The 72,089-nt window shown below is 45.2% G+C and overlaps 1 protein-coding gene and 1 pseudogene across 2 annotated transcripts; both read left to right on the forward strand.

Annotated features, from left to right (window-relative positions):
* The first annotated feature begins 570 nt into the window (after positions 1 to 570).
* Positions 571 to 58,495, forward strand: tsc1b (TSC complex subunit 1b). The gene is given in 23 exon segments (XM_083638352.1): positions 571 to 612; positions 8,228 to 8,499; positions 9,533 to 9,636; positions 11,369 to 11,521; positions 12,144 to 12,288; positions 14,332 to 14,486; positions 14,581 to 14,654; positions 14,762 to 14,940; positions 18,643 to 18,758; positions 23,663 to 23,831; positions 24,009 to 24,130; positions 25,255 to 25,351; positions 25,938 to 26,045; positions 30,098 to 30,758; positions 35,291 to 35,334; positions 41,007 to 41,173; positions 47,912 to 48,094; positions 48,263 to 48,373; positions 50,408 to 50,530; positions 53,998 to 54,185; positions 55,774 to 55,950; positions 57,838 to 58,012; positions 58,014 to 58,495. Coding segments are annotated over 22 exon segments (3,723 nt in total). The 5' UTR covers positions 571 to 612; positions 8,228 to 8,387; the 3' UTR covers positions 58,374 to 58,495.
* LOC310778703 lies at positions 58,377 to 58,998 on the forward strand (annotated as a pseudogene). Its single transcript has one exon. The product of its transcript is annotated as an uncharacterized misc_RNA (transcript).
* Positions 58,999 to 72,089: the final 13,091 nt, after the last annotated feature.

The following is a 72,089-nucleotide window of genomic DNA, read 5'->3' on the forward strand; positions in this document are numbered from 1 at the left end:
TATTTATGATGTAAATTTTATGTCAAATAAATCTGCAAGAGCAGCATCTTAATCAGAATTGAGGGACAGAGTTGGACTCTGCACTAAGGACAATGTGGAGACTATTAGAACAGGGCAATAGGCCAATATGTCCAACCATGGATGGAGACACACACATCTTAACAGTGTGATACATCTATTAGTGTCCGACAGACAGCATCTCTGATTTTAGGTGATTATGCCCTAGCTGTTTTAAAAAAAAGAGAGAAAAAACTAATTTGCGCATGCGCTCTTCCCATGTGTCACGCGAAACCGCATTACACAAATTCATCCTTCCACCTATGAGGGGAAAAACAATCTTAGTTTCACTGCATGGCAGGGAGACTGCGCGTAGTATGAATGTAAAACATAAGCAGGAGGTGTTATGAGTATTTGATTGAATTAAACCGACATGTTGTTCGGGTGAATGAGTGGTAAAAGTCGCAGTGTAGTAGGATGTTCTGGGCATAATGTGGGGCTCTAACTTGTGGGATTAGTTTTGCATGCAGGCAGACAGCGGAGGCTGACTGCGGTGGGATGGGCTGTGAGGTGTTCAAGATGGCGGCGCCCTGTGGAGTGCAGCGACTCTAACAGGTAAACAGCTCCGTTTATTTGCGTGTTATGTTTCTCTGCAGCGAAATTCAACATTTGCGACTGTGTGTGTTCAACACGGGGCTGCTCGGCGTCCCTCTCCGCCGACCGAGCGCGCCTGTCAGCCCGCCGCTGCGCCCCTGTCTGCCCGCTGTCCCCAGCTAGCGTTTAGCCTCTCCATACGCGATCTGACTGACTTGTTTTTGGGGTTGGAAAGACTCAGTTCATGTCGTTATGACCGTGGACGCTGCTGCTCTTTTAGACATTTGAATGCGCTTTCCGTGTCGCTGTGGATGTTGCGGTGGGGAGGATCGCGTTGCCACGAAAAAATGCCTAGAAATATAATCGGATAAAGTAAACCCAACCCTGCCCATTGTTCTCCCCGAGTTGTTTACGACAGGCAGGCAGCAGGCAGTGGTCAGTCCATGCAGCGAGCAGCCTGTTTATTCAGACACAGCTTATGCTTCAACCTGCAAAGTGTGCATCCAGATGTGCACCACTGGCGTGATGACACGCGTGGAAATGTACCGGTATATAAGCGATTATCATTGCAGCCGTTCGGATATTTTTGCTCGCCTCTCCTCTCCTGATTGCATCTCAACTCAGTTCGTGCATCTCTCTGCATCATGCTCAGGCAAGTTGGAGGCGTAGGCGTGCATTTATCTTTCAACTGCAATCAAACTTGCAATCAACTTCAGCACTAACAGCGTCACCATCTATCATCTATCATCATTGTGATTAGTAGTTTTGTCATCATCAGTTTCTCCAGACGTGGAATTGTGCAAGATCACTCAGTAATGCTGGTCACTGTGGCTTCACAATGTCACCCCTGTTACATCTGTCAACATGTGTTTGGGCTGTTCAGTTTTCGCCATGCAATGCATGTATGACAAACCTTACTTAATCTAAAAAAACATTTACAATATGTGAAATAAGATTTAAAATATGCCTGGGCTGAGACATCTTACAGTGGTGAGATAATAAATGTTATAAAATACCCGAGTCCATAAATGTAAGTTAGCTTTTGCCTATATTTGTTCCTACTACTGGTTTGTGTATAATGGTGTATAATCTAGCTTTTGCCCATATTATATATTTTTTATTATGTTGGGTCACTTCAGTGATTTAGGGTTTGGCATCTGCATCTCTAAGTTAAATGATTTGAGAGTCTCATTGTGAGAAGTCCAGTGTCAAGTTATGCTGAAGCATAGCTTCATAACTGTATTCATAACTGTATTAGAGTTAACCCTTTCACTATTTCCCATTTCCTCTTATTTTCATCTCTTGCAAAACAGCGTCTATTTTTGATACCTGAAGGTGTTTACATCCATAATGCCCTTCAATAATGCCACTAAAATGTGACTATGCCACATGGAGTTGGGTTGATCTTAAATTGAAGCAAAAACACTGGTGTAAGTGGACTGAGCCAGGCTGTGCCTTGTATAAAACTGCCTAAATATAAAGCGCAGGGGAAAAGGAGGCTGTGCAAAACAGCTTGTACACAGCCAAATGTCATTTTCAGTGTTTACATGGAAGTGCTCGCTCGGGCATAAAGCTTCTTTGTCTCCTCCTGAGCGCTCCAGAGCTGCTTGAGGTCACGCTGAGGCTACTTCCTGTTTGTGCCACTGGCCTCAGTGGCCCGAGCGTGGATCCCTGTCCTGTACCCTAACCCTGTCCAGATCAAAACATCCACATCTAAACACCAGAGTGGTGTTTACCCCAACTACCCAACCCCATGACAGAGCAGTTACACCACTCTGCTTAACCCAACTACCCAACCCCATGACAGAGCAGTTACACCACTCTGCTTACCCCAACTACCCAACCCCATGACAGAGCAGTTACACCACTCTGCTTACCCCAACTACCCAACCCCATGACAGAGCAGTTACACCACTCTGCTTAACCCAACCTCATGACAGAGCAGTTACACCACTCTGCTTAACCCAACCCCATGACAGAGCAGTTACACCACTCTGCTTAACCCAACCCCATGACAGAGCAGTTACACCACTCTGCTTAACCCAACCCCATGACAGAGCAGTTACACCACTCTGCTTAACCCAACTACCCAACCTCATGACAGAGCAGTTACACCACTCTGCTTAACCCAACCCCATGACAGAGCAGTTACACCACTCTGCTTAACCCAACTACCCAACCTCATGACAGAGCAGTTACACCACTCTGCTTACCCCAACTACCCAACCTCATGACAGAGCAGTTACACCACTCTGCTTAACCCAACCCCATGACAGAGCAGTTACACCACTCTGCTTAACCCAACTACCCAACCTCATGACAGAGCAGTTACACCACTCTGCTTACCCCAACTACCCAACCCCATGACAGAGCAGTTACACCACTCTGCTTACCCCAACTACCCAACCTCATGACAGAGCAGTTACACCACTCTGCTTACCCCAACTACCCAACCTCATGACAGAGCAGTTACACCACTCTGCTTACCCCAACTACCCAACCTCATGACAGAGCATTTACACCACTCTGCTTACCCCAACTACCCAACCCCATGACAAGAGCAGAGCAGTTACATCACTCTGCTTACCCCAACTACCCAACCTCATGACAGAGCAGTTACACAACAGACACTCTGTTCACCCCAACTACCAAACCTCATGACAGAGCAGTTACACCACTCTGCTCACCCCAACTACCAAACCCCATGACAGAGCAGTTAGACCACTCTGCTCACCCCAACTACCCAACCCCATGACAGAGCAGTTACATCACTCTGCTCACCCCAACTACCAAACCCCATGACACAGCAGTTACACCACTCTGCTCCAACTACCAAACCCCATGACAGAGCAGTTAGACAACTCTGCTCACCCCAACTACCAAACACCATGACAGAGCAGTTACACCACTCTGCTCACTCCAACTACCAAACAAACACCATGACAGAGCAGTTACACCACTCTGCTCACTCCAACTACCAAACAAACCCCATGACAGAGCAGTTACACCACTCTGCTCACTCCAACTACCAAACAAACACCATGACAGAGCAGTTAGACCACTCTGCTCACTCCAACTACCAAACACCATGACAGAGCAGTTAATTGATAGCTTCGGAGACAATTGCTCCGTGGTTTGCTTTGTGAATCAATGAGCAACACTGTCTTCTTCGAGCTTGTTTTGATTTGGTCTGAGTGAGGGAGGCTCAGGATAAATGTTTCTAGTTTATGATTTTGTTTAGTGGAAATTAGGAGAAGAAATATGTTTGTTTCTTATTTCCTCCTACGTCTACAGCAATAATCCAACTATTGACCTTATTCTAAAGACGGTAAGACATTAAAGATAGTATTCAGTTAAGCTGTTTGCATGGGCTGCTTATGGAACGATCATTTATAGTCCTGTTTACATGCTGCAGAGAAAAGTCCCATTAACAGGGCAAACAGTTAAAGACTTTATTGAAAACTACATGATATGATATCCACTTCTCTCAACATCCTGAGCATGGCGATGATTTCAGCCTCATGATCATTACTCCTTTTCTCATTCATCTTTTCCCTCTGGAAACAAGTCTGGATCGCCGCTTGTGTCTCAAAAAGCCACAAGTCCTCTGATATCATCAGAAAATGCCGTTTAGGCTTCAGTTACAGTACATTGTAGGGGTGCACCGATCGATCGGCAAGCAATCTGTATCGGCCGATTTTGACCTCAAATATGCGATCGGCTGATTGCCGATATTTCGGCTGATTGCCGATATTTTTTTATATTAAAAAAAAAAAAAAAAAAGCCCTATCACTAATCAGGCTTTCCAACGATATAAAATACAATGCCAATTGGTATTATTAAAGGGGAGAAATAATCAACCTAAAATAACGTTTCCAAACTTTCTTTGAGGAATTTATATATCGGTGATCGGTAATCGGTGATCGGTTGGGCAGATATTTCCCATAGGCAATCGGTGATCGGTGGCAAAAAACGTGATTGGTGCACCCCTAGTACATTGCAATTTGTTATTGACACTATTGTCTTAATGGGGTTAATATGGGATTAATGCTGTCCATGTCAACATGGCTTACTCACTGTCCTGCTCTCCAAATCAGATCCACTTAGCATTGGATCTGAGATCATGTGACACTCTAGTGAGAGATGAACCACACCTATTCTGCATTGGCCTTGTATTCTAACGGAGCGCTTTATAGCCTGTACACGAAAACGTCTTGGTCACATTCTGGTTCTTATTTGAACTTGGTGGAGCTGCTGCCTGGTGCAGCAGTGTAGCTGTTGAAAGCAGTGCCTGGGTCTGGGTGTTGATGCTGGTGCAGCAGTGTAGCTGTTGAAAGCAGTGCCTGGGTCTGGGTGTTGGTGCTGGTGCAGCAGTGTAGCTGTTGAAAGCAGTGCCTGGGTCTGGGTGTTGGTGCTGGTGCTGTTGCAGCAGTGTAGCTGTTGAAAGCAGTGCCTGGGTCTGGGTGTTGGTGCTGGTGCAGCAGTGTAGCTGTTGAAAGCAGTGCCTGGGTCTGGGTCTGGGTGTTGGTGCTGGTGCAGCAGTGTATATGTTGAAAGCAGTGCCTGGGTCTGGGTGTTGGTGCTGGTGCTGGTGCAGCAGTGTATATGTTGAAAGCAGTGTCTGGGTGTTGGTGCTGGTGCTGGTGCAGCAGTGTAGCTGTTGAAAGCAGTGCCTGGGTCTGGGTGTTGGTGCTGGTGCTGGTGCAGCAGTGTAGCTGTTGAAAGCAGTGCCTGGGTCTGGGTGTTGGTGTTGGTGCTGGTGCAGCAGTGTAGCTGTTGAAAGCAGTGCCTGGGTCTGGGTGTTGGTGCTGGTGCTGGTGCAGCAGTGTAGCTGTTGAAAGCAGTGCCTGGGTCTGGGTGTTGGTGTTGGTGCTGGTGCAGCAGTGTAGCTGTTGAAAGCAGTGCCTGGGTCTGGGTGTTGGTGTTGGTGCTGGTGCAGCAGTGTAGCTGTTGAAAGCAGTGCCTGGGTCTGGGTGTTGGTGCTGGTGCTGGTGCAGCAGTGTAGCTGTTGAAAGCAGTGCCTGGGTCTGGGTGTTGGTGCTGGTGCTGGTGCTGGTGCAGCAGTGTAGCTGTTGAAAGCAGTGCCTGGGTCTGGGTGTTGGTGCTGGTGTTGGTGCAGCAGTGTAGATGTTGAAAGCAGTGCCTGGGTCTGGGTGTTGGTGTTGGTGCTGGTGCAGCAGTGTAGCTGTTGAAAGCAGTGCCTGGGTCTGGGTGCTGGTGCAGCAGTGTAGATGTTGAAAGCAGTGCCTGGGTCTGGGTGCTGGTGCAGCAGTGTAGATGTTGAAAGCAGTGCCTGGGTCTGGGTGCTGGTGCAGCAGTGTAGATGTTGAAAGCAGTGCCTGGGTCTGGGTGCTGGTGCTGGTGCTGGTGCAGCAGTGTAGATGTTGAAAGCAGTGCCTGGGTCTGGGTGCTGGTGCTGGTGCTGGTGCAGCAGTGTATATGTTGAAAGCAGTGCCTGGGTCTGGGTGCTGGTGCTGGTGCAGTGTAGATGTTGAAAGCAGTGCTGCCTGGGTCTGGGTGTTGATGCGATATCTGCAGCTGATTCATTATTCCACTTAGGGAAGAAGCTGCTGGGTGCAGAAGATACCTGATGATAATGACCTGCCTATCAGGATTATTGATGCCTGTTTTTCACATGGAGATTTAGAAGGCTCCTGTGGGCTCTTCCACTGACTCAGCATCTCAGCTTAAGTGGCATCATAGAAAGCATTAATAGATGACAAACATGAAAGGACAAATATATTAAACTATGTCGTGTTTTGTTGTTGATACATTATTCATACCAGGCTTCGGTTGTGAAGATGGAATTGTAACCAGGGAGGAGGTTCACCTCATATATTTGGATTCATCACTCTAACACTTCTTGGAATGTATTCCGCTGTTTGTTTTCCTAATCTGGTTTTAAACGGTTGTCTGAACTTGTCTGTGAAAGTGTAATCATCACTAATCAGTGTGGTCAGATGTTTTGAGCTGTAGGTATAACTTTGCATGTTGGGGCTTATCTTTGTTAATGTTATTGTCCTAAATGACAGGAAGAGCGCAGAGGCTGTGAACATGACCTTATCCATCCATCACAATCATTTATTTTTGAATAATATATATATATTATATTTTTAATAGATTGTTGTAAACCATGACCTAAAATAAAGAACACACATTGTCTTAAAACACAGAATTTCAGTTTTAGTAGCAATTGAAATGGGTAATCAATAAGATTAATTTAGGCTAAATAGATATGTTAAATATTTAATTTATTTAATTGACATGAATCGCTGACATATTGTTTGACATAGGTCTAATTCCCTAGTGCAATTCGGCAGAAAAAAATGAAAACTTGATTAAAAAAAAAAGACGACATTAAGACTACAAGCAGAGCATTGTACAAAATTCAGATGTGTATCTTTATGGCAACGACACGTGGTCGTGGTGTGCATTAACTTTTTCAACTGAGTGGAATTCAATAGAAAATATTTTGATCTGATTTATTCTCCCAAAGGGGGAAATTGTGTTTTGCCCTCTCGCTGGGTGCAGGGTCAGCCAGCCAGTGTGGCATTCAATCCTGAGGCAGATAGAGCTTAAGTATGTTGCTCAGGAATAACATCAACAGGGAATCGAACCCAGGCAGGCCCCTCTATTTAACATCTATCCCCCCCTTCAATCCCCCCCCCCCCCCCCCTCCGGATTTCCCCCCCATTTTCACACCATTTGCACATGGCCAATCAGAATCAGAATCAGAATCAGAATCAGAAAGACTTTAATGATCCCCGGGGGGAAATTGGGACAAGTTGCAGTTGCTCGCACTCAGGCATGAAATATCCACATAACACAACATAGCATAACACAGTATCACACAGTATCTCCCTAAACGTAAAAAACAGTCAATAAAATAAAATAAAATAAAATAAAAATAGAGTAAAATAAAATAGGTGCTTACTGGAATTAAATTAAATAAAATTGCACATTGCGTGTGACAATTGCCCCTGCTGTCCCAGTCCTTGCCCCACCCCCTCTGCCGATCTAGGGAGAGCAGTAGACCAGCACATGCTTCCTCTGATACATGTGCAGTTGCCAGCTGCTTCTTTTCACCTGACAGCGAGGTGTTTCACCAGCAGGACGTAGCGCACGGGAGGCTCACACTTCACCCCAGTTCTCCTCCACCCCCCCCCCCCCCCCACCGCCCCCAACCGCCCCCAACACGCACCGCGACCGAGCAGAGGAGGCGCTAGTGCAGCGACCAGGACACATATCCAGCGGCGTCCCACCCGCAGACACGGCCAATTGTGTCTGTACGAACGTCTGACCAAGCCGGAAGTACCGCTGCCGGGAATTGAACCCGGGTCTCTGCGTATTTAACATCTCTAACCCACTAGGCCATCATGCCACCCAATGCAATTCATATAACTGTTAGAGCCTTTTCACTTATTTATTAATAAAACATTCTTCATTCTTTCGGTACATTCAAGTGTTTCATTTTTTTTTTTTTTATAAAATCTGCTTTAATCGATTGAACCGGAAAAACATTGAGGCACAACACTGCTGTGCAAGATAGTATGTTTGGTATTGTCACATGAGCGCTAATCCTAGATCAGAACTCTTCTTCTGGGAAATGTTTTGAATTGGCCTTGGTTTGCTCTAGCGGTGCCTGGAGACTGTATTGGCGGGTGGCCCCAGGAGCCCTCCAGGCAGGCGGGGAAGGACGCGCTGAGAGAGACGCTGCTGCTGCCTCCACCTCCAGCAGCACTGCTGCCTCCACCTCCAGCAGCACTGCTGCCTCCACCTCCAGCAGCACTGCCACCATGGCCAGCAGAGAGCAGCCCAACGTAGGGGACCTCCTCCCTCTCCTGGAAACCTCTGACCTCCACCAACTAGAAGAGATCAGAGGCCTCATCAACGAGCACCTCAGCACTGGTAAGACACCACACACACACACACACACACACACACACACACACACACACACACACACACACACACACACACACACACACACACCACATAGCTTCTCCTTTTTCTGTCTTGTGTCAAGAACTTTTGAGAGCCATTCATCTCAGAAATACTGTTAGTGCAGTCTTACACCAAGTCTTACATCAAGTCTCTCCTGTAGTGAGAGTAACACACATTATTATTATTATTTTTATTATTATTTTTATTTTTATTTTTATTTTTATTATTATTATTATTATCATCATGATGGCCCACTGGCAGATGTAGACATAAATACAATGCGTTTCAAAATGTACACATTCACTGGGTAAAATAAGAAAACTCATTCAACTTAGCTTAACATGCCACTTTTTTATTTATTTATCTAACATTTTTTTCCAAACAAAACTATAAGATTCATCCTACTTAAATCGTAACATTTGTCATAATTAAAGCATCATTTTATCGCTCTGTCATATCGGCAGAAATGTTTGTTTTGGGCCGATGCCGATATTTCATTTTAAAGCCTTTTCGGGCGGATACCGATGATGTGCCGATATCATCGTGCCTCCCGAGGTCTTGTGAAAGTCTTCTTATCACCTAGCCTAGCTTCACCTAGCCTAGCCTAGCTTCACCTAGCATAGCTTCACCTAGCCTAGCTTTAACCTAGCCTAGCTTCACCTAGCCTAGCTTCACCTAGCCTAGCTTTAACCTAGCCTAGCTTTCGCCTAGCCTAGCTTCACCTAGCCTAGCTTCACCTAGCCTAGCTTAGCTTCACCTAGCCTAGCTTCCCTGATGGAGCAATTTGCTGAAATAATAGCTCTACTCCCCTTTCATTCAAGAGCTCCTCTGAGTAGACTGGTTTTAGGGAACGGTTTGAAACCTAGCTTATTTCCTGTCAGCTATTGTATTACACTGCAACAGGAAGTAAGCAGGAGGGGGGGGGGGGGGGGGGGGTTAGAATGTTTTGTTGTCAAGTTAAAAGTTACCGTCAATATCTTTTCTGTCTTTCTTTAAGAGCGAGGGTCCATGCTGCTGAATGGACTGGTGGACTATTTTTTAGAAACAAACTCTGCCCAGGCCATGCATATCCTCTCCTCAGTCAGAGAGCCACATGATAAGGTGAGAAACAAACTGCTCAGGCCATGCATTAGGGATGGGCATTTCTAGCAAAAACACTATTCGAAATTCGCTGGCCAAAGTCGACTTTTAATCGAAATTCGAAAATAAAAATAAAAATGTAAAAACAATTAAATTTTTTTTTTTTTTTTTTCTTTCTTTTTGTGAGTGAAATGTTGCATTGTCTCCCCTGATTCTAAGTCTAAGGCTTTATTAATTAATAGAAAAAGCTTCTGCTGTGGATTTTTAGCTCAAACAAGCATTGCACCACTGAAGTAAAGAACATGTTACATGACATTGACATTTTCGAAAATAAAAAACAAGTTTTGACAATCATGAGTGGTTCATTAAATATTTAGTAGGCTCAGGTCTGAGTGCCAAAGGGGTGCCAAAGTCACCCCCTCTCCCTCTTCATGGGATTTCATCCGCCATTCATTTTTCCATAAACCTTGCTTAAAATGCTTATAAAAATTGTTTTACTTGCTCAAACCAAGCGATTTGACTATACGGTACTTAGAATCAGGGGAGACAATGCAACATTTCACTCAAAAAAGAAAAAAAAAAAAATCGAATTTCGACTTTCAATAATAAAAGTCGACCTTGATAATAACAACGATTATTCGAAAATTCGAAATTCGATGCCCATCCCTACCATGCATATCCTCTCCTCAGTCAGAGAGCCACATGATAAGCTGAGAAACAAACTCTGGAGTCACATGATAAGGTGAGTAATGTGCTGGGCCCTGTTTATTTATAGCCACACAGCATTTTATTATTACCCACCTGTACGATGTCAGTATAACCCTCTGTATAACCCTCTTTAGAACACGGCTCTCTCGAATACTCGATTCTGATTGGTCAATCAACAATATTCACCGGTCATTATTTCTCGACAACCGACCGCTGCTCTGCCACACCTGGATTAATCAGTTGATAAGAGCTTTTTGTCAGCAAACACTACTAATTAGGCCAACCAGTTGCAGCTGTGGTGTCTTCTGTGCCAATTACGAATGAAACCGCTTTGCCGTTGAAAACGCTATTAAAAAATCTATTTGAATAATTATTTTTGTCAGATTATTGAATGATTTAGTTGTAGGCCGTGTTCTAAGCGGGATAATGTATATTGAGGCGGTGATTACTGGGAAATGATGACCTTCAGGTGAATCATTAAGCCCTCCGTTGCGCGTCGGGCTCAATCATCACCTGTCGGTCATTATTTCCCCCGTAATCACCGCCTCAATATACATTATCCCTTACGTATAACCCTCTGTACACTCAGACTTGGCACATGACACTTTCCAATCAGACAAATGTAGAGCCGGTAACACTCATTTATTGCACGCATCTCATTCTATTGATGGAATTAATACATTAGCAGAACCTCTTCAAGGTATCCTGGTGTTTAACCAGTCACTGTGCTTGTCTTCAGCGCTGACACCATGCTGTATGCCACACTGCTGAAACGCACACATTTACAGTTTACAATTTCCTCCTGCCATCCTTATACAAAGAGTGTTTCTGCTTCAATAAAGACATGAAAACGCCTGTTCTTGTGTTGTAGTTGACAAGTAAAGGGATTTTGATTCCTATTCTTTTGCACCTCCTCCCCGTTACTGCATTATCCTTCATGGATTTGCTCCAAACGCAATCTATCTTCGATCTTCAGCCAACGTTCACCTGCATTGATGGTGTGTAGACGATGAGCCTAAACCCCGTCCTCTCTCCTTCCTCGCAGCACCTTCTGGACAAGATGAACGAGTGTATGACCAAAGCGGCCTGCCGGCTGCCCACCCTCACCCTGCTGGGCCATGTGGTCCGCAAGCAGCCGTCCTGGATCCACAAAATAGCTCGATACCCTCTACTGCTCTCGCTGCTCAAATGCCTCAAGGTAGATACCCTCTACTGCTCTCGCTGCTCAAATGCCTCAAGGTAGATACCCTCTACTGCTCTCGCTGCTCAAATGCCTCAAGGTAGGATGGACCCGATTCGGAGTCAGTGAATGAAGACGTCTCCTTTGCAAGGAGTTGAGAGCGGGCTGGATAGATGGAGGAAGCTACTTCTGTACTTTATTTGATATTGAATGATTTGGAAGAATTTGATTAACCGCTGGTTTATAATTTGGTGACATAAAATCATCAGATTAATTTCTTATTGGAAGTCCAGGTCTGTCCAGTTAAATTAACAGCTGGCATTTACATTACAGTACATTTCAGTTTTAGTTTTATTTAATGTGCTTTGATGCATGAAGCTGCCATTCAAACCAGTGCAGTTTTTAAAAACCAAATATTTAATACTGTCAAAGCACTCAAAGTGTGTCGGTGAACTGTAACAACCAATTAATTCGCTCATTCTTTGCACCTAAAACACACTATGGTATTGTCACCTTCGGTCAGTGGGTGCTCCTTTGAGGCACACTTGTCTTTCCTGGCACAAACTGAGTAGAGGGGTGATGTTTGGAACATAGCTTCATATCTTTATCCTACCTTGCTGTGTTTTCTGTCTCCCGGCAGACGGATACGGACGTAGTGGTCCTGATTACTGGAGTGCTGGTGCTGATCACTCTGCTGCCGATGATCCCCCAGACTGGGAAACAACACCTGTGGGAGTTCTTTGACATCTTCGGCCGCCTGGCATCCTGGAACCTGAAGAACCCCGGTAGGAACTTCCTGTCGTGTCCCAAACATGGCATTGCAGCATGTTGTCATGTCATAATTGGAAGACTTTTTGAGTTTGTTTTGCACGGGTCGTCACTCCCAGCCGCTCGTCCACAAAATGCTCAGGAAGATTTTGAGCGCTCTGAGTGCAGGGCCTTGTGGCACACCTGTAGTAATGCAAAGGAAAACGGATTCTTTAATTCTCCATACAATTTAGGCTTTTATTTGTACAAATACAAAGTGCAAATACAGGGCTATTGAAGAAATACCCATGTATTTCTCTAGGGGATGTAGGTGTTAAACAATTACTGCAAGCATCATTAAAAGGCAACTTTGAGACAGCTTTGGCCTCAATGTATTTTATTTCAGATTATTAATGTCAGACATTGATGTCTGAAAGTGTGAATATCTCTCAATGACTGCCTACGTCAATAACAATGTGACAGTGAGTGCCATCATGTCTGAAGAGGGACAAAGGAATTTAATCAAACTAATGAATGCATTGAATGAACAAAAGATACACACAGTATGCCACTGAATGTATTTGCATCAACATTTTTACAAATAGTATTTGTGTTCTGCGTGGGCTATTGATACACACATGACTCACAACTCTTTCTAGTACTGCGAACATAGTAATGTCGGTTGGGTAACTTATTGAGAAAGTAATGCTTGTCTGTGTACTGTGTATATAATTTATTGTGATAAATGTGCACATTTACAATAGAGTTTGTACATGTACATATTTCCCAAGGTCAGTCTGGTAAAGGGGTTAATAATACCAATATTAATACTAATATTAATATGCATGGAAAAGTCTAGTCACAGTAGCATCTGAAGGCCTGCTGTTCAATTCATTCAGATCAGGATATCAGGCGAGAAGCTGGCACATTTTCACGGTTGGAAATGAGTTGTGTAGGTTAGTGGAAATGAGTTGTGTAGGTTAGTGGAAATGAGTTGTGTAGGTTAGTGGAAATGAGTTGTGTAGGTTAGTGGAAATGAGTTGTGTAGGTTAGTGGAAATGAGTTGTGTAGGTTAGTGGAAATGAGTTGTGTAGGTTAGTGGAAATGAGTTGTGTAGGTTAGTGCATCATCCACTATTGGAGTGAAATTGGGGGGACTGATAGAGAGAGATTGAGTGTGTTATCACCTCCACCAAGGAGGTTATGTTTTTGGTGCTATTTCTCCATTTCAGTTTGTCAGTTAGCAGCAGGATTACTGTTTCAGTTGGTCAGTTAGCAGCAGGATTACGGAAAAACTACTGGGCCCATTTTCATGAAACTTGGTGGAAGGGTGAAGCATGGGTCAAGGAAGAACCCATTAAATTCTAGAGCAGATCCGATCCGACTCACGGAATTTGCATATCATGGCAGACTGGACTGGCCTGGCTCTTAGAGTGCCCTTCTAGTTACAGAGGTGAATCCAAAGACCTGTAGTGAAATGTAGTGACAGGACTGGGAGACCCGTAGTGAAATGTAGTGACAGGACTGGGAGACCCGTAGTGAAATGTAGTGACAGGACTGGGAGACCTGTAGTGAAATGTAGTGACAGGACTGGGAGACCTGTAGTGAAATGTAGTGACAGGACTGGGAGACCTGTAGTGAAATGTAGTGACAGGACTGGGAGACCCGTAGTGAAATGTAGTGACAGGACTGGGAGACCCATAGTGAAATGTAGTGACAGGACTGGGAGACCCGTAGTGAAATGTAGTGACAGGACTGGGAGACCTGTAGTGAAATGTAGTGACAGGACTGGGAGACCTGTAGTGAAATGTAGTGACAGGACTGGGAGCGAGTGCACTGCTGTGACTTGTGTTTTCCTCTCACACTAACTGGGAAATATAATCACTTAGCACATTTACCGCCATATTTATTGTAACACATACAGTCAGCCGATAGTGAAAGAGCTCAGCTGGAAAAAATAAATCCCTTGACAATCAACTGGGGTGCAGCACAGCACTGGGTTTAGAATATGTTGCTGTTGAAGTAGAATTTGTTGGCCCTGAGGTCATCATGTGTTGTGTGATGTGTTTCTGCCACCTTCAGGGCATGTTTCCGAGGTTTACTTGATCCACTTGCACGCCAGTGTCTACTCACTCTTCCACCGCCTCTACGGCATGTACCCGTGCAACTTTGTGTCCTACCTGCGCTCGCATTACAGCATGAAGGAAAACATGGAGACTTTTGAGGAGGTAGTGAAGGTGAGGATATATTGTCATTGCTGCTTAGTCCTGTTGCTCTCCACTAGATGAAGAGTTGAACGATGATTATTAATGATGTTCATTTTGTGTCCAGCCGATGCTCGAACACGTTCGGATACACCCGGAATTGGTGACAGGAACCAAGGACCACGAGCTCGACCCCACCAGGCAAGCATCGCACTAATCTGCCTTACAAAATAACAGTGGAGGTGTTCAGCTCTTCTTTCCAAGTACGCCATATCGCTTTGATGGAGGGCCCTCTCCTTTTGATACAGGTGGAAAAAGTTTGAAATCCACGATATCGTCATCGAATGTGCCAAAGTGTCCCTCGACCCCAAGGAGGCCTCGTGTGAGGAGGGCTATGCCACCATGCCTGATAACTTCTACCCCCACCTCCACCTCCGGCCCCAGGACTGCACCTCCAGCCCCTACACAGACTTCCACAGCAGCTATGGTCAGAAAAGACTTTTGCTCATTAGAAATATAGAGTTCATTGTTTCACAGGCACCTCATGCAAGCCTCACATTAATAAGTAAGAGAAGAATGCTGTTGATTGATTTTTATGAGTCAACGTTTCCATCTCGTGACGTAGAAGCTACGACACGTTTTATCTAGTGACGTAGAATCTCGTGACGTAGAAGCTACGACACGTTTTATCTGGTGACGTAGAAGCTACAACACGTTTTATCTTGTGACGTAGAAGCTACGACACGTTTTATCTTGTGACGTAGAAGCTACGACACGTTTTATCTGGTGACGTAGAAGCTACAACACGTTTTATCTTGTGACGTAGAAGCTACGACACGTTTTATCTTGTGACGTAGAAGCTACGACACGTTTTATCTGGTGACGTAGAAGCTACGACACGTTTTATCTGGTGACGTAGAAGCTACAACACGTTTTATCTTGTGACGTAGAAGCTACGACACGTTTTATCTTGTGACGTAGAAGCTACGACACGTTTTATCTCGTGACGTAGAAGCTACGACACGTTTTATCTTGTGACGTAGAAGCTACGACACGTTTTATCTCGTGACGTAGAAGCTACGACACGTTTTATCTCGTGACGTAGAAGCTACGACACGTTTTATCTCGTGACGTAGAAGCTACGACACGTTTTATCTCGTGACGTAGAAGCTACGACACGTTTTATCTCGTGACGTAGAAGCTACGACACGTTTTATCTCGTGACGTAGAAGCTACGACACGTTTTATCTCGTGACGTAGAAGCTACGACACGTTTTATCTGGTGACGTAGAAGCTACGACACGTTTTATCTGGTGACGTAGAAGCTACGACACGTTTTATCTGGTGACGTAGAAGCTACGACACGTTTTATCTCGTGACGTAGAAGCTACGACACGTTTTATCTCGTGACGTAGAAGCTACGACACGTTTTATCTCGTGACGTAGAAGCTACGACACGTTTTATCTCGTGACGTAGAAGCTACGACACGTTTTATCTCGTGACGTAGAAGCTACAACACGTTTTATCTTCTGACGTAGAAGCTACAACACGTTTTATCTCGTGACGTAGAAGCTACAACACGTTTTATCTCGTGACGTAGAAGCTACAACACGTTTTATCTCGTGACGTAGAAGCTACGACACGTTTTATCTCGTGACGTAGAAGCTACGACACGTTTTATCTCGTGACGTAGAAGCTACGACACGTTTTATCTCGTGACGTAGAAGCTACAACACGTTTTATCTCGTGACGTAGAAGCTACAACACGTTTTATCTCGTGACGTAGAAGCTACAACACGTTTTATCTCGTGACGTAGAAGCTACAACACGTTTTATCTCGTGACGTAGAAGCTACAACACGTTTTATCTCGTGACGTAGAAGCTACAACACGTTTTATCTCGTGACGTAGAAGCTACGACACGTTTTATCTCGTGACGTAGAAGCTACGACACGTTTTATCTCGTGACGTAGAAGCTACGACACGTTTTATCTCGTGACGTAGAAGCTACAACACGTTTTATCTCGTGACGTAGAAGCTACGACACGTTTTATCTCGTGACGTAGAAGCTACGACACGTTTTATCTCGTGACGTAGAAGCTACGACACGTTTTATCTCGTGACGTAGAAGCTACAACACGTTTTATCTCGTGACGTAGAAGCTACAACACGTTTTATCTCGTGACGTAGAAGCTACGACACGTTTTATCTCGTGACGTAGAAGCTACAACACGTTTTATCTCGTGACGTAGAAGCTACAACACGTTTTATCTCGTGACGTAGAAGCTACGACACGTTTTATCTCGTGACGTAGAAGCTACAACACGTTTTATCTCATGACGTAGAAGCTACGACACGTTTTATCTCGTGACGTAGAAGCTACGACACGTTTTATCTCGTGACGTAGAAGCTACAACACGTTTTATCTCGTGACGTAGAAGCTACAACACGTTTTATCTCGTGACGTAGAAGCTACAACACGTTTTATCTCGTGACGTAGAATCTCGTGACGTAGAAGCTACAACACGTTTTATCTCGTGACGTAGAAGCTACAACACGTTTTATCTCGTGACGTAGAAGCTACGACACGTTTTATCTCGTGACGTAGAAGCTACGACACGTTTTATCTCGTGACGTAGAAGCTACGACACGTTTTATCTCGTGACGTAGAAGCTACGACACGTTTTATCTCGTGACGTAGAAGCTACGACACGTTTTATCTCGTGACGTAGAAGCTACGACACGTTTTATCTCGTGACGTAGAAGCTACGACACGTTTTATCTCGTGACGTAGAAGCTACGACACGTTTTATCTCGTGACGTAGAAGCTACGACACGTTTTATCTCGTGACGTACGTGACGTAGAAGCTACGACACGTTTTATCTCGTGACGTAGAAGCTACGACACGTTTTATCTCGTGACGTAGAAGCTACGACACGTTTTATCTCGTGACGTAGAAGCTACGACACGTTTTATCTCGTGACGTAGAAGCTACGACACGTTTTATCTCGTGACGTAGAAGCTACGACACGTTTTATCTCGTGACGTAGAAGCTACGACACGTTTTATCTCGTGACGTAGAAGCTACGACACGTTTTATCTCGTGACGTAGAAGCTACGACACGTTTTATCTCGTGACGTAGAAGCTACGACACGTTTTATCTCGTGACGTAGAAGCTACGACACGTTTTATCTCGTGACGTAGAAGCTACGACACGTTTTATCTCGTGACGTAGAAGCTACGACACGTTTTATCTCGTGACGTAGAAGCTACGACACGTTTTATCTCGTGACGTAGAAGCTACAACACGTTTTATCTCGTGACGTAGAAGCTACGACAAGCGTAGTCGTACGATCGTAACTGGCAGGTGGAAAAACACTATTACACGATAAGTGATTAAACAGGATGTGCTTTTGTCTCCTTAGACTAACAGTCTGTTTACTCTGACATTAAAATGTAGTTGTTAGTGTGCGAGCTTAGTCTTCTGCACTATGAAATCTCATGGACCACATTTACATGTTACAGATGTATTTTAGGTATTTATAATTGTGTTGACATGCACCTTTGACACCCAACGATTGAGTGTCCCTGTTACCATGAATAAGACAGTTAACAGTGTCTTCCTGTCTTCCTGTTGCGTCCACAGCTGAAACGGTCTGCCTGCAAAAAAGGTTGCAGCTGTTAGCAACCGTTTTGGATGAAACAATAGCGTGTTACTTCTAAAGCAGGGAATGTATTTTAAATCTAAATGTGAAGCTAGTAAGATGATTATCTGCTGCAGTAACCTGATTAATATTGGAGTGACCCAGGCATTTGAACTGGGTTTCTCTTAATCTGGTTATATTCTGGTGATGTTTACATGCATCCACTTCAAACCAAGTTGCCTGCATAATCGGGTTAAGAATAGAATTCTCATTCTCATTGACTGGTTTGGTCACTTCATATACTGTTCATTTTTCAGAATCAGAAAAAGGCTATTTCCTTTTTATTTCAACTGCGCTTTTGAATGTAGAGAGAATATGTTTTGAGCTTCTTTTACTTTACATGTCTTCATTGACTTGTGGTTATCACTGGTGTTTGGAACTCCAGTGGTTGGTTTCTCTGCCACAACAGAAAAGGCTGGACAGAGAGATACTGCTGCTGTCCACAAGAGGCATTGTTCAGACTGTTTGTCTTCTTGTCTACAGGAAGCTCTTCTTCGACTCCCTTCTCGACCCCACGGCAGCCGCTGGCCCCGCCCCTGTCCTTGCCCCCCCTCTCAGGGACACAGTCCTACCGTAGCCCACAGACCTCTAGACACCAGGTGAGATCATCCACAATACAGTCAAAAGCAGATCTTGGTTAGGTTATACCCACGAGACACATACATGCACGCTCAGGGTGGCTTCAGAAACGAATGTGCCGTGGGTAATGCTAGAGTCACTCTGTGAGGCTTCAGAAACCAATGTGCCGTGGGTAATGCTAGAGTCACTCTGTGAGGCTTCAGAAACCAATGTGCCGTGGGTAATGCTAGAGTCACTCTGTGAGGCTTCAGAAACGAATGTGCCGTGGGTAATGCTAGAGTCACTCTGTGAGGCTTCAGAAACCAATGTGCCGTGGGTAATGCTAGAGTCACTCTGTGAGGCTTCAGAAACGAATGTGCCGTGGGTAATGCTAGAGTCACTCTGTGAGGCTTCAGAAACCAATGTGCCGTGGGTAATGCTAGAGTCACTCTGTGAGGCTTCAGAAACGAATGTGCCGTGGGTAATGCTAGAGTCACTCTGTGAGGCTTCAGAAACCAATGTGCCGTGGGTAATGCTAGAGTCACTCTGTGAGGCTTCAGAAACCAATGTGCCGTGGGTAATGCTAGAGTCACTCTGTGAGGCTTCAGAAACCAATGTGCCGTGGGTAATGCTAGAGTCACTCTGTGAGGCTTCAGAAACCAATGTGCCGTGGGTAATGCTAGAGTCACTCTGTGAGGCTTCAGAAACCAATGTGCCGTGGGTAATGCTAGAGTCACTCTGTGAGGCTTCAGAAACCAATGTGCCGTGGGTAATGCTAGAGTCACTCTGTGAGGCTTCAGAAACCAATGTGCCGTGGGTAATGCTAGAGTCACTCTGTGAGGCTTCAGAAACCAATGTGCCGTGGGTAATGCTAGAGTCACTCTGTGAGGCTTCAGAAACCAATGTGCCGTGGGTAATGCTAGAGTCACTCTGTGAGGCTTCAGAAACGAATGTGCCGTGGGTAATGCTAGAGTCACTCTGTGAGGCTTCAGAAACCAATGTGCCGTGGGTAATGCTAGAGTCACTCTGTGAGGCTTCAGAAACGAATGTGCCGTGGGTAATGCTAGAGTCACTCTGTGAGGCTTCAGAAACGAATGTGCCGTGGGTAATGCTAGAGTCACTCTGTGAGGCTTCAGAAACCAATGTGCCGTGGGTAATGCTAGAGTCACTCTGTGAGGCTTCAGAAACGAATGTGCCGTGGGTAATGCTAGAGTCACTCTGTGAGGCTTCAGAAACCAATGTGCCGTGGGTAATGCTAGAGTCACTCTGTGAGGCTTCAGAAACCAATGTGCCGTGGGTAATGCTAGAGTCACTCTGTGAGGCTTCAGAAACCAATGTGCCGTGGGTAATGCTAGAGTCACTCTGTGAGGCTTCAGAAACCAATGTGCCGTGGGTAATGCTAGAGTCACTCTGTGAGGCTTCAGAAACCAATGTGCCGTGGGTAATGCTAGAGTCACTCTGTGAGGCTTCAGAAACCAATGTGCCGTGGGTAATGCTAGAGTCACTCTGTGAGGCTTCAGAAACCAATGTGCCGTGGGTAATGCTAGAGTCACTCTGTGAGGCTTCAGAAACCAATGTGCCGTGGGTAATGCTAGAGTCACTCTGTGAGGCTTCAGAAACCAATGTGCCGTGGGTAATGCTAGAGTCACTCTGTGAGGCTTCAGAAACGAATGTGCAGTGGGTAATGCTAGAGTCACTCTGTGAGGCTTCAGAAACCAATGTGCCGTGGGTAATGCTAGAGTCACTCTGTGAGGCTTCAGAAACGAATGTGCCGTGGGTAATGCTAGAGTCACTCTGTGAGGCTTCAGAAACCAATGTGCCGTGGGTAATGCTAGAGTCACTCTGTGAGGCTTCAGAAACCAATGTGCCGTGGGTAATGCTAGAGTCACTCTGTGAGGCTTCAGAAACCAATGTGCCGTGGGTAATGCTAGAGTCACTCTGTGAGGCTTCAGAAACCAATGTGCCGTGGGTAATGCTAGAGTCACTCTGTGTGGCTTCAGAAACGAATGTGCCGTGGGTAATGCTAGAGTCACTCTGTGAGGCTTCAGAAACCAATGTGCCGTGGGTAATGCTAGAGTCACTCTGTGAGGCTTCAGAAACCAATGTGCCGTGGGTAATGCTAGAGTCACTCTGTGAGGCTTCAGAAACGAATGTGCCGTGGGTAATGCTAGAGTCACTCTGTGAGGCTTCAGAAACTAATGTGCCGTGGGTAATGCTAGAGTCACTCTGTGAGGCTTCAGAAACGAATGTGCCGTGGGTAATGCTAGAGTCACTCTGTGTGGCTTCAGAAACGAATGTGCCGTGGGTAATGCTAGAGTCACTCTGTGAGGCTTCAGAAACGAATGTGCCGTGGGTAATGCTAGAGTCACTCTGTGAGGCTTCAGAAACCAATGTGCCGTGGGTAATGCTAGAGTCACTCTGTGAGGCTTCAGAAACCAATGTGCCGTGGGTAATGCTAGAGTCACTCTGTGAGGCTTCAGAAACAAATGTGCCGTGGGTAATGCTAGAGTCACTCTGTGTGGCTTCAGAAACGAATGTGCCGTGGGTAATGCTAGAGTCACTCTGTGAGGCTTCAGAAACCAATGTGCCGTGGGTAATGCTAGAGTCACTCTGTGAGGCGGATGGATTTGCGCGAGATCACGATTTTTAATGACGACATCCGTCTTGCCACGCTCCAATCTATTGGTTTGAATCCGAACCGCCAGTGGGTCGGGCCAATCGGCGCCCTATGAGGCAGCTAGGGGCGGGCCTTCGGTGTGATCCCAGCGAGAAGTGAGCCCGTAATAGACATGATAGACAGCTGGTTCATTCAATCACCTGCTAAGTATTTCTTTTGAAAGTGCCCGCCTCTTTTAAACCGTTTCCCCGAGCGAGTTCCCAGATGCTTATGTGAAACGGACCATCTGGCAGCGTCAGGTTAATGCCAGAGTGCGTCGAGTTCTTACTTTCCCATCGCTGCTTGCTGTTGTTTACACTTGATATGTCAGCCGTGTCCAGTTCAGTGAGTTGATTACTTTGCTCCAAGCTCCCTTCAATGCTCTCTGTATCGGGCCAATGTCTCCCCTTCAATGCTCTCTGTATCGGGCCAATGTCTCCCCTTGCTGCGGAGAGAGAGTGGGTTGACAGGGTTTTCAGTCGTCCAAGTGGACAAGCTGGCAGGCAGTTGGGTCCGGCCCACAGGAGGTACAGCACATGCCCCCCTTCCCCCGTGCTTGGCCCTCCACCCCCTCTGCGGACTGTCCCAGGGCTTGGTTGCCTTAGAGATGCTGTCTCTCTTCCTCTCTATTTCTGGGCCGGCAGCCACACGGGGGGTCTGGGTGTTTTTCTGCCCCCCCCGGGGGCTGTCTGCGGATTTGTCTCAGTGTTGCACTCCTCTCTGAGCCAGACAAACAGAGAAGTTGGGGAAAAACACAGGAGACCCGCCGTTTCAGGAAATAGGCATTTTAAATCGGATTGTGTTTAGATGACTGGCTCCGGATTTGTCACATTGAAACTAGGGGCTGGGCGATATGGACAAAATACAACATCGCAATATTTCTGGCCAAATAACTTAACCACTGGTGCCTTCACAAAATATTGACATGATGAGATCTTTGATAAATAATCATCAGTAATGTGGATATAATAACTGAGTGGGTAAAAGGCAAATAATAGAACAGTTAGGACAGTCTGGTAAGTTCAGAAAATGACATCACGTTCAGAGCTGTGCAGCAGCCAATGTGTCTAATCTCTGTTGAGGTGATCTGGAACAAGACAGTGGACCTCTATGTCCTCCACCACCATCGCTAAGTTCATGAACGTTAAAGGAACACTCCGCCCATTTTCAACCAGCTTTGTATCATTAGAACATCAGTAGTATATCAGAAAACTGTAAACGGTTTTGAAGTCTGTCATTTAATTTTGACAGTTATTGAGTGTTAAAGTGTCACTGGTCCACACTAACTCAAATTAATAACTCATTAACTCAAATCAACTCTCAATAACTGTCAAACTATTCATCATTCATCTAGTTTGACAGTTATTGAGAGTTGATTTGAGTTAATGAGTTATTAATTTGAGTTAGTGTGGACCAGTGATGTCACTGGTCCACACTTTAACACTCAATAACTGTCAAATTAAATGACAGACTTCAAAACCGTTTACAGTTTTCTGATATACTACTGATGTTCTAATGATACAAAGCTGGTTGAAAATGGGCGGAGTGTTCCTTTAAGTAGTAGTAGTAGTGTTAAGTAGGTGTGTGATCATGAAGGTAAGGGTGGCATATCGTTGATGTCAGGGAAACAGCCCACCATGCATTTTTAAAGTTTTATCCAGTGGAGTTTTGAAATGGTTTCATAATCCCAAGGATTTTCTCAACCCATAGAAGAGCATGAAATCCTTCAACTGATGTTCAAATATGTAAATCACTAAGAATGAAGTTATGAGGTTTTTGCAGGACAGATATGCAAATAAATACTTGCGCAAGGCCCAAGAATGCATTGTCAGAAGAATATATTCAGGATCCCGAGGCAGTTAAATAACATTTTGATGAACTCTATCTAATACTCTTCATTACCTTTCCTTTTAATCATACCAATAATGATATTACAGTCATTTGATCCTTGTAGGGAAACACTCTTGTTTGTCCTGCTCCAGAGGTGAGGTCAGCTACAGGACAGCACACAGGAGACTCTTCAGGAGGCTGGATGCTTCTGACACAGGGGCTTGAAGCTGGACTTCACATTTTTACACACGGTTTCCATTATTTTATAAGATTTTTTAAAAACATCTGTTTATTGATATTCTTCGATTAAACAACAGTGCAGAGCAGTGATACAGCTTCTTTAAAATGTTACATGTCTCTTGCCTTTGTGTCGTACATGTATGTCTGTCAGATTTGGTCATGATTTCTTCTTCTGTGGACATAAATTGCTCTCTGGTCTTTGTCTAATCTTCCTTGTAGAACTCCAGCTGTGAACTCAACAACTCTTCCTGCGGGGGGAAGGACCCTCTGTGGAGCCCCTCCTCCTTGTGTGGCATGGCCACGCCCCCTTCCTCTAGGGGCATGTCGCCCAACTTAGAGCTCTCCCACAGTGCCTCGCACCTTCCCAGCCGCTTCCACTGCACCTCAGGTCAATACTGTAGTCACACCGTGGTTATCTTCTACTGCACCACAGGTCACTAGTCACACTGTGGTTATCAAATAGATTTCAACGCTGCCATGTTCCGAGTTGTGTAGATATTTGTTTAGTTTAGGACTATAATGGAACTGTCTTTTCTCCTCATACTGATAGTTTCTCTCCACGCAGGAGGGAAAGGAACCCCTGCTTCCAGCACTCCAGCAACCTCCTCCCCACCTCCCACCCTATCAGATGACTTTCCCATCATCTCCTTACCAACCAACACAGTCCAGTCTAGTCCACCAAGAAAGGTATGTTCTCCCTGCCATTTTATTTATGAATAACCTCAGACAAAAATACCAAGTATATGCTTTTTGCAGGTAGTTTATCTAGCATAACAAGATGCATAGTATGCTGTATAAAAACCATTATTGTTTGCTACATGTTGTTTTACTGAATTTGATAATAGTTTAGTCTTAGTTCTCAAAGTGTTCTCCATCATCAGGGCCCAGTTCCTCATCAGCCATTAATATTTAATAATTAATAATGTAATTAATCCAGGCTAATAAGATGCCAGCCGGCTCAAATGATCTTGCTAACCCACATCTGGCTAAATCCCTTTCTCAAGCTCAGGAGATGGATTGATTTCTCATACTTGGTTGTGGTTTAAGCCTCATGGAGTCCCATTCTGAAGTATAGGGAGCAGCAGTTGAAACTATGATCAACATTCATACAATTGGCACAGCAGCACGGCCAAAGAGTAAATGGCAACTGAGGATGGGGAATATATCCTATCTAAAAACATCGGCTAAATCTGAAATGCAGCTAAATAACCAACTGGATAATTATTTATTATGCTGTCTTCTGGGTGTCATTATATGAGGTAGTGCTGTCCGTTAAATAGTATAGTAAAAAAGTATCTGTTGTCATTACATGAGACATGAGAAAACGATCCTAAGTAACTACTATAGACGGTTTTAACTTGACAACAAAAACATTCTAAATTGAACCCCCGCTCACTTCCTGTTGCAGTGTTTGCTATGGACATAAAAGAAAAAAAAACATTCAAGTGCAGGACTGACCATTCCGTGAAAACCGTCTATACAGCTGAGCAGCGAAAACAAAAGTAACGATGTTGAGTGAATATCTCTGCAGTTTGCCGAATGCTGAGAAAAAAAGTGCTGTGGGGTTGCGCTCTGGTGAAAACCGTCTATAAAAAGAATAATATGATCCAAATGGCAAAGAAAAAATTATTGAAGCATTACTGGGAGTTGCACCAGATTTGCCCATCCTGATGATTGGAAGCCAAATCCCTCTTGAGATGCTTGGAGAAGACGGTCCCTCTTGCTGTGAGGTGAAAGTGTGAACCACTACTTCAATGGGCTGCACAAAACAAATGTGTAACAATATTTTGTGTTCACTTTGTTCCTTTCAGGATCGTCGGCAAGGAGAAGCCGGTAAGCCTGCGCTGGTGAGGCAGGACCAAGTGAAGGAAGCAGAGAAGGTTGGAGGAGAAGTAGCCAACAACAGAGGTTAGTCCACCATGAGCTTATTGTCTCTGATTTATTCATTGTATTGTATTGATTTTCACAGTTCAGATGCATCTCCTGTTATGCTATGAAATACTGTCTCTAATTGTAAAACTCTTGTAAGATTCAAGATTTATTATTATTAAGTGTCCCAAAAGATTTAAGTTATTAAGTGTTATTATTAAGTTTCCCAAAAGATTTAAGTTATTAAGTGTTATTATTAAGTGTCCCAAAAGGGCAATTTGGGTTGCAAAAAGCGTAGTACAAAGTACATACATAAAACAAATAAGAACATTATAATAAAAAACATTATAAGAACAGTCTAGAGCAGCAGTTTAAAGTGCAGCACAACAGTTAAAGTGCAAATGACAACTGTAGCAGCGATCTAAAGTGCACAGTAGTAAATTGTGCTCTGTGTATTGTTATCACTTGAAATACAGGAAGTATGTAACAGAGATTTTTCTGTAGGTGTCACATCTGTTGGATGTCTTTGCTCTTTGGGTGCTTTTCCTGGTTATAATATCAAACCCCCAATTGTGAAATCTAGCAATAGTTTATGAGTGATACACTTCTACCATTTCTTTATCAGATGCAGGAGGGGCTGAGAACATCTCCATGACCTTGACAGAGCTGTCGGTCTTCATGAAGAAGCAGGAGCTGGAGCTTCAGCTGAGGACCGAGAAGGAGAGGGAAGAGGGTGAGTCCAAACACTACGAGGGTCACAATTACATCCAGCAGTCTAAAAGGCCCAATCTCAATGTCCGCACTCACAGACTCACGGAGTTTGAGGCGCGTGCCCGCGAGGTGTACGAGGGCTTAGGGCTGTCCCACTGTGAAATCATCGAGTGCATGAGGGCTCTCGGCAGACATTTTCGAGCCCTTTATGCAGACTTTCCGTAAGTCCGCAGCTCTGCAGACTTTGCCCGAGGGGATTTCCCACAGTTCATAGCGTTGTGATGCTACATTTGGGTTACCGTGGTTACTAGGGGGTTTCCCGGAAGTGTGTAAGAAACGGTAAACACAATGGAAGGAGCAAACGTTACCGCTACCAAAAATAAGTTCACATGTAGGTGTATACTTTTTATTTATTTATTTTTTTGAATCTGTTTTTGTTTTTTGTCTTGTGAAGGGATGGGGGGAATGGGGTGAGGGGTGGGAGGAAGGTGGCTGGAGCGGGTATATATACTTTTTTGTAAAATAATCTATTATACTGTCACTGTTACAATCATTTGCAAACTGAAACGAATAAAAAATATTGTAAACAAAAAAGTAAATGTAAGAGAACAAATCCCAACCCCACAAAGCTGAGAAACATGGCTGCACTTGTTGTTGGTGTTGTCACGGTAACGTGAGAGCGCTGTCCCATTCCTCTTTATACCATGTTGAACCCTTGCAGCCTCTCCCCCTCAATCACTTACCAGCTGATGTCAGTTAAGTCTGTGAGGGCTCAGGGCTCAGTGCTTAGGGGGACATTGAGATTGGGCCTATAAGTCAATGTGACCCAACATGGAAAACAGGCGCATTGTTGATACAAGTCCAGGCCAAGGTGACTCCCCCCCTTCCTTCCCCATCAGCCAATCAGTGCAAATTCATCCCCCCCCCCCCCTCTGGCTGCGTATTGGCTGGTTGGGCATCACAAAACTCAGCAGTGAAGCAGCTTTGTATGACTCGCTTTTGGACACTACTTCTAACTTCTGAACACTTAGGTCCATGTGAGTTTCTTTATTAAGCCAAGCTTTCTGTCAAGTAGACCTTTTGATTCAACTTTCTATCATGCAAAACAGCTTTCCAGTCTACTTAAATGGTGCTTGGTTACATATCAAGGATGATATTACATCCCTGTTTATGCAAAACCTTTGTTTTCTTTTGTGTGTGGGCTAGCTTTAGAGTTGTGTGTGTGGGCTAGCTTTAGAGTTGTGTGTGTGGGCTAGCTTTAGAGTTGTGTGTGGGCTAGCTTTAGAGTTGTGTGTGTGCGGGCTAGCTTTAGAGTTGTGTGTGTGGGCTAGCTTTAGAGTTGTGTGTGTGGGCTAGCTTTAGAGTTGTGTGTGTGGGCTAGCTTTAGAGGTGTGTGTGGGCTAGCTTTAGAGTTGTGTGTGTGGGCTAGCTTTAGAGTTGTGTGTGTGTGGGCTAGCTTTAGAGTTGTGTGTGTGGGCTAGCTTTAGAGTTGTGTGTGTGGGCTAGCTTTAGAGTTGTGTGTGTGGGCTAGCTTTAGAGTTGTGTGTGTGGGCTAGCTTTAGAGTTGTGTGTGCTAGCTTTAGAGTTGTGTGTGTGGGCTAGCTTTAGAGTTGTGTGTGTGGGCTAGCTTTAGAGTTGTGTGTGCTAGCTTTAGAGTTGTGTGTGTGGGCTAGCTTTAGAGTTGTGTGTGTGTGCTAGCTTTAGAGTTGTGTGTGTGGGCTAGCTTTAGAGTTGTGTGTGTGTGCTAGCTTTAGAGTTGTGTGTGTGGGCTAGCTTTAGAGTTGTGTGTGTGGGCTAGCTTTAGAGTTGTGTGTGTGGGCTAGCTTTAGAGTTGTGTGTGGGCTAGCTTTAGAGTTGTGTGTGTGTGCTAGCTTTAGAGTTGTGTGTGTGTGCTAGCTTTAGAGTTGTGTGTGTGGGCTAGCTTTAGAGTTGTGTGTGTGTGCTAGCTTTAGAGTTGTGTGTGTGGGCTAGCTTTAGAGTTGTGTGTGGGCTAGCTTTAGAGTTGTGTGTGTGGGCTAGCTTTAGAGTTGTGTGTGTGGGCTAGCGTTAGAGTTGTGTGTGTGTGGGCTAGCTTTAGAGTTGTGTGTGTGGGCTAGCTTTAGAGTTGTGTGTGTGGGCTAGCTTTAGAGTTGTGTGTGTGGGCTAGCTTTAGAGTTGTGTGTGTGTGCTAGCTTTAGAGTTGTGTGTGTGGGCTAGCTTTAGAGTTGTGTGTGTGGGCTAGCTTTAGAGTTGTGTGTGTGGGCTAGCTTTAGAGTTGTGTGTGTGTGTGTGGGCTAGCTTTAGAGTTGTGTGTGGGCTAGCTTTAGAGTTGTGTGTGTGTGGGCTAGCTTTAGAGTTGTGTGTGGGCTAGCTTTAGAGTTGTGTGTGTGGGCTAGCTTTAGAGTTGTGTGTGGGCTAGCTTTAGAGTTGTGTGTGCGGGCTAACTTTAGAGTTGTGTGTGGGCTAGCTTTAGAGTTGTGTGTGTGGGCTAGCTTTAGAGTTGTGTGTGTGGGCTAGCTTTAGAGTTGTGTGTGTGGGCTAGCTTTAGAGTTGTGTGTGGGCTAGCTTTAGAGTTGTGTGTGTGTGTGTGTGTGGGCTAGCTTTAGAGTTGTGTGTGGGCTAGCTTTAGAGTTGTGTGTGTGGGCTAGCTTTAGAGTTGTGTGTGTGGGCTAGCTTTAGAGTTGTGTGTGTGGGCTAGCTTTAGAGTTGTGTGTGTGGCCTATCTTTAGAGTTGTGTGTGTGGGCTAGCTTTAGAGTTGTGTGTGTGGGCTAGCTTTAGAGTTGTGTGTGTCGCCTATCTTTAGAGTTGTGTGTGTGGGCTAGCTTTAGAGTTGTGTGTGTGGCCTATCTTTAGAGTTGTGTGTGTGTGGGCTAGCTTTAGAGTTGTGTGTGTGTGTGTGTGTGTGGGCTAGCATTAGAGTTGTGTGTGGGCTAGCTTTAGAGTTGTGTGTGTGTGTGGGCTAGCTTTAGAGTTGTGTGTGGGCTAGCTTTAGAGTTGTGTGTGCAGGCTAACTTTAGAGTTGTGTGTGTGTGGGCTAGCTTTAGAGTTGTGTGTGGGCTAGCTTTAGAGTTGTGTGTGGGCTAGCTTTAGAGTTGTGTGTGGGCTAGCTTTAGAGTTGTGTGTGTGGGCTAGCTTTATAGTTGTGTGTGTGGGCTAGCTTCAGAGTTGTGTGTGTGACCTATCTTTAGAGTTGTGTGTGTGGGCTAGCTTTAGAGTTGTGTGTGTGGCCTATCTTTAGAGTTGTGTGTGTGGGCTAGCTTTAGAGTTGTGTGTGTGTGTGTGTGGGCTAGCTTTAGAGTTGTGTGTGTGGGCTAGCTTTAGAGTTGTGTGTGGGCTAGCTTTAGAGTTGTGTGTGTGTGTGCTAGCTTTAGAGTTGTGTGTGGGCTAGCTTTAGAGTTGTGTGTGTGGGCTAGCTTTAGAGTTGTGTGTGGGCTAGCTTTAGAGTTGTGTGTGCGGGCTAACTTTAGAGTTGTGTGTGGGCTAGCTTTAGAGTTGTGTGTGGGCTAGCTTTAGAGTTGTGTGTGGGCTAGCTTTAGAGTTGTGTGTGCGGGCTAACTTTAGAGTTGTGTGTGTGTGGGCTAGCTTTAGAGTTGTGTGTGTGGGCTAGCTTTAGAGTTGTGTGTGGGCTAGCTTTAGAGTTGTGTGTGCGGGCTAACTTTAGAGTTGTGTGTGGGCTAGCTTTAGAGTTGTGTGTGGGCTAGCTTTAGAGTTGTGTGTGGGCTAGCTTTAGAGTTGTGTGTGCGGGCTAACTTTAGAGTTGTGTGTGTGTGGGCTAGCTTTAGAGTTGTGTGTGTGTGGGCTAGCTTGAGAGTTTTTCTCCAAGTAGTTGACACCTGTTGTGAGTGCAGAAATTCCTGCACTACATTGACATTCAGAACATGCAGTACTGTGCAGAAGTCCATAGATATTTTTAATATTAATGTTTTGTCTTAGATATATTTGTTTTCTGCATTAGTGTGTCAGTAGACTGCTCTTTCGAGTACATTAAGTTGTTTTTGAAAGCATCTTAACTTAAATCGTGGCTTTTGCACAGTACTGTATATCCAGATTTAACTGCATTGACATTCTCCTTATGCTCTCCTCTGTTGTTTTAGCTGCCTTCACAGAGGAGCTGCTTAAGATCACAGAGGACAAGCAGGACCTGAGCGGCCTGAGGGGCTTCGACTCGCCTTTCTACCACACCACTGAGACTCTGACCGGCTACCAGACCACTGAGACTCTGACCGGCTACCAGACGCAAGACAAGACCCTCAGCAACTCCCAGCCCGGCGGTGCTGTCCGGGACAGCCACAACATGGTGTCTACTCCAGACAAAGCGGAGAACCCTGCGAGCATCAGCGCTGTTGGCAGCGGAGGTGGAGGAGGAACCGGGGACAACCTGAGCCTGGAGCCGTCCTGGTCCTTCCAGTCCGTCTTCACCCCCATAGATCACCACCTGCACCGAAGCCCCTCCGCGCCGGACCACGAGGTGGGCAAGTTTGGCCTCTTCTCGCCCAGCCCGGGCAGCAAGACCCCAGCCTCGCTGCCCTACGAGACGTTTTTCGACCTGGCTCTGCCCAGGGCGGCCACGCTGTTCGTGGGCAAGAAGACGTCGGAGGCGGTGCGCAGGGCGGCGATGGAGAGTCTGAGCCTGTCGCAGCGGGAGGAGGGGCTGGAAGACGGGGAGGAGGAAGGGGTGATGTCCGCTTCGCCACTGGAGGTGCTGGATCGCCTTGTTCAGCAGGGGAGCGACACCCACGATAAGGTTCTCAAGAGGTGAGGGGGCTACACTTCCATTCAGTTCAGATCTTCAAGGCTACAGTCTGGCCTTATTGGGGTGCCGGGTGCTGCGGCGGAGTAGCCGGGCGAAATGAGTAACTGCTGTATGCTCTAAAGCTGGGCGATAATTCAGTACTATCGTTTGTCGTCTTTCAGTGGCATCATATCGTGATATGACAGGTTATGATAATATGATTACTAAACGTGACTTTGCTTACATGAACCATATTGTGATATACATTGGTATTGAGAATGACCCTTATGATTATCGTCATTGATTTCAACCATATCCACCAGCCTCAGTCTCTTCTCCCCCTCCCTCCCCCTGTTCTCTCCCTTCTCTCCCCATTGAATCCCTCTCTCCCTCTCTCCCCCACCCTTTCCCCCCTATTATCTGCCTCCCCCTCTCTAATCTAATATTGTTCAATCCTGTTTATTGATAGTGCTTAGCTAGACTTAACTAGACATTTTCTCTGTAAAGCCCTCTGAGACATGCTTGTGAATTGGGGCTAGGGGTGGTGGGTCACGGTTAGAGAAGCGAGCTTGTTGACCGGAAGGTCGTCGGTTCAATCCCCGGGACCGGCAGGATAAATCTGGGTGTGGAAAGTGAAAAGGCGGCTCAGTGGGAGCAGATCAGACTGTGGTTGTACTGGTCAGCTCCCAGGTATGAATGTGTGTGTGGATGTTAACAGGGCACTCCTGAAAAAGAGAGCATTGCTCTCAGTTAGGGCTTTCACACCGGCAGGGCTTCGTGCCGGTTCCGGTTCCAGAACCCTAATCTGAACCGGCCGGCGCGTTCAGACCGAAAAAATAATTGGTTCGGAACCTGAAAAGTTGGTTCTCAGCGGAACCAAAAAATAGTTGGTTTTCCTTGGGAACCGTGACATCATCAGTGGGCGTGTCTCATTCTAGGCTGTGAAAACGAGCAGGAAGGAGAAGAAGGCAGTGACAACATGGAGAAAAATAATTTGCAGTGGTCTGCTGAGGAAACCAAATGTTTAGTGGCGATTAGGGGGCACGGTGGCTCAGTGGTAGAGCTGTCGCCTCACAGTCAGAAGGTCCTGAGTTCGATTCTCGCCTGGGACACTGTGGGCGCTGTGGTTGTGTTCCCCCCCATATCTTCAGTGCCTACTGCCCAGGTGGGGTATCTCGTCGTAAGGGCCTTTCTCTCTCTGTGTGGAGTTTGCATGTTCTCCCCGTGCTCCCCCAGGGGGTTCCTCCGTATATAACCCCCCCACTAAAAACATGCAGAAGATCAGATCGTCATCGTCATCCGACCAGTGACGACAACATCCGAAGTTGGTCCCCGGGCGCTGTACGAGAAAGCGACCACTGCTCCTGGCCTGCCCCCCGGAGGAAAGGACATGCCTGGATGGGTTAAATGCAGAGGACACTTTTCACCGGCCACCGTCAGCATGAGTGTGTTGTGCCCGCATGCATGTATTGTGGTGTTCGTGTGACAATAAAAGACGGGGCTTGTCCCGTTACGAGAGAGATTTGGGCATCTACCGAATCTCAAGAAAAGCTAGAAAGCAGTACAAGAAAGAGCAAGTCATATGCCGAACTTGCAGAAGAGAGGGCCAAGGCTGGGTTCACTCGAACGCCAGACCAAATAATTAATAAACTTAAAAAAATAAAAATAAACTGAAGAAGGACTACCGAATAATGTCCTCCCACTTTGGTTCCGCTTAAACTGGTGTGAACACGGGCTGGTTCGCCAGAAAGCACCAAGGTTCTGAGACTCCAGAACGGAGCCAGAGCCAGAACCAGAACCGTGTCTGTCTGAAAGCGCTAACAGAGACTCCCCCTGTAGGAATAAAGAGAGCATTGCTCCTCAGTGAGACTCCCCTGAATAAATAAAGGTAAAAAAATAAAGTAAACGTGACTTGACTTGACTAATATTTTTCACTGCAACAAGTGTACCTTGGTATGGTTTGTGAGAATGGCATGTTCCTGTATTAGAAGCCATGATCTGTCTCTCTTCTTCATGACTGTTCCAGTATTAGAAGCCATGATCTGTCTCTCTTCTTCATGACTGTTCCTGTATTAGAAGCCATGATCTGTCTCTCTTCTTCATGACGGTTCCTGTATTAGAAGCCATGATCTGTCTCTCTTCTTCATGACTGTTCCTGTATTAGAAGCCATGATCTGTCTCTCTTCTTCATGACTGTTCCTGTATTAGAAGCCATGATCTGTCTCTCTTCTTCATGACTGTTCCAGTATTAGAAGCCATGATCTGTCTCTCTTCTTCATGACCGTTCCAGTATTAGAAGCCATGATCTGTCTCTCTTCTTCATGACTGTTCCTGTATTAGAAGCCATGATCTGTCTCTCTTCTTCATGACTGTTCCTGTATTAGAAGCCATGATCTGTCTCTCTTCTTCATGACTGTTCCTGTATTAGAAGCCATGATCTGTCTCTCTTCTTCATGACTGTTCCTGTATTAGAAGCCATGATCTGTCTCTCTTCTTCATGACTGTTCCTGTATTAGAAGCCATGATCTGTCTCTCTTCTTCATGACTGTTCCTGTATTAGAAGCCATGATCTGTCTCTCTTCTTCATGACTGTTCCAGTATTAGAAGCCATGATCTGTCTCTCTTCTTCATGACTGTTCCTGTATTAGAAGCCATGATCTGTCTCTCTTCTTCATGACTGTTCCTGTATTAGAAGTAGGGCTGGGTTCAAAAAATCGATTCTCCGATTTTTAATCGATTTTCATTTTAATCCTCGATTATCGATTCATATGTCCAGAGATTGATTTTTTTTTTTATTACATTTTTTTTTTTTTTTTTTTTTTTTTTTTTACTAAACAGGCTAAAATATTGTGCTGTGTGTGGTAGTTGAAACATAGTTTCAAGTTGATGTTTAATTATGTTTGTAGTTGAAACAAAAACATAAATACTGTAGGCTACATGAATGGAAATGTTTGATCATTATTAATATCTACTTTTAGAAATTATATAGGCTGAAATCAAATCACTGTGCATAATTGTGAAAGTGTCTTTATTGACAGATGAAAAGGCTGTTATTTACCCTTTGTCACCACGTGGTGAGTAAATATATGTGTAACTAAAACCATTAAAATTGACAACAGGTCTGCAACTTTTTTTCCCCATGTATCTACTTGGCTGGTTGGAAACCCCTGTGTTACATAACTGGACAGTCATGTAATTCAGGGTACAGCTCAAAAACCACGTTTTGGTATCACTAACCAAATCAATATTGAAAATTGGTCGAATCGGAATCGAATCGAATCGAATCGAATCGAATCGAAATTAATCGATTCGCAACCTTGTGAATCGGAATCGAATCAATTCTTGAAATTTGAACCAATACCCAGCTCTAATTAGAAGCCATGATCTGTCTCTCTTCTTCATGACTGTTCCTGTATTAGAAGCCATGATCTGTCTCTCTTCTTCATGACTGTTCCTGTATTAGAAGCCATGATCTGTCTCTCTTCTTCATGACTGTTCCTGTATTAGAAGCCATGATCTGTCTCTCTTCTTCATGACTGTTCCTGTATTAGAAGCCATGATCTGTCTCTCTTCTTCATGACTGTTCCTGTATTAGAAGCCATGATCTGTCTCTCTTCTTCATGACTGTTCCAGTATTAGAAGCCATGATCTGTCTCTCTTCTTCATGACTGTTCCTGTATTAGAAGCCATGATCTGTCTCTCTTCTTCATGACTGTTCCTGTATTAGAAGCCATGATCTGTCTCTCTTCTTCATGACTGTTCCTGTATTAGAAGCCATGATCTGTCTCTCTTCTTCATGACTGTTCCTGTATTAGAAGCCATGATCTGTCTCTCTTCTTCATGACTGTTCCTGTCTTGTTTGTCTACTGAAAAAAGATCACATCACATGACATGATGAGAAAAGGTTCCAGAGCGTCTGAAAGAACTCCTTCATGTGACAGATTACTACTGGCCATCCTGACCATTAGGGATGTTCATCAGTTATCGAAAATCGATAATTGATCGTTAAGGAATGGAATCGATCATGTGGAATTCTTATCGATTTTGTTATTATAATTTTTTTTTTTTTTTTTTTTTTTGCGGACTAGGTTTGGGTGGAATTCGTTCCTCCTCGCCCCACTCCATTGCACAGCCGACTAACGTGAGGTGGAGCTTCATATAGTCTCTAGTTTTCTGGCTGGGCACGGGCCTTTGTGCCAACAAAACTGTTTTAAACATGGGGAATTCACACCGGCATGCGCCGGGGACGGCAGAGTGTTGGAGAGGAGACACATTGAAATAAAGAGTTAATTGAGGAGAACACGTTGTCTTTCGTATTTTCTGCCATAGGCATTCATTTTGTAAAAAAAAAATATATATATATATATATATATATATTAAAAAAATATTAATATCATCGATAATCGATAATTGATCGTTAATTTCCCCCGATTTTCGATTATGGAAATTTTTCAAAATTAACATCCCTACTGACCATGTTAACGTGTTCAATATGACGTGAGACATGATGCTAGTTGCTGATGGGTTTGTCACCGTCTTGCCTCTTCCTTTGCAGATTACCGTTGCCAAGTAAGTCAGCTGACTGGACGCACTTTGGAGGTAAAGCACTCGCAACCACAACATAGACTCTGTTACAATGACCGCAGAACTAGTGTGTTATCTATGACTCGGCATGACTAGGGATTTGTCACGAGCATTGTGACATGACCAGAATGTGACAACATTAACCCATTTGGAGAGTTATGAAAACACACCAGGTTCCCACAGTCATGCAGACCTGGAAAACTCTTTGAAAATTGTGTTTTCTATGTCTGGAAAAGTGATAGGAAATGCCACATTGTACCTATTGACATTGTTTAATAGTTGTAGTTGTCTTTGTCACGCAGTATTATTGGAAAAGTCACCAACAAAAAAAAATATTCTCCTGCCATGCCCATATTATATATATATATATATAGATATAGATATAGATATAGATATAGATATGTGAGGGGAAAAGCTGTCTGTCTGATCATGTACAGAGGTGACTGTTCAGAGTTGATCTATATGTGATCATGTACAGAGGTGACTGTTCAGAGTTGATCTATGTGTGATCATGTACAGAGGTGACTGTTCAGAGTTGATCTATGTGATCATGTACAGAGGTGACTGTTCAGAGTTGATCTATGTGTGATCATGTACAGAGGTGACTGTTCAGAGTTGATCTATGTGATCATGTACAGAGGTGACTGTTCAGAGTTGATCTATGTGATCATGTACAGAGGTGACTGTTCAGAGTTGATCTATGTGATCATGTACAGAGGTGACTGTTCAGAGTTGATCTCTATGTGATCATGTACAGAGGTGACTGTTCAGAGTTGATCTATGTGTGATCATGTACAGAGGTGACTGTTCAGAGTTGATCTATGTGTGATCATGTACAGAGGTGACTGTTCAGAGTTGATCTATGTGATCATGTACAGAGGTGACTGTTCAGAGTTGATCTATGTGATCATGTACAGAGGTGACTGTTCAGAGTTGATCTCTATGTGATCATGTACAGAGGTGACTGTTCAGAGTTGATCTATGTGATCATGTACAGAGGTGACTGTTCAGAGTTGATCTATGTGATCATGTACAGAGGTGACTGTTCAGAGTTGATCTCTATGTGATCATGTACAGAGGTGACTGTTCAGAGTTGATCTATGTGATCATGTACAGAGGTGACTGTTCAGAGTTGATCTATGTGTGATCATGTACAGAGGTGACTGTTCAGAGTTGATCTATGTGTGATCATGTACAGAGGTGACTGTTCAGAGTTGATCTATGTGTGATCATGTACAGAGGTGACTGTTCAGAGTTGATCTATGTGTGATCATGTACAGAGGTGACTGTTCAGAGTTGATCTCTATGTGATCATGTACAGAGGTGACTGTTCAGAGTTGATCTATGTGATCATGTACAGAGGTGACTGTTCAGAGTTGATCTCTATGTGATCATGTACAGAGGTGACTGTTCAGAGTTGATCTCTATGTGATCATGTACAGAGGTGACTGTTCAGAGTTGATCTATGTGTGATCATGTACAGAGGTGACTGTTCAGAGTTGATCTATGTGATCATGTACAGAGGTGACTGTTCAGAGTTGATCTCTATGTGATCATGTACAGAGGTGACTGTTCAGAGTTGATCTATGTGATCATGTACAGAGGTGACTGTTCAGAGTTGATCTATGTGATCATGTACAGAGGTGACTGTTCAGAGTTGATCTATGTGTGATCATGTACAGAGGTGACTGTTCAGAGTTGATCTCTATGTGATCATGTACAGAGGTGACTGTTCAGAGTTGATCTATGTGATCATGTACAGAGGTGACTGTTCAGAGTTGATCTCTATGTGATCATGTACAGAGGTGACTGTTCAGAGTTGATCTATGTGATCATGTACAGAGGTGACTGTTCAGAGTTGATCTATGTGATCATGTACAGAGGTGACTGTTCAGAGTTGATCTATGTGATCATGTACAGAGGTGACTGTTCAGAGTTGATCTATGTGATCATGTACAGAGGTGACTGTTCAGAGTTGATCTATGTGTGATCATGTACAGAGGTGACTGTTCAGAGTTGATCTATGTGATCATGTACAGAGGTGACTGTTCAGAGTTGATCTATGTGTGATCATGTACAGAGGTGACTGTTCAGAGTTGATCTATGTGATCATGTACAGATGTGACTGTTCAGAGTTGATCTCTATGTGATCATGTACAGAGGTGACTGTTCAGAGTTGATCTCTATGTGATCATGTACAGAGGTGACTGTTCAGAGTTGATCTCTATGTGATCATGTACAGAGGTGACTGTTCAGAGTTGATCTATGTGATCATGTACAGAGGTGACTGTTCAGAGTTGATCTATGTGTGATCATGTACAGAGGTGACTGTTCAGAGTTGATCTATGTGATCATGTACAGAGGTGACTGTTCAGAGTTGATCTATGTGTGATCATGTACAGAGGTGACTGTTCAGAGTTGATCTCTATGTGATCATGTACAGAGGTGACTGTTCAGAGTTGATCTATGTGATCATGTACAGAGGTGACTGTTCAGAGTTGATCTATGTGATCATGTACAGAGGTGACTGTTCAGAGTTGATCTCTATGTGATCATGTACAGAGGTGACTGTTCAGAGTTGATCTATGTGATCATGTACAGAGGTGACTGTTCAGAGTTGATCTATGTGATCATGTACAGAGGTGACTGTTCAGAGTTGATCTATGTGATCATGTACAGAGGTGACTGTTCAGAGTTGATCTATGTGTGATCATGTACAGAGGTGACTGTTCAGAGTTGATCTATGTGATCATGTACAGAGGTGACTGTTCAGAGTTGATCTATGTGATCATGTACAGAGGTGACTGTTCAGAGTTGATCTCTATGTGATCATGTACAGAGGTGACTGTTCAGAGTTGATCTATGTGATCATGTACAGAGGTGACTGTTCAGAGTTGATCTATGTGATCATGTACAGAGGTGACTGTTCAGAGTTGATCTCTATGTGATCATGTACAGAGGTGACTGTTCAGAGTTGATCTATGTGATCATGTACAGAGGTGACTGTTCAGAGTTGATCTATGTGTGATCATGTACAGAGGTGACTGTTCAGAGTTGATCTATGTGATCATGTACAGAGGTGACTGTTCAGAGTTGATCTATGTGTGATCATGTACAGAGGTGACTGTTCAGAGTTGATCTATGTGATCATGTACAGAGGTGACTGTTCAGAGTTGATCTCTATGTGATCATGTACAGAGGTGACTGTTCAGAGTTGATCTCTATGTGATCATGTACAGAGGTGACTGTTCAGAGTTGATCTCTATGTGATCATGTACAGAGGTGACTGTTCAGAGTTGATCTATGTGATCATGTACAGAGGTGACTGTTCAGAGTTGATCTATGTGTGATCATGTACAGAGGTGACTGTTCAGAGTTGATCTATGTGATCATGTACAGAGGTGACTGTTCAGAGTTGATCTATGTGATCATGTACAGAGGTGACTGTTCAGAGTTGATCTATGTGATCATGTACAGAGGTGACTGTTCAGAGTTGATCTATGTGTGATCATGTACAGAGGTGACTGTTCAGAGTTGATCTATGTGATCATGTACAGAGGTGACTGTTCAGAGTTGATCTCTATGTGATCATGTACAGAGGTGACTGTTCAGAGTTGATCTATATGTGATCATGTACAGAGGTGACTGTTCAGAGTTGATCTATGTGTGATCTGATCTCCTCCTTTCCCTTACCTCCTTCCCTGCACCCAGTCAACCGCAACAAGAATCAAATTTTCTGCAGCTGCAGTTCACAGAAGAAGTTCTCTGTATCTTGGTTCCAAACTCTCTGCCAACTGACATTGGAATTACAACAGTAGAATTGAATCAGCTCCTGGTATTTTGGATCGCATGTGAGATCCAACAACACAAAGAGCTTTTGGTTCACTTATGTGAGCTCTGAGTGGAAGTTCTCAGACCTGATCTGTCTCTTTAAACACTCGTACTCGCTCTGTTTCCCTTTGTCCATGTTAACAAGTAGACTTCTGTACTCACAGCTGTGCCCATTGCACATTTCTTTTTATCCCATGAAATAGAATTTGGTTTGAGATATGAAGCTATGAGGACTGCATTTTTCAAATTCTATCCATCTTTGGTTTGCTTCACCCTCAGGGACTTTCGCTGGAAGATAACCTTTATATCCAAAGGTCGGGACTCGAGTCACATGACTTGGACTTGTCAGACTCAATTTGAATAACTTGAGACTTGACTTGACTTGGGACAACAGTACAACTCATAAGAGCTCATTTTGCTCCATTTTCGTCCGAAAATAAATGCGTCCGTTTCAAACGATGTAACCGCCACTGCCCACATTATACTTCCATGCGTCTTTCACGTTGGTAGCATGTTAAGCAATACATCCACTAGTGGGCAGTAGAGAGTCAAATGTGTGAGCGTGTGTGTGGTACAGCTCCATTTCATCCATATGCGTTCAGAAAACCACGAAATGAACGCAGAGTACGGACAGAAAAGCTCTGTCAGCGTATCTGTATTTAACTCTGTCAGCATGCGTTTCTGTATTTAACTCTGTCAGCATGCGTATCTGTATTTAACTCTGTCAGCATGCGTTTCTGTATTTAACTCTGTCAGCATGCGTTTCTGTATTTAACTCTGTCAGCATGCGTATCTGTATTTAACTCTGTCAGCATGCGTTTCTGTATTTAACTCTGTCAGCATGCGTTTCTGTATTTAACTCTGTCAGCATGCGTATCTGTATTTAACTCTGTCAGCATGCGTATCTGTATTTAACTCTGTCAGCATGCGTTTCTGTATTTAACTCTGTCAGCATGCGTTTCTGTATTTAACTCTGTCAGCATGCGTATCTGTATTTAACTCTGTCAGCATGCGTTTCTGTATTTAACTCTGTCAGCATGCGTATCTGTATTTAACTCTGTCAGCATGCGTTTCTGTATTTAACTCTGTCAGCATGCGTATCTGTATTTAACTCTGTCAGCATGCGTTTCTGTATTTAACTCTGTCAGCATGCGTATCTGTATTTAACGTTGAGCATAATTGGGCTTTAAGATGAACCAAATTAAAGTCAATTTCCATTTAATTGTTATAAATGAGCTTGGAAATGAGCTAAAAGTTAGAGAGGTGGACTTGTTGCGGTAAGGTTCCTGGTTCAAATCCCCAGGCCACCCTGTCAAAAGTTGTCAGGGGAAAGTGAATGAAGAATACTTTGTACTCCTTGAGCAACTAGCATCAAGATGCCCTCAGGCACGCAGTGGAGCTCCTCAGTAGACGACAGTAGAAGCCTGTGGTTTTACTGGCCCACTGACAGATGTCACTTTGTGTAACTAGGAACGTGCATCTGAAAGTTAGTGAAAAATCTGCATCCTCAGCAAACTTTCCAAAGGTCAATGAATGATGTTGTATTTATATCTACACCTCAATGACTCAACCTGTATAATATTACAAGAGACCTTTTGAAAATGTATTTTTTCCTCTCTTTGGCTCAGCAAACCCAGTGTCTCAAAACACATTTTCCAGACTTCAGGCTTCTTCTCATTCTCAGTGCAGTTGCCTGTGCTCTTATTCGGTCTCTCCTCCATTTGCACATATTCTGATCATAATTGTTAGTGTTGTTATGTGACGTGAATGCATGACGGCAAAGTGAGCAGTCAGTCAGTCGGCCGTTTGTCAGGTGTGCGACCCTGTTAACGACATTATTATAATGGTGTCCCCAGGCTCGGCTCCCCTGGACGAGCTGCACACGCTGCGCAGCCAGCTGCTCCTGCTGCACAACCAGCTGCTGTACGAGCGCTACAAGAGGGAGCAGCACGCCGTCCGCAACCGCCGCCTCCTCCGACGCATCATCAACGCGACCGCACTGGAGGAGCAGAACAATGCTATGGTAACGCCTACCACACGCACCCCCCCCCCCCCCCCCCCCCTCCCAGATGAGTGCTTTTGGACAATGTTGTTGGGTAAAAAACAGGCAAAACAAACGAAACATGAATATTACTCAGATATTGAGACATCCTGTAAAGTACACATGTATAAATTGTATAATGGGGCGAGTCAACAGTGACCATTGACAGAGATGTATCTTTACAAAATAAGATGAAACTGAAGAAACAGAAGACACACACAAGAAAGACGTACATCTATAAAACATGTAGAAATAGACTTAAATAGGTACAAATTGCTTTGGAAATAAATGTTAAACGGTATTTGAAACCGATCATAAAACAGTGCTCTATTAATCAGCTACGATGGTGGTCCTGTAGCATCAAACATCACCACTGGGTGGCAGCTTGGCCCAGTATTTAGAGAGACTCTCACATAACTGGAGGTTCACAGGTTTGAGCCCCACACCATTAATGTGTCCTGTAAACAACAAAGAAAGGAGAAAACACATGTAAACTAGTCAAATCAATAACCTGTGTCCTGTTTGTGACACAGGTAACAGACAAAAACATGGCTTGACTTGAGTTGGTTACTTTAGTTGTTGTTTGTGTTTTCAACAAGTGACTGTTACAAAGTTGTCCTGAATGTAATGTGAAGTCTCCAGGGACGCAGAGGAAGAAGAGAAACAAACGGCACATTGATAAAACAATCAACTTACTTGAGGCATGAACAACTTCCCCCAAACATTTAGAGAATCTTGCACATTTATTGTGTTTGGTGAATAAAATGTGTGTGTGTGTGTGTGTGTGTGAGAGAGAGACACACACACACAAACACAATCCTACAACTGAACTCTAACCCAGTTGAACGTACCTGATGTTTTAAATTAAAATATAGTACCAAAATTCATCAAAATGCCTCAGTTCTCACCGTTTCGGATCAACACTTTGCATCCTGAGGGAAACCAAACCCTGTGTTGGATATTTGTGTTGATCTACCAGCAGTTTTAAAATGGATGGATTAGATCATGATTTCTTGACTTGACAAGATCATGAGTAAAAGGCCAAAACAAGCCAATTAGAAATCTTTGACTGGCCCACAACACCTTTTAAAGCAGCGATGAGGAACTTTCAACTGGTTATGAAACAGTCTAACTGATTAACTTTCAACTGGTTATGAAACAGTCTAAACAGTCTAACTGATTAACTTTCAACTGGTTCTGAAACAGTCTAAACAGTCTAACTGATTAACTTTCAACTGGTTATGAAACAGTCTAAACAGTCTAACTGATTAACTTTCAACTGGTTATGAAACAGTCTAAACAGTCTAACTGATTAACTTTCAACTGGTTCTGAAACAGTCTAAACAGTCTAACTGATTAACTTTCAACTGGTTCTGAAACAGTCTAAACAGTCTAACTGATTAACTTTCAACTGGTTCTGAAACAGTCTAAACAGTCTAACTGATTAACTTTCAACTGGTTCTGAAACAGTCTAAACAGTCTACTGATTAACTTTCAACTGGTTCTGAAACAGTCTAAACCAGAGGTTCTCAAATGTTTTTCAGCTAAGGACCCCTTACAAGATAGAAAATATACCGCGGACCCCCTCATTCTGATTTGTGATTTTGGGCTAAGCTTAATTGTTTCCACGGTAACGTGCTTGACTTTTAATTTGATAGGTTTGTTATTAGAATGTAATCCATGAACCATTTTAGATTTAAAGCATAAACTATTTTCGTTGAACTATGAAGATTTTGCAATTTTTTTTTTTTTTTTTTTTTTTTATTACATTACATTTACATTACGTCATTTAGCAGACACTTTTGTTTTGTCCAAAGCGACTCACAATATCACAATTTGTCAACAGTACAGAAATCCACTATGCAACACAATCAATGACAGCCAAGATATTTTGATAGACTAGCACCATGTAGGAAGTAGTTTGAGAAGGAATAATTAACATGTAGCATTTTATTTTTTAACACATTCACTGCCAGCCGTTTTTCAATACTGTAGTTAGCTTCTGCCAGAGGTTTTTTTTGAGGATTCTGGCTCATCTTTCAAGAGCCGAGGATTCGTTTCTGTTAGGATTTTGTGAACACACAATATCTCAAAAGAACTAATAGAATGTGTGCTTTCTCTGTCTAAAATAGTTAGTTTGTAGAGTTAGTAGTTATGTAAGCATTAGCAGTTGAATACAGCATGGTTTCAGCGTCTGAAAATTTATTCTGAGATAAACGGCTTTTTGTGAAATTCGATAGAACAGTCACTTTAACCATTCATTTTTGGCATCAGTAAGACGTCAGACATCTAAACAATAGTTTTGAACAGTAATTTCCTCCATAACAGCAGGAAACACCCCTCTCCTTCAAACTCCTCCCTCCGTGTGTGTTCTTCTTGGCTGCAGCGGGCGTGTCACAAGCTCGTTTCTGTTGCTGCTGTAACCTCGCGTCACCAGGCTCACTGCTTTGCTGCTGCTGTGCCTGTCTGCTGGCGGCCGCTGGGCAAGTCTGGATGGGCTCGCTCGTTTCTTGGGGTTCTGAGAGCTTTGATGAAGCTTTTGCGATTCTGGTCTTATTTATGCTGCGTGTTTCAAAGTGTGTTCCACCCGTAATCTATTATGCAAATTTGCAAAACCCCACCGCCAGCTCCCAAGCGCGAAAGCGTTTTCGCCAATCCATTTTCATGAGAATGGCTTCCTCACACTGCTTTTTGCTTGCCTTCCTCTAGAATGGAGAGCACTGTCGCCACTTAGTGGGTCGGTGGAATGGGTTGTACACGTTCGGTGGCTCCAATATTTTTATAGGAGACGTGGGGGGCATTGATCCACGTAGCACCGTCAAATTTTTTTTTTTTTTTTTGACGTCTCAACTCGTCATTGGCAGTCAACCGTTGGATTTTTTTTGACGAGTCAACTCGCCATTGGCAGTGAACGTGTTAATTAATTAATTAATTTTTTTTTACTTGAAAACTTTTCGCGGACCCCCTGGCAAAGTGCCACGGACCCCCCAGGGGTCCGTGAGAACCACTGGTCTAAACAGTCTAACTGATTAACTTTCAACTGGTTCTGAAACAGTCTAAACAGTCTAACTGATTAACTTTCAACTGGTTCTGAAACAGTCTAAACAGTCTAACTGATTAACTTTTAACTGGTTATGAAACAGTCTAAACAGTCTAACTGATTAACTTTCAACTGGTTCTGAAACAGTCTAAACAGTCTAACTGATTAACTTTCAACTGGTTATGAAACAGTCTAAACAGTCTAACTGATTAACTTTCAACTGGTTCTGAAACAGTCTAAACAGTCTAACTGATTAACTTTCAACTGGTTCTGAAACAGTCTAAACAGTCTAACTGATTAACTTTCAACTGGTTATGAAACAGTCTAAACAGTCTAACTGATTAACTTTCAACTGGTTATGAAACAGTCTAAACAGTCTAACTGATTAACTTTCAACTGGTTCTGAAACAGTCTAAACAGTCTAACTGATTAACTTTCAACTGGTTCTGAAACAGTCTAAACAGTCTACCTGATTAACTTTCAACTGGTTCTGAAACAGTCTAAACAGTCTAACTGATTAACTTTCAACTGGTTCTGAAACAGTCTAAACAGTCTAACTGATTAACTTTCAACTGGTTCTGAAACAGTCTAAACAGTCTAACTGATTAACTTTCAACTGGTCCCGAAACAGTCTAAACAGTCTAACTGATTAACTTTCAACTGGTTATGAAACAGTCTAAACAGTCTAACTGATTAACTTTCAACTGGTTCTGAAACAGTCTAAACAGTCTAACTGATTAACTTTCAACTGGTTCTGAAACAGTCTAAACAGTCTAACTGATTAACTTTCAACTGATTCTGAAACAGTCTAAACAGTCTAACTGATTAACTTTCAACTGGTTCTGAAACAGTCTAAACAGTCTAACTGATTAACTTTCAACTGGTTATGAAACAGTCTAAACAGTCTAACTGATTAACTTTCAACTGGTTATGAAACAGTCTAAACAGTCTAACTGATTAACTTTCAACTGGTTCTGAAACAGTCTAAACAGTCTAACTGATTAACTTTCAACTGGTTCTGAAACAGTCTAAACAGTCTAACTGATTAACTTTCAACTGGTTCTGAAACAGTCTAAACAGTCTAACTGATTAACTTTCAACTGGTTATGAAACAGTCTAAACAGTCTAACTGATTAACTTTCAACTGGTTCTGAAACAGTCTAAACAGTCTAACTGATTAACTTTCAACTGGTTCTGAAACAGTCTAAACAGTCTAACTGATTAACTTTCAACTGGTTCTGAAACAGTCTAAACAGTCTAACTGATTAACTTTCAACTGGTTCTGAAACAGTCTAAACAGTCTAACTGATTAACTTTCAACTGGTTCTGAAACAGTCTAAACAGTCTAACTGATTAACTTTCAACTGGTCCCGAAACAGTCTAAACAGTCTAACTGATTAACTTTCAACTGGTTATGAAACAGTCTAAACAGTCTAACTGATTAACTTTCAACTGGTTCTGAAACAGTCTAAACAGTCTAACTGATTAACTTTCAACTGGTTCTGAAACAGTCTAAACAGTCTAACTGATTAACTTTCAACTGGTTCTGAAACAGTCTAAACAGTCTAACTGATTAACTTTCAACTGGTTCTGAAACAGTCTAAACAGTCTAACTGATTAACTTTCAACTGGTTATGAAACAGTCTAAACAGTCTAACTGATTAACTTTCAACTGGTTATGAAACAGTCTAAACAGTCTAACTGATTAACTTTCAACTGGTTCTGAAACAGTCTAAACAGTCTAACTGATTAACTTTCAACTGGTCCCGAAACAGTCTAAACAGTCTAACTGATTAACTTTCAACTGGTTCGGAAACAGTCTAAACAGTCTAACTGATTAACTTTCAACTGGTTATGAAACAGTCTAAACAGTCTAACTGATTAACTTTCAACTGGTTCTGAAACAGTCTAAACAGTCTAACTGATTAACTTTCAACTGGTTCTGAAACAGTCTAAACAGTCTAACTGATTAACTTTCAACTGGTTCTGAAACAGTCTAAACAGTCTAACTGATTAACTTTCAACTGGTTCTGAAACAGTCTAAACAGTCTAACTGATTAACTTTCAACTGGTTCTGAAACAGTCTAAACAGTCTAACTGATTAACTTTCAACTGGTTCTGAAACAGTCTAAACAGTCTAACTGATTAACTTTCAACTGGTTCTGAAACAGTCTAAACAGTCTAACTGATTAACTTTCAACTGGTTCTGAAACAGTCTAAACAGTCTAACTGATTAACTTTCAACTGGTTCTGAAACAGTCTAAACAGTCTAAACAGTCTAACTGATTAACTTTCAACTGGTTCTGAAACAGTCTAAACAGTCTAAACAGTCTAACTGATTAACTTTCAACTGGTTCTGAAACAGTCTAAACAGTCTAAACAGTCTAACTGATTAACTTTCAACTGGTTCTGAAACAGTCTAAACAGTCTAAACAGTCTAACTGATTAACTTTCAACTGGTTCTGAAACAGTCTAAACAGTCTAACTGATTAACTTTCAACTGGTTCTGAAACAGTCTAAACAGTCTAACTGATTAACTTTCAACTGGTTCTGAAACAGTCTAAACAGTCTAAACAGTCTAACTGATTAACTTTCAACTGGTTCTGAAACAGTCTAAACAGTCTAAACAGTCTAACTGATTAACTTTCAACTGGTTCTGAAACAGTCTAAACAGTCTAAACAGTCTAACTGATTAACTTTCAACTGGTTCTGAAACAGTCTAAACAGTCTAAACAGTCTAACTGATTAACTTTCAACTGGTTCTGAAACAGTCTAAACAGTCTAACTGATGCCTCACATCTTACCTACATCAGCAAAGAGACCATCAGCGAAGAGATGGGCAGGTATTTGTTTTTCTAAATGTGACCAGGTCCAGACAGCGGGACTTCCTGTGTTCACGTTCGTGTGAAACTAGTTGTAGTTTTTGTGTGTGTGTGTGTGTGTGTGTGTGTGTGTGTGTGTGTGTGTGTGTGTGTGTGTGTGTGTGTGTGTGTGTGTGTGTGTGTGTGTGTGTGTGTGTGTGTGTGTGTGTGTGTGCACGCGCACCTACGTGCGCATGACCCACACTGTATCCTACACCCAGCTGCAGCCTGCAGCTATTACAAAGGACTTTATATACTGTAAGCAGCATGCGCACCTGGTGGACCTGGTCTCAGACACTTTCTTCACATCCAAACCAAACTCATTAAATATCAGCCCACTTTAAGATACTGTATATATATATATATATATATATATATATATATATATATATATATATATATATATATATATATATATATATATATATTATATACAACTGTATAACTGCATTTGCTAGATTAAGCTATATTTGTGCTATCATACTTTGTCCTGTGTCTAGAAGCACATGCATCCAGTATCTGGTTTTATCAGACTGTAACCTTCCAAAAGATGTGTCTCTTTCATAGTTAACTTGCCCTACCTGTGGATCCAAATGAAAGTATTTAAATGTATGTCTGTGTCCGACCGTGCAGAAGGACCAGCTGAGCCCACAGAGTGTGGACATAGTGTCTGTGAGGGAGAGTCTTAGTATTTGTGTGTGTGTGTGTGTGTGTGTGTGTGTGTGTGTGTGTGTGTGTGTGTGTGTGTGTGTGTGTGTGTGTGTGTGTGTGTGTGTGTGTGTGTGCGTGCGTTGCGTGCGTGCGTGCGTGTCCATGCAGAAAGACCAGCTGGTTCTACAGAGTGTGGACATGGTGTCTGTGAGGGAGAGTCTGGCAGTGGAGCAGCAGCGCTGCAGGCAGCTATGGGAGGACCGGGAGACCCTGGTGACCAGGCTGCACAGCCAGGTCAGGCAGCTGCAGCAGGGCAGGGACGACTACTACACCAAGAACCAGGAGCTGCAGGTACGCACGCACGCACGCACTCACACACACGCATGCACACACACGCACGCACACACACGCATGCACACGCACGCATGCACACACACACACACACACACACACACGCATGCACACACACACTGACAGGAACAGGAACATTCGCTCAGCTGTTGTGTGTTTCCTCTGCAGAGCAAGTTGCAGGAATGCCAGAAGAAGATGGATGAGCTGGAGGCGGAGCTTCAGAGGGCCAACAACAAAGTGTGTCACACTGGTCACCTCCTCAACCAGATGACCATCAAGGTAAAGACATGTTCACGTCCTGACCTGATCTATCGTGAGATTTTAACATTTTCAATGATAACTGTATCGTGGTGTCATAGTTTTTCTGCTGATGTCATTTGAAAAGTGTTATTTAAGTACAAGAACCCTGTAGCAATGCTTGTGTTTTTTTTGCCGGGTCGTTCAATCAATAGTAGTTACTTAGAAATGTTGTTTATTTAAAGGTGTACTTCACCAAAAAACAATGCTGATTTATTTTGCACGTGATCTCACACATATCCAAAAACTGTAAAACCGTTTTGCAGATATTCATATTAAGAGTTGACTTGAGTTAAGTTGAGCACAACTGACGTCATCAGAAGGCACTGAATCATTGTGTCGTATTATTTACAAGCAACTGCAGATAACGAGATGAGAGTGCTTCACTTTCAGCAACGTGACAATGTAAAGTGTGTAGAATGTAAATATAAAAAGATTGTTGACCTCCAGCCTTTCTAGCTCATCCAGTCGAAACACTATGATGGCAAATCCAAACTATTATTTTTGTATTATATGTGTTATTTATTCAGTGTATTTTTATTCTGGTACCATGATCCACTACTAGACTAATACCTTCTATCTTACCACCAAAACAATGGTGGCGTGGGTTTTGTGGTTGGAGAAATCATCCTGGAATTGGAAGGCCAGGACAGTGTGTCTCTCTCTCTCTCTCTCTTTCTCTCTCTCTGTCTCTCTCTCTCTTTCTCTCTCTCTCTCTCTAGTCTCTCTCGCTCTCGCTCTCTCTGTCTCTCTCTCTCTCTTTCTCTCTCGCTCTCTCTGTCTCTCTCTCTGTCTCCCTCTCTCTCTCTCTCTCTCTCTGTCTCTCTCTCTCTGTCTCTCTGTCTCTCTTGTTCTGTTTGGGTCAGCCACACGGGGATTCTGGGTGTGTTTTCTGCGCCCCGGGTTCTGTCTGATGACCTGTCTGTCTGTTGCACTCCTCCACCCAGACAAAGGGAAGTCTTGAAAAACAAGCACCCGTCCTTTCAGGAAATGGCATTTTGAATCAGACTGTTTATATCATTGGCTTCAGGCACTCATTCATCATGGTATTTAGAGCATGAGTACATTCTCATGTGATGTAATAAAGGAACAGTTCACCTCAAAATTAATACTCTTCCATTGTCTGAAATAGGTTTAAAAGCCCAAACCAATTAAAAATGCTCCATATAAACACCTCAATCAGCTTAAACAGGCCCAAACCGGTTGATTGTAGAGAGGGGTAGTTTAAAGTTAAACTCCAAAGTGGAGATTTGAGATCCCCACATTAGCTGACGACTCGACTCGCTAGTCTTCCTGAGGTCCAAGACGACAATGTACATTATGACATAATGTCTGGCATAATTCATGCTTTAGATGTCATGATGTCATGATGACAGTATGAATTTATTTTTCACTGCGAGAAAGCGTACTTGAAGAAGTGTGTGAGAAGTGTCACTTGCGTCTCACGGTTAATGCGAGAGTTGGCAGACCTGTCAAGTTGTTGTTCATCACTTTTGCGCATGTCAGCTGTTGGGTGCATGCTGTGCGTGCGTGTCAACACCAGATCCTATTAAATCACCTCATGTAAAACGGTTGACCTAAAATCTTCAAAGCGATTGATTTCAATCGGATTGAGGAAAAAGTGTGCATGTAAACGCAGCTATTGTCATTGAGCTTTGATGTATTCCATCATATCGTGGTTGTATCAAATGGTGAACCTCATATAGTCGTATATCGAGTCGTATCATCGTGAGATAAGCATATCGTCCCATTCCTAATTGGAGGAAATGTTGGAAATGTTGCATCATCCCGCATGTATTTTCACATTGCAAAGGACTTTCATTTTGTTCATTTGAAAAGACAGTACTTCAGTGTCCTACAGTGCTGCCTAAACAGTTTGCTGCAACATCATCTTCAATGAGTGATTCTTTGCCCGCTCGTTATTGATCCTCTCACAAATGGTTGTGACAGCTTTGATTTGTCGCTCGGTTGCTGTGTTGCCCTCCGTCCTCATTGGTTGTCTTGTGTGTCCTTCAGCTGAGCAACAGTGAGAGCACCCAGCAGCAGATGAGCTTCCTGAACAAGCAGCTGCTGCTCCTGGGGGAGGCCCATAAGCTGTCCATGCAGGAGCTGCACCACGCAGGCCCCGACAATACAAAGGTAGGGGACAAATAAGTGTGTGTGTGTGTGTGTGTGTGTGTGTGTGTGTGTGTGTGAGTGTGTGTGTGTGTGTGTGTGTGTGTGTGTGTGTGTGTTGTGTGCAGCTATGCGTGTGACAGATGCAGAGGGCTGTGGAGAAGACATACTGAGGTGAAAAAAGGGACACTAATTGGGTTTGTTGGGCGTCTAGTAAAACTCTCCCACTGAAGCATCGTTAGTTTAGCTTGTAAGAAGTGTAATAATGAAGCATCGTTAGTTTAGCTTGTAAGAAGTGTAATAATGAAGCATCGTTAGTTTAGCTTGTAAGAAGTGTAATAATAAAACTCTCCCACTGAAGCATCGCTAGCTTAGCTTGTAAGAAGTGTAATAATCGATTAGTTTATGTGCCCTCTTCAATAACTCCACCAGGATTTGTCTTGTTTGACACATTGGTGCTGGTATAGAGAGAGAGGGCTTGACGGCTTGATGGACGACACTGACTTTTTGGCTCATTGGTCACCTTACCCAACATCTCATCAATGCATTAGTACCTAAATCATTCCTGTGCGTCCAATAGATCGCTCTTTCCGGTGCATCTCTCTACTGATCCACCGCCGATGTGTGGCACCCACCCGGGTGATGTGTAGCATCCACCCGGGTGATGTGTGGCACCCACCCGGGTGATGTGTGGCACCCACCCGGGTGATGTGTGGCATCCACCCGGGTGATGTGTGGCACCCACCCGGGTGATGTGTGGCACCCACCCGGGTGATGTGTGGCATCCACCCGGGTGATGTGTGGCACCCACCCGGGTGATGTGTGGCACCCACCCGGGTGATGTGTGGCACCCACCCGGGTGATGTGTGGCATCCACCCGGGTGATGTGTAGCATCCACCCGGGTGATGTGTGGCACCCACCCGGGTGATGTGTGGCACCCACCCGGGTGATGTGTGGCACCCACCCGGGTGATGTGTGGCATCCACCCGGGTGATGTGTGGCATCCACCCGGGTGATGTGTGGCATCCACCCGGGTGATGTGTAGCATCCACCCGGGTGATGTGTGGCACCCACCCGGGTGATGTGTGGCACCCACCCGGGTGATGTGTGGCACCCACCCAGGTGATGTGTGGCATCCACCCGGGTGATGTGTGGCACCCACCCGGGTGATGTGTGGCATCCACCCGGGTGATGTGTGGCACCCACCCGGGTGATGTGTGGCATCCACCCGGGTGATGTGTGGCACCCACCCGGGTGATGTGTGGCATCCACCCGGGTGATGTGTGGCACCCACCCGGGTGATGTGTGGCATCCACCTGGGTGATGTGTGGCATCTACCCGGGTGATGTGTGGCACCCACCCGGGTGATGTGTGGCACCCACCCAGGTGATGTGTGGCATCCACCTGGGTGATGTGTGGCATCTACCCGGGTGATGTGTGGCACCCACCCAGGTGATGTGTGGCATCCACCTGGGTGATGTGTGGAACCCACCCAGGTGATGTGTGGCACCCACCCGGGTGATGTGTGGCATCCACCCGGGTGATGTGTGGAACCCACCCGGGTGATGTGTGGCATCCACCCGGGTGATGTGTGGAACCCACCCAGGTGATGTGTGGCATCCACCTGGGTGATGTGTGGCACCCACCCAGGTGATGTGTGGCATCCACCCGGGTGATGTGTGGCACCCACCTGGGTGGATGCCGGGTGATGTGTGGCATCCACCTGGGTGATGACTGGTGATGCACGGCAGCCACTTTGCGCAAAGAAAGCTCACCACACATCAGCTGTCACGCTGGAGAGTCGAGGACTGAAAGTGCCAATTAGATATCGAAGGATGAGTTGGCGGCCATGATGACAGGAAGGCCTGTGTGTGAATTTAGCCAGGGCACCGGGGTTACAACACCCCCCAGGGCACTGGGGTTATAACACCCCCCAGGGCACCGGGGTTATAACACCCCCCAGGGCACCGGGGTTACAACACCCCCCAGGGCACCGGGGTTATAACACCCCCCAGGGCACCGGGGTTCCCCCAGGGCACCGGGGTTACAACACCCCCCAGGGCACCGGGGTTACAACACCCCCCAGGGCACCGGGGTTATAACACCCCCCAGGGCACTGGGGTTATAACACCCCCCAGGGCACCGGGGTTATAACACCCCCCAGGGCACTGGGGTTATAACACCCCCCAGGGCACTGGGGTTATAACACCCCCCAGGGCACTGGGGTTATAACACCCCCCAGGGCACTGGGGTTATAACACCCCCCAGGGCACTGGGGTTATAACACCCCCCAGGGCACTGGGGTTATAACACCCCCCAGGGCACTGGGGTTACAACACCCCCCAGGGCACTGGGGTTATAACACCCCCCAGAGCACCGGGGTTATAACACCCCCCAGGGCACCGGGGTTACAACACCCCCCAGGGCACCGGGGTTATAACACCCCCCAGGGCACCGGGGTTATAACACCCCCCAGGGCACTGGGGTTATAACACCCCCCAGGGCACCGGGGTTATAACACCCCCCAGGGCACCGGGGTTATAACACCCCCCAGGGCACTGGGGTTATAACACCCCCCAGGGCACTGGGGTTATAACACCCCCCAGGGCACTGGGGTTATAACACCCCCCAGGGCACTGGGGTTATAACACCCCCCAGGGCACTGGGGTTATAACACCCCCCAGGGCACTGGGGTTATAACACCCCCCAGGGCACTGGGGTTACAACACCCCCCAGGGCACTGGGGTTATAACACCCCCCAGAGCACCGGGGTTATAACACCCCCCAGGGCACCGGGGTTACAACACCCCCCAGGGCACCGGGGTTATAACACCCCCCAGGGCACTGGGGTTATAACACCCCCAGGGCACCGGGGTTATAACACCCCCCAGGGCACCGGGGTTATAACACCCCCCAGGGCACTGGGGTTATAACACCCCCAGGGCACCGGGGTTACACCCAAAGTGCTTTACATATCTGTGTGTGTGTGTGTGTGTGTTGGGGGGGGGGGGGGGGGGGGTGCTTGACTCATCCACCACCGATGTCTAGCTCCCACCTGGATGATGCAACGCTCACCACACATCAGCTGTCACGGTGGAGAGATGAGGACTGAAGGTGCCAATTAGATAGAATTAGATGATTGAAGGAAGGCCTGTGTGGGAATTTAGGAGAGTGAAAAAAAGTGATCCGCACACCTTTGGAGCTCCTGTTTGAGGGTTTTCATTAGCGTGACGTTTCAAGCCACACAGGCTCTTCTTCCTCAAAGCGTCTGAGGAAGAGCCTCCTCTCTCCACCCACTGCCGGAGAACGAGGGGGAGAGAAAGAGAACGATCACAATCTAAGAATGTATACTCTTGAGTACATTTTAAATGAGCTACTTTTGACTTGTATGTACTGTAAGTAGATTGTTACACCAGTACTTTTACTTCTACTTAAGTCAAATGTCAGCAAAGCAACAGTATGCTCTGGACCCTCCTGTGTTGTGTCTCAGGAGGCCCAGATGCTGCAGGCGTCCTACGCCAAGGAGGTGGCGACGCTGAGGCAGAACCTGCTGCTTCAGGGCCAGAAGGTGGAGGCGGCGCAGCAGAGAGTCGGCGAGCTGGAGACCCATCTCTCCAAGAAGGAACACCTCATCGCCGAGCAGAAGAAGTTCCTCGAGGACGTCAAATGCCAGGCCAAGTGAGTGTCCGCTGGTCAAGGTTTAGTCTCGGCTCCCGGACTATTGGAGATCTCCACCTGGCGCCGACCAATCGTCTGGGAACTTCTACTTCCTACATAGTGAAACAAACTGGAGATACAGCGAATCATGTAACACAGAGGGAACTTTTCAACACTAGAAAGGCTGCGCCGCCTCGCCCGCCCTGCAGCTCGCCCGCAGCTCGGCTGCTGTGTGGCCTCACCTGCTCTATTGGTATGCGCAGCGCACAGTTGCTCAACTTCGCTGTCATCACTGATGACATCACAATTGCTCGAGTGACCATCACTGATCACTCATGGAGTGCTCGAGTGACATCACTCAGCGCACAATTCCTCAACTTCGCATCACTGATGATGTGAGTGATGATGTCATAGACACTGTGACATCATCAGTGACATCATCATTACTGACCAAAATCATCACAAATCTCACAATGTGTGACCAAAATCGAAGACAGACAGAGCCCACATACTCAATGATGATGATGATTGAAAATGGATGTCCCAAGCAACATTACATGATTTGATTACATGATTTTACCCGTTGACAAGAACACGACCTCTGCATGACCTCTGCATGACCTCTGCATGACCTCTGCATGTCACCGCCCCTTTTTTTTTTTACTCTAATTGTTTCTACCCAGTTTTAATAACGGAAGCTGGGATGAAAGTTCTGTCTCTAGTTGAGCGACGCGGGATATGAAACGAAAAGTAAAACGGCTAAACTGAGCAGTAGATTGTCAAGAAGACCGATTTTTACGATTTTATGATATCCTTGTCTATTTTGACTGTATTTTACTGCCTTTTACTGTACTTTGCTTTTAACAGGTGCTTTTAATAACATCTAGGGACAGGCATTGCAAATTAGCCTTGGCTATAAATGCTGGGATACATGTCATCAGACGTTGACAAATGTTTATGTTGTGTATCTGTCCCTATTTAAATAAATAAATGAAAATAAAAATGAATAAGAACTTGATTAAGTTCCTAGGAAGTCATCTGTCCTAGAGATAATACGCTGTTCCTGGTTTTATAGCAGCAGTAGACAAATGAAGCTGCTAACCATGCAGTTGGTCTCTCTAAAGCACTGTTAATAACAGTTAATATCACCAGTTTAGACGAGATGACAGTAGACTTGATGGAGAAATGGTTTCCACAGCAGCAGCTCCAGCCTAAAGACAGAGCTTAGTGCTCTAGACATCACATGCTGCATCTGTATTCATAGAGGCAGGTACAAAGTGTGCAGTGCGCCATCTAATTTTGGAAGTCAGTCACCTGTTTCTGTGCCTGCATGTGCAATTAGTCTCTCTCTCTCTCTCTCTCTCTCTCTCTCTCTCTCTCTCTCTCTCTCTCTCTCTCTCTCTCTCTCTCTCTCTCTCACACACACTCACACACACACACACACACACACACACACAAACTTTCTCATTTCCCTTTTTGTATTTTCTTTCTTCTCTCCCTCTGCTTTTTTCCCTTCGTCCCCCCTCTCGCTCTCTCTCCCTCTCTCCCCCTCTCTCTCTCTCCTTCTCCCCCCCCCTCTCTCTCTCTCTCTCCCTCTCCCCCTCTACAGGGCTGAGCTGCAGGCATCAGAGAGCAGGCACCAGGCCCAGAGGAGAGTCACCCAGCTCCTGCAGACGGAGCTCTTACAGCTCTATAGCAGAGTGGAGATGGAGGCTCCTGCCTCCAGCACCATCAGCAGCTCACCACAAGGGGGCAGAGCTGATCCACGCACTCCTACTGAGTCCAGGTGAGGCAATGCTCCAAAGGATTATATCATTTCTTTCTTTTCAAGATGGTCCAAAAGTTTTTATGCTTTCCAGACATTAAACTTCTGCGATTCAGGGATCGTCATATTCTGTGGGAGATGTTGCAACACATTCTCACTCCCAACTCCCAACGTCAACATACCACATACAACATATCGGTCAGGCCCATTTTTGAACACACTGGGTACCCACACTGGTACACACTGTACTACCTACTGGGTACCCTTTTTAACACACTAACACACTGGGTGGGTACCCCTTTTAACACACTGGGTACCCTTTTTAACACACTGGGTACCCTTTTTAACACACTGGGTACACCTTTAACACACTGGATAACCCTTTTTCCTCATTTTACAACATGCCGGGGGCGTCAGTATGTTGACGAGTTAGGACTGAGCACGGGTTGTTTAATTAGGTCCCAAACGTTGGTTAATGGTTAAATTTAGGCAATTTTGGTTAGAAGTTACAAGTTTGGTTAAAGGAGAATTTCATTTTTTTACACCACGGTCCTTATTTCCAGCTTAAAATATGATCTTTTACTCACCCAAATAACTTTGGTTTCATTTGCATGTCCACAGAACATTTTGAGCTCGGAGTAGCATCCTCAAACAGGCTATAACGGGCGCAAACGGGGCAAGGTGCATGCGCTCTGTAAATAACACATCTTCTGTCACATCGCGGTTCATTATGGCAGTATCTATATGCCAAGCTACGCTGCTAAGCTAACAACAACATACTGTAACAGACGAGTCAACTCTGACCTGCCCCAGATGTGCTTCAGAAGAAGCAGTGAGAAGCGCTTCTGTTAGAGAAACCACAGAAGAAGAACATAAGCACTGTAAGCCCATCCGGGGCAGGTCAGAGTTGACTCGTCTGTTACAGTATGTTGTTGTTAGCTTAGCAGCCTAGCTTGGCATATAGATATGATCTGATGTCAAGATTATGGACGATTCAATTCAATTGGCGCTCGTGTGGAATAAGGCCACATATCAACAACAAACAGCAGCGGGAGATAAACTGGGAGGTGTTATCTATGTGACGGACACTCGGACAGCAAACAGAGCAGGCTGTCAGCAGTCGGGAGCACAAGAGGTTAGTTAGATCGCTAATTCATGTTCTCATAATTATATAACAACCACAATGAACCGCGATGTGACAGAAAATGTGTTATTTACAGAGCGCATGCACCTTGCCCCGTTTGCGCCCGTTATAGCCTGTTTGAGGATGCTACTCCGAGCTCAAAATGTTCTGTGGACATGCGAATGAAACCAAAGTTATTTGGGTGAGTAAAAGATCATATTTTAAGCTGGAAATAAGGACCGTGGTGTAAAAAACCGAAATTCTCCTTAAGGTGAGGGGTATGGTAAGGTTTAGGCAAATAAAACAACTTGTGTTGTGGTTATGGTTAGGCAACTAAAACAACATTTTTAAGGTTAAGGCTGAAATATACTTCCGCGTCCGCCTCGACTTGGAGCCTTGCCGGCGGCGGCTGGTCCTATATACTCGAACGTCAGCTTGACGAGGGGTCGCAGGGGGAGGAGTCCCCAGCAAAATGAGTCAATTGTGTGATTTCACTAGGATTTAAATGACTAGAAGTTAGTCCAAGGAGAGAATGTAGTGCAGATACTTGGTAATATCTTTCCCTTTCTCCTGTTATCTCCCCATCTACATTATATTCTAAGAGAATGGGTTGGTGCTAGTTTTCTGATTATGATTCTGAATCAAACATTAATAAACCTGTAATGGAAAGTGCTGCAGATTTTTTTGACTGTTGTTTTCATCATAAGAATGATTCATGTTTTCTCCTCCACAGTGATGTCATAATGCCAGACGGACCAATCAAAACCATGTTTTCTCCTCCACAGTGTCATAATGCCAGACGGACCAATCAAAACCAACGCCAATGAGGAGGTGGACTTTAGCCCACCGCACGAGGCCCCCCGGGGCAACGGCAGCACTTTATCGCCAGGGCAACCGAAGGCGACCAACTCTTCCAAGACTGCAGCCAACTCCATCAATGGCAGCCAGGACCTCGCCACGACCTCTGCTGGTGGAGCCCTGCTTCTCCTGTCCACACGCCCCCCTACCGCCCCCCTCCCACACACGCCCCTCACTGTGGGCTCCTACCCCCAGCCTCACTGTGGGCTCCTACCCCAGCCTCACTGTGGGCTCCTACCCCAGCCTCACTGTGGGCTCCTACCCCAGCCTCACTGTGGGCTCCTACCCCAGCGCCAAGAGCTTTCTGGGCATGCGGGCACGCGAGCTGTTCCGCACCAAGAGTGAGAGCCAGTGTGACGAAGAGGAGCAACCGCAGCCTCCGCGCCTGGCTGGGCTCGCCCACAGCTTGAAGACTGACTTGTGCGTTGAGCCACCCGGCCCGGGACACAGCGCCCACCGTTAGCCCCCGCCCCTGGCCCGGGACATAGTGCCGCCGTTAGCCCCGCCCCTGGACACAAAGGCGCCTCCGTTAGCCCCGCCCCCGGCCACTACACCCCTGTTAGCACCGCCCCGGGACACAGAGGCGCCTCCGTTAGCCCCGCCCCCCGGCCTGGGACATAACGCCCCTGTTAGCCCCGCCCCTGTCCCGCCCCTCACCCCCCTCCCCGCCCCTGTCGCCCAGGGGAGCCCTCTCACTGTGTCCTCCAAGGAGACGCCCTCTGAAAGCAAGCTGCAGCGCGCCTCCAGCCAGGAGAGCCCCAGGAGGAAGGCCGGGGCCGGGCCGGCCAGAGGGAGGCTGCAGGCCGGCCAGGCGCGGGCCCCGGCAGCAGCACCTAAAGATCATGGACTACAACGAAACACATCATGAGCACAGCTAGAGACATGGAAGGAGGAGAGACTGAAGTTTAAGGAGGAAAAGCTACAAGCATAAATCAGCAAAAGAGAAAAAACACGTCAAACAACTCTTTTGAATTCACTGTTATTTTTGTTCCATTCCTTTGAGTGGACAACAGGATTTGCCCCTTTTTTCCATTGATTCATTCCCCTGAACAGTAGAGAGAGAGAGAGAGAGAGAGAGAGAGAGAGAGAGAGAGAGAGAGAGAGAGAGAGAGAGAGAGAGAGAGAGAGAGAGAGAGAGAGAGAGAGAGAGAGAGAGAGAGAGAGAGAGAGAGAGAGAGAGAGAGAGAGAGAGAGAGAGAGAGAGAGAGAGAGAGAGAGAGAGAGAGAGAGAGAGAGAGAGAGAGAGAGAGAGAGAGAGAGAGAGAGAGAGAGAGAGAGAGAGAGAGAGAGAGAGAGAGAGAGAGAGAGAGAGAGAGAGAGAGAGAGAGAGAGACCTGGTCTTGGAACAAAGATGCTCAGACACCCATGATGGCATGTGAGTCTAGCAATCAATGTCATGATCCTTTGAAGTAAACCATAACGAGGCACCCTGAGTCAAGTTTGTAGAGTTAAAAATGAACATGTAAAAGCTAAAACCACAAATCTGCACACTTTCGACAAGCTTGAAACAAGGACAACAGAATGAGAGCGATTACGTTTGCGATGATCGTTTGCCTCGACACCGAATCCCTGGTGAGCGCCTGTACAAGTGTTACATGGAAGTAGTGCTGTGCAGTATGAAATGACGTTTTAAAAAACGACTCTAAGCCTACCGACATTTCCATTCAACAAAAGGTCAATTGACTTTTTTTGTCCTGAAGTAAGATATGTGTTGGAGAGAGAATGTGTTTGTCTGCAAATGTTCCGATATTTGCGAGCGTGTACGTTATGGAAGCATGTCGGTCCTTGTTTTTCCGCAAAGATGCAATAAGGAAAATGTACGAAATTTAGAAACGAATGAAATTTTATGAATTTTTTAGTAACTAGTAGTTTCTGTCGTACCTTTATCTTTTATTTATTCAACCATTATTTATCCATGTACCAGATACCTGCTTGATCAATGAAGGGTGCTCACAATTGTATATCCTAAATTTGAATCAGACACGGCAAGTGACTTTGAGTCACGACACGAGCGCTAGCTACACTAAGAAGCTGTTTTTTATTCAAGTCTTACATCTCGATATTTAGAAAGTGCCAAGCAAACCGTGTGACACACGCTGACTGAAGATCTCAAAACAGAAGTGTGGTGGAATAGCGTGATCCTCTCACGCGCTACGTCCTGCCGGTGAACTCCTCACTGTCGGGTGAAAAGAAGCGGCTGGCAACTGCACATGTATCAGTGGAAGCATGTGCTACTCTACGGCTCTGCCCAGATCAGCAGAGGGGGTGGAGCAACAACCATGAAACAGGAATTGGCTAAGCACAATTGGGGAGAAAGTGTGAGAAGAAATGAAAAAACAAAAAAAAACGATAAAAAAAAAGTCTCGTCCAGCCGGTTTTACCCTCCCTTTCCACAGGTCTCTCGCCGACACAGAATACGGAGTTACCTCATTTCTCTACTTTAAGTATTACAAGTAAACTCCTGTTTTGAAAGTAGACTTCAAATCCTGTTGTCCACCAGGAACTCCTGCTGTCATTTCCTTCTGCCTCGCTATCTAAAGCATGTTCAACAATCCACTTTAAAACGCCAACCATAGTAACTACAGCAAACCAAGACAGAAGGTACAATCAGCACAAACTGAACGCAGAGTTGAAAAGCAGGACTCTGCTTTCCAGCTGGAGGATTTGGGACAAAATGGCAAAAAAAAGGAAGTTCTTAAAGCAGTTGCTTGTGTTTAACTGTGAACAATAAAGATCGTCTTCAATGTTTTGCACTACAAAGCTGCGTGTTGTTCTTTGTAGACGCCGTGTGTCTTGTGGTTCTGTGTAACAAACCATCTGGTGGGTCAGGTTAGAACATCCAGATGACATCACAGAATATTTATAAATCCAAACTATAAATTACTTTCCAAAACAATTTTGAAACGTGCAATTAAGAAAAAAGTAATCAAAACCAGTCTTTAAAATAGGTGACGCATAAAACCAACAACAATCCAAAAGTCAGTACACATCACTGACAATAAATAATAATATCGTTCTACTGCAAGTTGCACTGCTAAAACACTTTTTTTGGTTATTGTAAATTTAAGTTTTAGTTTGTTAAAATGAGCATTATTTTTTTATTGAAATTACCAATTACCTCGTTTATTACCCTATAACTAGATGAATGATGAATAGTTTGACAGTTATTGAGAGTTGATTTGAGTTAATGAGTTATTAATTTGAGTTAGTGTGGACCAGTGATGTCACTGGTCCACACTGTAACACTCAATAACTGTCAAATTTAAATGACAGACTTCAAAACAGTTTACAGTTTTTCTGATATACTACTGATGTTCTAATGATACAAAGCTGGTTGAAAATGGGCGGAGTGTTCCTTTAAACATAATACGAAATGATGACAGTCACTGTTTGATTAGGGCTTCTTCTAAGGACCCAGTTTTTGAAGTTGAAGGATCTTGCACGGGGTCCCGGCCCCAAGGTTGAGAAACTCTGGACTCATGATGATGTCGCCACTAAGACAGTGAGTAATGCTTGAACTGATCTTTTTTCAAAATGTCCTGAATGGCTTTTGAATAACTAACATCCTAAAGTTTCTCATGAAGCATTTCTAAAATATAGACAGAGGATCATGTCTGCTGTTTTATTGTCCCGCTCCACCAGAGGGCACTGTTGCCCCAAAAACAAAGTGTGACACTGCAGCCATGTTGGGATCAACAGGTAAGGCTAAATATGGTGTTACATAGTTGATGATTGAAGATGATTGAAGTCCTAAGGCTATTACAGTGTTACTAATGTCATTACATGACAGTTAAGGCTATTACAGTGTTACTAATGTCTTTACATGACAGTTAAGGCTATTACAGTGTTACTAAGGTCTTTACGTGACGGTTAAGGGCTGTTACAGTGTTACTAAAGTCATTACGTGACGGTGTAGGTGATATTGATGATGTAAGATAGTTTTTTATTTATTTTCTCCTTTTCAAATGTGAAGTTTCTTTATTACATACTTTATGTTTTGCATTTCGTTAGGTGTTATTTTTCTGATCACTTTTACTCTGCTAATAATGTGTGTTGCTCAATAATGAAATGGTAGTACAGGTGTAAAGAGAGAGAAGCACCTAATGCAACAGACTGTCGTCAGTGAATCCAATTAGAGAAATATTACTGATTGTGTCAAAACATACAGATTTATAGAATTAAGTCATCTGCATTAATTGATTAGTTTATTTTTAATTGGGTTCACAATTGGGTTAATTGGGTTCACTGATAAAAACTGGAAAAAAGTGTCAATTTTCCAGTGTCTGCACTTACAGTATTTTGTGATTGTGCATGTGTGTGTCTGTGTGTGTGTGTGTGTGTGTGTGTGTGTGTGTGTGTGTGTGTGTGTGTGTGTGTGTGTGTGTTTTATCAGCTCACAATTCCCTGGGCCATGCTGTTGGGTCTCATACGGCTTCCGGGACTGAATCATTTTTGTGAGTATAACCGAACCCAAGTATGATTAGTTTATCAAACGTGTGCATATGTATTTCATGAGAGAGTGGAGGGAAAAAAGTGCTATGATTAATTTACCAGCATTCCGCAGGGTCAAGGAAATTGATGCAGGATAATTGGGCACATAGGGAATCCTCTGCAATTTGTGCTTTCAGACTCGACTTGAGAAATTAGGTGTCAGTGCAAATGTGAAATTGCTCCTCAATGTTCTCAAAGATTCCATGAAAATTTAAATCTAAATCTGAAGTATTTCCAGCAAAGGGATTCTTCCCTTTTTTGCCAACTTGAAATGAAGCCCTGTGAAAATGATCTGAATGAGAGGAAGTGTAGCGGGGAGCAGACATGGAGCTGTGTAAAGTTAGGAGTGCACTCCGAGGAGAATGTCAGCCTCTTGCTCTCAGTCAAATCCGTGTGCAAGAATTCATCCAATTCTTTTTGACAAGAAGTAAAGTTTGAATTTATCTGAAGATATGTAATTATAATATTCCACATATGTACACCTATGTGTAATGCAGAACAGCACTTGGCCGATGCAGGATAGCCGACTACTTTTTTTCAGTGCGGAAGCTCCAAGGTACAAAGCATGTGAGTTGTGACACATGTACTGTATGTTCGCCTGAATGAGAATAAATCAACACAGGAGTGAATAATTAATTTAAAAGCGTGTTCAGAAGGTCACTGATTGATAAAGTTGCTATATATATTTAGTTTTAAAGAAGTTAGAAAGAGAAACTTTTAATTAGCCTACAAGAAAAATATTCCAATAAACCTTTTCAATTTTTTGCCAGTGGCAAAGTTTCTAATGCAATAGTCGTCAACTACATTAAGAATGTGATGTGTGTGTGTGTGTGTGTGTGTGTGTGTGTGTGTGTGTGTGTGTATGTATGTATTCGCTTCCAATACAAGTATTTCTTAATAGTCTGTTACAGAAAATTAATAAATCATTCTCATAACTGAGTCTGATCAAAACTTATGTGAAATTTTATATTCATGCAGGATCAAGATAAACTGATCGCTTAAAGTCTTGCTCCGAAATCCTAGTTATATTTAAATGTTACTGTTTATTCCTCATGGACACACAGTGCAAAAGAAAATGCTAAACAAGAATATTTTTGGTAAGCATACTACATACTGACACTCTGGAAAACGGCTTCATTTGTCCTCATTAAAAGCTTAAAAGTCCATGAATAAATAATCATTAAAGAGGATACTTTTTTCCCCTTTATCTAAGGCCTTATGCAAAATACACTGACTAAATAAATATGCTCTATAAAGTCTGTTTAGAAACGTCCCCTCCCCTCCCCTCTCCACCACCACATTTAGATGGCTGACATGCTGACATGCACCTAAAGATCACATCCTACAGTGGCTGTTTGGCTTTGGAGGGAAAAATTGGACCTCCGAGAGTCAAGTTAATGCAATTAAGTGAGGATGATGAGTCTCTCACACATGCACGCACTCTCTCTCTCTCTCTCTCTCTCTCTCTCTCTCTCCCTCTCTCTCTCCCTCTCTCTCTCCCTCTCTCTCTCTCTCTCTCTCTCTCTCTCCCTCACTCTCTCGTTTGAATCAGTAAGCAAAGCAGAATCTAAACTTAAAGGGGAGAAGAGAAGAGAAGAAAGCGAGAGATGAGCATCATGCACAGACCAGTCCCAGTGGTTTAATTATTTTAATTATCTTTCCTCTTTCAGCGTGCCTAAAAAAAGAGGCCATTAAAGGCTGCCCGTTTGGGTTAATCTGATTAAAAAAAACAAGATGGAGGGAAAGATGAAAGGCTGCACATGTCAGTGCTGATCAGGGGAGTCAAAACTGCTATTTGCGAACTGGGCCGGTTGTTAAAGTGGGTAGAAAGTCGTGTGAGAGAGTGGATTTTTAAAATACATTTTTCCTCCGTTCAAAACGCCCTCTTTCCTCAGCCTCTTGTTACTCCCCTCAAACTAACGCCATGTTTAGTAGCTACTCTGCGTGTCTGTTACTCCCCTCAAACTAACGCCATGTTTAGTAGCTACTCTGCTGTGTGTCTGTTACTCCCCTCAAACTAACGCCATGTTTAGTAGCTACTCTGCTGTGTGTCTGTTACTCCCCTCAAACTAACGCCATGTTTAGTAGCTACTCTGCTGTGTGTCTGTTACTCCCCTCAAACTAACTCCATGTTTAGTAGCTACTCTGCTGTGTGTCTGTTACTCCCCTCAAACTAACTCCATGTTTAGTAGCTACTCTGCTGTGTGTCTGTTACTCCCCTCAAACTAACGCCATGTTTAGTAGCTACTCTGCTGTGCTGGCAGCAGGGCAGGCAAACATAGTGTGAGTGGAAAAGAAAGATAAAAGTATACGTTTCAGGCCTAATGATACGCTTTAGTTTTCAGACACCATTGGAGGAAATTGCTGCAGGCACCATTAGCTTAGCAGTTAGTAACACCAGAAGGGCTGATTAGGGCCGGCGATCGGTACTCAATGCCTTTATAAGGTATCGACCGAAATGCGATACCTGCATTCGATCCTTTTTCGACACCGATCTACTGTAGAAAAAAAAGACTATTTGTATGGTTTTTGCTCACAGCCGAGCGTTAAGCAGCTACGGTCCATACAGCCTGTGGTGGTGGAGTGGAGCGCGCTGTGCGCGTTAGGGTTGAACTAGAACTGCAGATATATCCGTCCACAACGCTTGCCAATACAGCACACAACTAATCAAATCAATTAGCTATAGCACAATCGGATAAAAAATGTCCTGCCTTTTTTTTTGTCCGAGGCGGACGATGCTCCATGTTTCTAACGTCGGGCCGAGCAGAAACGTGCATCCAGATCGGGGGCCGCTTGCAGCCGGAGCCGTTCAGCCGAGCAAACGCACCGCTGTCAGGTTCCATCATGTGCCGTGTGTTCAAGTCCCTCTGACGGCAGAGCTTGACATTTGTTTCGGGGGTGAGAACGAGCACAAAAGCAGCACAGGTGTTGAGAGAGAGAGAGAGAGAGAGAGAGAGAGGAAACAACAAAGATCTACTTTCAAACTAAATCAAGCAGAAGGAAATGTCCTGAGTGTGTAGAGAGATGGAGGGGAGCCCATGCAATATTAAAAGCGCCCGTGTCTGGCGATGCCAAGCCGTGCCACTCCTCTCCTCCGCCGCTCCCGCTCCCTCCCTGCTTCCCGGCCATCGGCTCTTCCCTCAAGGTGACACTTCAAAGCGGGCACGCAGACGTGGCAGGCCTGTCTGTCGGCACAGCGCCAGGCAGCCCCCACCCCCTCACGCTCTCTCTACCCGCCCACCACCCACTCCACCCTGCTACCCCCCCCCTCCCTACCCCCCCCCCCCCCCCCCCACCCCCCACCTCAAAGACACAGCGCCTACCCCCCGCTGGGCCGGGTCAGCGCCAAGATCCACACCGCTTGCCACTCGGGAGCCCCTGTCAAAAAGTCTACCCCGCAAGCTTAATTAATAACGGCCCGTTCCTAATGCAAACCCTCTGAATCGGCAGCCTGTTTCCCACCGTTGCTGTTGGTGAGTTGTGACGCCTCGACAGAAGGCAGACAAGAAGAGGAGGGATGGTTTTGGGGAAGCATCCAAATCATTTGAAATTCCATGATTGGGCTCCACATGCATTATTCTCCGTGCGTTATAACCTATTTTCTGTGTTGTGCAGCGTGCCTGGCTGTGTGTCTCCTCATCGAACCAAAGAACATGGGGCTGCTCTGCTCGGCGTCTGCCTGACACTGGATTGAAACGGTCAAATAAATACCTCCTAACTGCTGCTCCTGACCACTTCTGCTTGACCTCGGTGGGAAAAATCTAGAGAATAGCTACGTACTGATAGGCTACACTAGGCTTCGCCGGGCTCAAAACGCCACTGAGTCGATGAAACTAGCTGACAAGTAGGCTATATAGTCATGCTGATTTCAATGGTCAAATCGGTTTTAAAATTGCTGAGAAAAGTGTGTTTTCTGCGTTAGCAAGCTAATCAAGCTAATTGTGATCAGCTTGCCGCAAGGAACTGTGGGGCGGCATTATCGGCTTTCCGTTCGTAAAAGATGCATGATGTAGAGTCTGGTGCAGTGCTATGCTAAAGGAGCTAAGTCAGGAAGCATTGAAGCTCCTTTCCTTAGCGCTCCTTTCCTTAGTGCTTAGCTTGCTTTCCTTAGTGCTTAGCTCGCTTTCCTTAGTGCTTAGCTTGCTTTCCTTAGTGCTTAGCTCGCTTTCCTTAGCGCTCCTTTCCTTAGTGCTTAGCTCGCTTTCCTTAGCGCTCCTTTCCTTAGCGCTCCTTTCCTTAGCGCTTAGCTCGCTTTCCTTAGTGCTTAGCTTGCTTTCCTTAGCGCTTAGCTCGCTTTCCTTAGTGCTTAGCTTGCTTTCCTTAGCGCTTAGCTCGCTTTCCTTAGTGCTTAGCTTGCTTTCCTTAGCGCTTAGCTCGCTTTCCTTAGTGCTTAGCTCGCTTTCCTTAGCGCTCCTTTCCTTAGCGCTCCTTTCCTTAGCGCTTAGCTCGCTTTCCTTAGTGCTTAGCTCACTTTCCTTAGCGCTTAGCTCGCTTTCCTTAGTGCTTAGCTTGCTTTCCTTAGTGCTTAGCTCGCTTTCCTTAGTGCTTAGCTTGCTTTCCTTAGTGCTTAGCTCGCTTTCCTTAGCGCTCCTTTCCTTAGTGCTTAGCTCGCTTTCCTTAGCGCTCCTTTCCTTAGCGCTCCTTTCCTTAGCGCTTAGCTCGCTTTCCTTAGTGCTTAGCTTGCTTTCCTTAGCGCTTAGCTCGCTTTCCTTAGTGCTTAGCTTGCTTTCCTTAGCGCTTAGCTCGCTTTCCTTAGTGCTTAGCTCGCTTTCCTTAGCGCTTAGCTCGCTTTCCTTAGTGCTTAGCTCGCTTTCCTTAGCGCTCCTTTCCTTAGCGCTCCTTTCCTTAGCGCTTAGCTCGCTTATCTTAGTGCTTAGCTTGCTTTCCTTAGTGCTTAGCTCGCTTTCCTTAGTGCTTAGCTCGCTTTCCTTAGTGCTTAGCTTGCTTTCCTTAGTGCTTAGCTTGCTTTCCTTAGTGCTTAGCTCGCTTTCCTTAGTGCTTAGCTCGCTTTCCTTAGCGCTCCTTTCCTTAGCGCTCCTTTCCTTAGTGCTTAGCTCGCTTTCCTTAGTGCTTAGCTCGCTTTCCTTAGTGCTTAGCTCGCTTTCCTTAGCGCTCCTTTCCTTAGCGCTCCTTTCCTTAGTGCTTAGCTTGCTTTCCTTAGTGCTTAGCTTGCTTTCCTTAGTGCTTAGCTTGCTTTCCTTAGTGCTTAGCTTGCTTTCCTTAGTGCTTAGCTTGCTTTCCTTAGTGCTTAGCTCGCTTTCCTTAGTGCTTAGCTCGCTTTCCTTAGCGCTTATCTTGCTTTCCTTAGTGCTTAGCTCGCTTTCCTTAGTGCTTAGCTCGCTTTCCTTAGTGCTTAGCTCGCTTTCCTTAGCGCTCCTTTCCTTAGTGCTCCTTTCCTTAGCGCTTAGCTCGCTTTCCTTAGTGCTTAGCTTGCTTTCCTTAGCGCTTAGCTCGCTTTCCTTAGTGCTTAGCTCGCTTTCCTTAGTGCTTAGCTCGCTTTCCTTAGTGCTTAGCTCGCTTTCCTTAGTGCTTAGCTCGCTTTCCTTAGCGCTCCTTTCCTTAGCGCTCCTTTCCTTAGTGCTTAGCTCGCTTTCCTTAGCGCTCCTTTCCTTAGTGCTTAGCTCGCTTTCCTTAGCGCTCCTTTCCTTAGCGCTCCTTTCCTTAGTGCTTAGCTTGCTTTCCTTAGTGCTCCTTTCCTTAGCGCTCCTTTCCTTAGTGCTTAGCTTGCTTTCCTTAGCGCTCCTTTCCTTAGCGCTCCTTTCCTTAGTGCTTAGCTTGCTTTCCTTAGCGCTCCTTTCCTTAGTGCTTAGCTCGCTTTCCTTAGCGCTCCTTTCCTTAGTGCTTAGCTCGTTTTCCTTAGCGCTCCTTTCCTTAGTGCTTAGCTCGCTTTCCTTAGCGCTCCTTTCCTTAGCGCTCCTTTCCTTAGTGCTTAGCTTGCTTTCCTTAGTGCTCCTTTCCTTAGCGCTCCTTTCCTTAGCGCTTAGCTCGCTTTCCTTAGTGCTTAGCTTGCTTTCCTTAGCGCTTAGCGCTTAGCTTGCTTTCCTTAGCGCTTAGCTCGCTTTCCTTAGCGCTTAGCGGCACTTATCATGGCTGCCAGTGATGTACTTCCGGGTCGCTCCTAAGCCAGGGAGGGATCGACCACAGCCCTGGAGTATGACAAGACAAGACATACACACCCTGACGTACACACCCTGACGTACACACACACACACACACACACACACACACACACACACACACACACACACACACACACACACACACAAAAGACTGCCTCAGCTGGGTCCAGGGCAGGTAATCACCTCTCAGACCTGGAGGGAGAGTTTTCGGGAGCGTGATGTGATCGATATGTGCCGATCCGTCTGCCTGTGTCAGCCTCAGATGAGAGGAGAGAGCAGGAGACAGGAGGACCGTGAAGGCAGGTCGCCTCAGATGAGAGGAGAGAGCAGGAGACAGGAGGACCGTGAAGGCAGGTCGCGGGGAGGTTCTGCGGCGGCCCATCTGATGTCTGCTAAAGCACTCATCAGTGTGTGGAGCCGGTCAGCGGGTCAGCGCCGCCTCACCCCGAGCAGTGCACAGCTGATTGTCTCGCTGTCGGGTCGAGCGGGATGTTTCTCTCTCTCGCTCTTTCTCTCTCTCTCTCTCTCTCTCTCGCTCTCTCTCTCTCTCTCTCTCTCTCTCTCTCTCTCTCTCTCTCTCTCTCTCTCTCTCTCTCTCTCTCTCTCTCTCTCTCTCGAGGTGAGAGGCCTGCATCTTTCCAGCAAGCTGGGCTGTGGTTTTAATAGGGCCCGAGCTCCTCTGATCCATGTGCAGTCGCCAGCCGCTTCTTTTCACCTGACAGCGAGGAGTTTCACCGGCAGGACATAGCGCGTGGGAGGATTACGCTATTCCCCCCAGTTCCCCTCCCGCCCGGACAGACCAGAGGAGGTACTAGTGCAGGACCAGCACTCATACCCTAGTCTCGCTGGCCAGCCTCCTCTCCCTTCCGTCCGAGGAGTCTGGCGCCGCAGGTCTCTATAGTGGGATTGCGATGGGCGGCACTTAGCAGCAGTGCTCTTGGAAAGTAGTTTCAAACAATCCAATTTGCCGTTTTCAGCGTGTAGAGCTAGCGTGTAGGTTTCTGCCGTTAGCTTGCTACAGTAGCTAGTTAGCGTTGTTGTTTTCACTGAGGCGGCAGGGCACTGTTTACAGCGACACACAGGGAGGAGGGAGCGGAAGCTGCTCTGATTGACATGGTCGGAGCCAATGACAGAGCTTGTAATAAGCCGGGAGCGGACATCCGGCTGCCACCGAAACAGTCGCTCCAATGGGAGAGCAGAGTAGAGCAGGGGGAGGGTTTATCCCAGTTATGGAGACCTGCGGTGCCAGACTCCTCGGACGGAAGGGAGAGGAGGCTGGCCAGCGAGACTACTCGTACCCTTAACCCTGCATCCCACCTGCAGACACGGCCAATGCCTGAGCGAGCCGGAGGTCACACGGGGGGTCAAACCTGCGTTGGCAGGCAGGTCATCTAACGCTGCACTACCCGGGCGCCCTCAGGCCAACTTGTTGATGAGGAGAGGAACTCGTGCTGCCCGGGCCTCACTGTCTTTTTATTCGCCGCGTGTGGCTCCTCCATTGCATTCTTCATGTGCTATTGCAAGGTTGAGTGAGAAAAGTGCGCTGTAGCAAACCCCTTGTGCCTCAGAAGCCGTGGCTAAATGCTACAAGGCTAAATGCTACATGGCTAAATGCTACAAGGCTAAATGCTACATGGCTAAATGCTACAAGGCTAAATGCTACATGGCTGAATGCTACATGGCTAAATGCTACATGGCAACATAAGGTCTGTAAGTACGAGCTCAGCCACAAGAGCATTACAGCATTTAGGCCAAGATGTTGCTTGTGTTCGCTGACACACTCGTATAATTAGCTCGTAATAAATAAGGAAGGCAATGGGGAGAGAAGGTGTGTCTCACCAGTGGCCATTAGAGAAACCACATAGGTTGCTTCAAAAAAAAGTAACCTGTCTAGTACATCGAAGTACAGACTCTACCTCTCTCTCTCTCTCTTTCTCTCTCTCTCGCACACACACGCACACACACACACACACACACACACCCACACGCACACACACGCGCACACACACACACACACACACACACACACACACACTCACACTCGGTGTCCTACTTGCCGAGTCCATCCAGCCACTCAGTATGGTCCTGAAGCCCAGAAGCCCTGGCCCTTAACGTGAGTTAACTGGGGTGCTCGTCGGCTCAAACCACTTTCATTAACACACTTAGAGCTCAGCGAGGGCAGCGATGAAGGCCAGCTCTCCTCAGATCACGTCTGTTTTATAACCCTGCCACAATGACCCGCTAATTAGCTTCATTAGCTTCCTCTTCTCTCTTCATCCTGGCCAGACGGCGCTGTTGTGTTGTCTGGCCTCCGTCGAGCGAATAGTCGCACAATCGGTTCATCTCATCCGTCTGTATTTGTGATCTCTGCTGCTGCTCGCTCCTCACCGGCATACCAACGCTGATGCATTTCACGCGTGCTACCTGCTGTTGGTCCTGGCGGCATCACGCGTGTGCATGAGTGGCTGGTAATGAGTCCGGCATGGGTTTTAATAAGCTGAGCTTTACCCACAATCCTTCTGTGATTTGCATCCATGTCGGACTAGAGGCGTAATGCAGGCGCGATTGATTCATGGCTCGTCCCATATTGGAGCGGCTGTTACAGGGAAAAGGGGGACAGAGAGAGAGAGAGAGAGAGAGAGAGAGAGGCCATAGATTTATTATCAGGCTCTGCCATAAAGAGAGGAAGAGAGTGTGCATATGTTAATCCGCTGGCTGAACGATGATCAAAGAGTGGAACAAGCCGAGTCCTGCTGATCGCCTCAGGGCAAACCATGCTCTCCAAGCAGCTGGGAAAGTGTGTAGACGAGGAGTAAACACATACTTATACAAATCAATAGCTCAGGTTTGGGGCCACAGCTTGGTGTGAAGGTCAAAAGGAGGACGGTGGTCCAAGCCGTGTGGAGAAGTCCCGGAAAACCAACCGGGGGCGCTTTTAGGCCCAATTTAATAGAAGTGGTGTGTTTACGGCGGAGCATGGTCCAGGCCCTGAAGAAGTTCAAGCTGAGGTTCTGGCTTAACTCTGGTCAGCTCAGAACACCATGCAAATACATCAGTTTCCTTTTCAAAGTGCTACATCTGAGAGAAGGCTCCCTCCCTGAGCGCGATGCACGGGCTGTGTGATCGCTGCCTATCTCCGGATAGACAACCTCACGTCAGCTCATTTGGGTTTCAAAGAAAATAGGATTTCTTTTTAGTGTCAAAACAGCCCGTATGGGTCTCGTTTGTTCCTCGTCTGTTATCTCGCCTCCTTCTTTCGACTGACCCAAAGTATTCCCACAAGGCCCGCTGCCTCCGGTGGCCATGCTGTTTGGCTGCTGTGGGAATACCATGCCGTCCCTGTGATCCTGTCCTCGATGCTCATTTTGGTCCGATTTTGTGTTTCTCCTTCTCCTAAACCGTGAAATTGTCCGAGAAGTTGTCATGAAGGTATCGCAGCTAGGTGAGGCCGCTCCGTCTTTCATCAAGAATAACAAGAGCGGTCTTTCAGCTTCACAGTCTGCGTTCGCCTCCGTGTTCAAAAACATTAGCTGTCATCGCGTCGCACTGATGCTCTGTGTACGAGCTAA

The sequence above is a fragment of the Poromitra crassiceps genome (genome assembly GCF_964638095.1).
Source record: "Poromitra crassiceps genome assembly, chromosome: 6".
NCBI lineage: Eukaryota > Metazoa > Chordata > Actinopteri > Beryciformes > Melamphaidae > Poromitra > Poromitra crassiceps.